Source organism: Lactuca virosa, chromosome 6 (assembly GCF_052849685.1).
Source record: "Lactuca virosa cultivar CGN04683 chromosome 6, Lactuca_virosa_CGN04683_v6, whole genome shotgun sequence".
Taxonomy (NCBI): domain Eukaryota; kingdom Viridiplantae; phylum Streptophyta; class Magnoliopsida; order Asterales; family Asteraceae; genus Lactuca; species Lactuca virosa.
In genome coordinates, this window is record NC_136431.1 from 247,947,328 (window position 1) to 248,019,416 (window position 72,089).

The 72,089-nt window shown below is 35.5% G+C and overlaps 1 protein-coding gene and 3 long non-coding RNA genes across 4 annotated transcripts; 3 read left to right on the top strand and 1 right to left on the bottom strand.

Moving 5' to 3' along the window:
* The first annotated feature begins 27,275 nt into the window (after positions 1-27,275).
* LOC145118670 (AT-hook motif nuclear-localized protein 28-like) lies at positions 27,276-28,847 on the top strand. The gene is made up of 2 exons (XM_079054364.1): positions 27,276-27,900; positions 27,976-28,847. Exons 1-2 carry the CDS (start codon positions 27,423-27,425, stop codon positions 28,347-28,349), a joined length of 852 nt encoding a protein of 283 aa, XP_078910490.1. The 5' UTR covers positions 27,276-27,422; the 3' UTR covers positions 28,350-28,847.
* A 5,656-nt stretch (positions 28,848-34,503) lies between these two features.
* Positions 34,504-36,034, bottom strand: LOC145118690 (uncharacterized). The gene is made up of 4 exons (XR_013713409.1): positions 35,951-36,034; positions 35,721-35,858; positions 34,918-34,967; positions 34,504-34,828 (listed from the first exon to the last, which is right to left on the bottom strand). It is a non-coding gene; the product is annotated as an uncharacterized LOC145118690 (long non-coding RNA).
* A 4,825-nt stretch (positions 36,035-40,859) lies between these two features.
* On the top strand, positions 40,860-42,087 carry LOC145120974 (uncharacterized). The gene is made up of 2 exons (XR_013714443.1): positions 40,860-41,112; positions 41,801-42,087. It is a non-coding gene; the product is annotated as an uncharacterized LOC145120974 (long non-coding RNA).
* An 18,570-nt stretch (positions 42,088-60,657) lies between these two features.
* On the top strand, positions 60,658-61,885 carry LOC145120975 (uncharacterized). The gene is made up of 2 exons (XR_013714444.1): positions 60,658-60,910; positions 61,599-61,885. It is a non-coding gene; the product is annotated as an uncharacterized LOC145120975 (long non-coding RNA).
* Positions 61,886-72,089: the final 10,204 nt, after the last annotated feature.

Sequence of the window (72,089 nt, forward strand, 5' to 3'; positions counted from 1 at the left end):
AGCCGAAGAGCAGTTGTCCATAGAATATTTCTTTAACAGTTCAGTGGTGTATTTCTCCTGATGAATGAATATCCCTTGCGGAACTTGTTTCACTTGAAGTCCTAGAAAGAAGTTGATCTCTCATGTCATGCTCATTTGGAACTTGTTGGTCATGAGCTTAGCGAATTCATTCACCATCTTTTCATCAGTTGATCCGAAGATGATATCATCCACATATATTTTTACAAGCATAAGGTGGTTACCATTTGCTTTTCTAAATAAAGTAGGATCAATCACTCATCTTTTGTATCCGGACGAGACAAGAAATTCAGAGAGAGTCTCGTACCACGCTCTTGGGGCTTGCTTTAGACCTTAGACTGCTTTTTCAAGTTTGTAGCAGTGGTCTGGGAATTCAATACTTTCAAAGCCTAGAGGTTGCTGAAGATAAACCTCTTCTTTTAATTCCCCATTGAGAAAGGCACTCTTTACATCCATTTGGTGTACCTTGATGTTTTTGTGGGCTGCGTATGCTAAGAAGATTCGGATGGCTTCTATTCGAGCCACCGGAGCATACGTTTCATCATAGTCAATACCTTCAAGTTGACTATAGCCCTTTGCAACTAGCCTTGCCTTGTTTCTGACTACCGCACTAGATTCATCCAGTTTGTTTTTAAATACCCATCTAGTACCAACAATTCTATGACCTTGCGGCTTCGGGATGAGCTGCCATACTTTGTTTCTTTTGAATTCTTCTAGCTCTTCTTGCATTGCGGATATCCAGTCGGGTTCTAGTAATGCTTCTTTGATCGTTCGGGGCTCAACCGAGGACATAAATGTTACGTAGTGACAGTGATCAGATAAGTCCTTGGAAGATCGAGTCTGGATACCTGCGGATGGGTTGCCAATGATTTGTCCTGGTGGGTGGTCCTTCGTCCATACGTGTAGACGGGGTTGCAGATGATCAGCAGCTGCGGTAGAGGGAATGTCTTCGATATCAGAGGACTTTGCGGTTGGAGATGGCAGTTCCCCCTGGACTTGAGAACATCCTGCGGAATCATCTTGGATTGTTGGAGCGAGAATGGAATTTTCTTGAGCAGTTGGAAGAGGTTCCCCCTGGATTGCTGATGGGAGTTCCCCTGGAACCGGAGAAGGTTCCCCCTGGATTGCGGATCGGAGAGTGATAATCCTTGAGTCTGTTCTTGTGTCAATGTTCTCTATGTTTTCATCATCCGAGTCCAAAGAGACGTTTGATGGTAATGATTCTCTGCGAATAGGAACTTGAGCTACATCAAGTACTGGAACCTTGATGGTTGTTGCTTGATCCGGAGTAGTGCTTTCCCCCTCAACCGGCGAGGTGGAAGTATTGAGAGAAGCTACTTCGGATAGCGATGGACCAGATATGTAGCACCTGGTTCTTGGTACGTATTCTTTTATTTAATTCTTTAAATGTTTTGCAATTTTGTCCTTGGACTCGGCGAGTTGAAGGACCAACTCGCCGAGTAGAAGCGAGTTGAGACGCGGGGTTTAAGCTGTGGACTCGGCGAGTCGGGTCCCGGACTCGGCGAGTAGGCCATGTCTGGACAAAAAACCCTAACCCGAGGGTTTGCACCCTATTTAAACACCTTAACTCGACCTCCTTCGTCCCATTTACTCCCAGAAGATCCCCATAGCAAACCGCAGCCGTTATTGAAGCAATCTAAGGCATTTGGAGTGATTTTGGTGCTTTGTGACCCAAGGAAGGAAGGAAAAGCTTGAAGAATCAAGAGGAGGCTAGAAGGATCCGATTTTGAGCATCATTTCCAGTCTACAGAAGGTATAAAGTCTATACCTTGCTTGTTCTTTTGTTAGATCCCATTTCATGGAGTTTTAGGGCTTTTCTAAGCCATTTTGGTCACCAACCATGATTGCAAGCATGGTTTGGGGTTGATGTTTCGGATCTAGGTCCTTAGAGGGGTTACAAGGCAGAAAGGAGTGGCTTTTGCACTCAAAGAAGGCCCCATGCAATGTAAGAGCTTGTTTTAGGACCTTTTGAGCTCAAAGTCCCATGCAAGCACGTAAAGGTTGTAACTTTACGTGCTAGATCGATTATAGAAGCTTGGATCTATCTTTTGATCAAAGGTTGTACATCAGAAATCAAGGATTTAGAGTTTGGACATGACCGACTCGGCGAGTCCGTTCTTGGACTCGGCGAGTCCGAGGCTTTGAGCCCCATATCTGTTAAGGGTCAAGGGCCCAGTTGAGTGTGGAAAGTTTTCAGGGAGGTCCCGGGGAGTGACCCAACGTTCTGGACTAAGCCATTGTTCTGGAAGTTCATAGGACTCGGCGAGTGCACGAACGGACTCGGCGAGTCCAAGGCAATCTTCTTAGAACTCGACGAGTTGTTCATCAACTCGGCGAGTCGAGGACAGAACTTGTTCATCAGATGAAGGTGGACTCGACGAGTTGTTCACCAACTCGGCGAGTCGGATGAGTTTTTCATGTGAGGTTCATATGAGAGAAGAACTCGTCGAGTTGTCGCCCCAACTCGACGAGTGGAGTCGTGTATAAGGACAAAAAGAAGGATATGGACTCGACGAGTTGGCGGCCCAACTCGGCGAGTCAGGTCAACTGGAAGTTGACTTTGACTTTGACTTGACTTGATCAGGGGTAAAATGGTCATTTTACCCAAAGAGTAGATATCAGACTCTGATTGTGTGCTTTGTGGGATTTATAGCCGGAGGATTTCCGGAGCAGCAGCAGCAGATAGAGAATTCCCGCACAGATCAGCAGCTACTACGAGGTGAGTTACCTTCCAGTAGCGATGGGTCTACGGCCACAATGCCGGCCCACCAATAGGAGTTGTATGTTGGGTGATTGTCTTTGTGATATCATCTAGGTTTGCTACTACCTGATATGTTATGTGCTAGTATGATATGATGTTATATGCTAGTAGCAGTCGGGGAGATAGTCCCCAGGATTTCCGGTCGATAGGGCCGAAAGGGGTAGTCATACCCAGTCATGTTATACAGATTACGATTATGTGATATATGTTATGTGGTAGTAGTAGGGGGTGAAATAGTCCCCAGTATCCGGTCGAAAGGACCGAAGGGGAGACCAGCACCCAGATATGCTAGGCAGTATCCGGTCGAAAGGACCGAAGGGGAGTCCAGCACCCAGATATGCTAGGCAGTATCCGGTTGAATTTTAAGAGGTATAAATTATAAAGATTTTTCCGTTGCGGTAGGATATCCATTTGACCAACCCCAATTGTATGTATTGTCCACGGTTCCATTATTTACCAAATTTTCAATAGCTTCACTTTCATTGAACAATTTTTCTATCAAAAGATTTAAGCGTACAATTTCACTCTGAGCTAAATCTCTTTGGTTCAAACCTATCTCTAAGTGTGTTTCACTCAACATTCTTGCATCTTTTTCTAACTCTAAGTCCTTTTCTAACATAGCCATTTTGAGTCTTTTGTTATCCAGTCGTCCTCTCACATGGAACATCTCTTGGGACGCAATGTTCTTCTCATCCAAGGCTTTGTTATAGTCAGTAAGGACGGCAGCACATATGTCATTAAGATTATCTATGAAGGGTTGACAGTCATGCATGTTATAGTTTAGAGTTTGGATCATGAGTTTTACCTGTTCGACGATGCTTAGAGTTCCATCCTTAGCCATGTAGCAGTAATTATTTTCCAGCTTTGAAGAGCCATCGTCTTCCGCAGTTGCCAGCATGCAGATTTTGCCCTTTCCTTTGATACTGCTGATGGTTTCTTCTTCATCTCCGGATGACCAAACTTGGTGGTCTCTTTTGACATGGGCTACGTATGCCCTTGCTTTTTCCTTATCTTCCAATTCTTGAGCCATTCTAAGGTAAAATGCTCTGTCTTTCACTACATTGGCCTTACAATCTCTTGCAAAATGATTCTCTTTGTTGCACTTGTGACAAATCACAACATCAGTTTTGTCTTCTGAAGAAGTACCGGAGTCAGTGGTTTGAGTAGACTGCGGTGCCTCCTTTGGTTGAGTATTTTGAGATTGCGGTGGTGGATGAGAACTTTTGGGGTAACGAGAATGGTTATTTTGTGGATTGAAGTTACGGTTGAATGGAGGTTTGTTGAACTGCTGATTCTTGCGAAATGAAGGAGGTGGTAGTCGATTGAACTGTTGGCTAACCAGAGCAATAGCCTTCTGAAATTCTTCTTCATCATCATACTCTGAGTCAGCTTCGTATGACTGCGGAGGAGTGTCATACGAGGGAGAGTAGGATTGATTATGTGGAGTTTGTGCTATGAGAGCCAGTGGTCCTCCGAAGTCAGCACAATCTTTGAGTACGGTGGATTCTTGTGCTTGCAGTTCCCCATAGAGCTTATAGAGAGACAAAGAGTGAATCTTTCTATCCCCTTGAACTATCATCTTGGCCGTAGTCCAATGTCTTCCCAAACCATTAAGAAACTGAAGATTTGTTTCATGGTTACTGCGGATGGTGCCCGCATTGGATAACTTGGTGACTATCAGGTTGAACCTTTTGAAGGAGTCTTCCAAACTTTCGCCAGTATGAGCTTTGAAATTGTTGAATTCATTGAGTGCAGTTGTGAGCTTCTTGTCTTGAGCTTGTTCTGAGCCTTCATACAGGTTTTTGAGAACTTCCCAGATCTCTTTTGCTGATTTGCAATTTATGATAATATCGAAGTTGTCAGGAGCAACTCCACAAGAGATTTCATAAAAGGCAACAACATCATTTTCCATTTTATCGAGATCATCCTTGGTGGGACGGTTCATGACTGGTTGACCTCCTCCTAGTCTGGTAGTAGCGCCGTCAGTTTGGACTGGTGTAAGAACTGGGACATTTGGTCCTTCTTCTACGGATCGCCATACATCTCTACCAAGTCTCCTTAAGTATCTTTCCATTCTTTGAGACCAGTGATGATATTCATTTGCCACTAATATTGGGGCTCAATTAGAACCACCAACACTGTTGGAAACATTCAGAGATAACGATTGTGCCATATTTCCTTGTTTTTGAAAGTTTTATATATATATATATATATATATATATATATATATATATATATATATATATTAAGAAATGAGCTTCAGTGGTATAGAAGGCCCTTTGAAAATCAGAGTTCCGTTTTTCAAAAAGCAACCACTATGGCTCTGATACCAATTGTTGAGAGAAAACTTTGAGACACACTTGAACAAATGTTAGAACAAGTATATTTGCGGAATTTAGTTAATCTCGAAGGATCTAAAAGCTCAACAATAATATTAATAAGTTAGAGTTAGATAGTTAGAGAGTTAGTTGCGGAAAAGTAAAGAAATATAAATGACAACAATTGTTATATCAAGAATACACATAAGTTGATTCATAACGAGGAATGCATTCAAACCAAGTTAATAAGTGAGATCAAACTTAGTGATTAAGTCACAAGAGACTTGCTCCGAAGAGAGATTGTATTGGGAGTAAGATGCGTAATCAGATAGAGAGATAGAAAAGATAGCTTCAAGAGTTGTATTGAATAAGTGAGAATGAGCTCTATTTATAGAGACTCAAGAGTTACACTAGATTACGTCTCTAAGAGTAGCCATGCAAGGCATACTGGACAATAGAGAGTATTACAGAAAGATAGATAAAAATAAACTAAGTAAAGTAAGAAGACAGCGGTTGGCTAGATGACTTCGGATGAGGCTGCTGATGGGAGCTTGACTGCGGATGCTTGTGGACTGCGGTAGGCTAAGTTAAGAGGGTCACTTCATGTTTCAACAATATAATATATTGATTATTTTGAATTATATGATAATATATACTATATACATATATTATAACTTCATAATCTCAATCGTTTGAATGACTTCTACCCGCGAGCTACACATAAATAAAATTAAATATAATATATGGTTTAATATTATTTATAGTTGTTGTAATTGTTAATTAATTTTTTAAATTTTATTTGCTTAATGTTTTAATTTCTATCATTATAATTATTTAAAAATCAAACATTATTTTTTGATTTTAAAGGTAAAAATAAAATCATTTATATAGAGTTATTTTTAACTATTGTTATTGTAAGTTATTTTAAGTTACTTATTTAGAAACTTTTAACGATTATAAAAATATCTTTAGAAAATATTTTAGTTAAATTGATATTACAATTTAGTTTTTGCATTTATCACTACAATTTATCACTTTTAACTATTTACAAAATATTCTTTGGTTTTTAAAGTGAAACTGAAATTTATATTTAAGTTGACATTGTAATGCAAAAACATCTATATAGTTGAAGTCTTTACAAATATATGTTTTTTTTAATATATTAATAACGTTGTTGTTAAAATTAAATATAACATATAGTTTAATGTTATTTATAGTTGTTGTTATTGGTAACTAATTTTTAAAAAAATTATTTTCTTAATGTTTTAATTTCTATCATTATCATCAAACATTATTTTTTGATTTTAAAGGTAACAATATAATCAATTATATAGAGTTATTTTTAACAATTATTATTGAAAGTTATTTTAAGCTACTTATTCAAAAACTTTTAACGATTATAAAAATATGTTTAGAAAATATTTTAGTTAAATTGAGATTACAATTTAGTTTTTGCATTTATCACTACAATTTATCACTTTTAACTATTTACAAAATATTCTTTGCTTTTTAAGTGGAACTAAAATTTATATTTAAATTGACATTGTAATGTTATATTTAAGTTAATAATTTAAGTATTTTGTCCAAACTGTTCAAAAGTTGTAGCTTTAAACTGATAATGGTTTACATATAACAACATATTACATCTAATAAATTAAGTATAATATGTTAAAAGTTAAAGACCTAACTTTATAAGTAGAAGTAAAGATATTATTTTAAAATTGAAATTTAGTTTATTTATGATTACACTTTAGGATTGATATATATTTAACCTTATTAACCAACTTATAATCATTATTAGAAAGTCACTACAATTTATCACTTTTAACTATTTGCAAAATATTCTTTGGGTTGTTTAAGTTAAGCTAAAATTTATATTTAAGTTAACCCTGTAATGTTATATTTAAATTAATAATTTAAGTATTTTATACAAATTTTTCCAAAACTATATCTTTAAAATGATAATGGTTTACATCCAACAATATATTAAAACTAATAAATGAAGTATAATATGTTAAAAATTAAAAAACATAACTTTATAAGTAGAAGTGAATATATTATTTTAATATTGAAATTTAGTTTGTATATGATTACACTTTAGGTTTGATATTTATTTAACCTAATTAACCAAATTATAATTATTATTAGAAAGAAATTGAAAAGTCATGGGAGTTTCAAATGAATGTGGTGAAAGGAAAAATACATGAGAGTTTCAAATGAATGTGGTGAATGAAAAAATGTTTCCTTTATAATGATACTAGGTGAATGCCCGCGCGTTGCGCAAAAACACCTATATAGTTGAAGTCTTTACAAATATATGTTTTTTTTAATATAACAATAATGTTGTTGTTAAATTTGATATAATAATTCGTATACTAAATTGATATAATATATTTATTATTTTGAAGTATATGATAATATATGCATCTATTATAACTGCATTATCTCGATCGTTTGAATGACTTCTACCCGCGAGTTACACATGAATAAAATTAAATATAATATATGGTTTAATGTTATTTATAGTTATTTTTATTGTTATTTAATTTTTTAAAATTTATTTGCTTAATGTTTTAATTTCTATCATTATAATTATTTAAAACATAAAACATTGTTTTTTCGATTTTAAAGGTAACAATATAATCATTTATATAGAGTTATTTTTAACTATTGTTATTGTAAGTTATTTTAAGATACTTATTTGAAAACTTTTAATGATTATAAAAATATCTTTAGGAAATATTTTAGTTAAATTGAGATTACAATTTAGTTTTTGCATTTATCACTACAATTTATCACTTTTAACTATTTATAAAATATTCTTTAGTTTTTTTTTAAGTGGAACTGAAATTTATATTTAAGTTGACACTGTAATGTTATATTTAATTAACAATTTAAGTATTTTGTCTCAACTGTTCAAAAGTTGTAGCTTTAAATTGATAATGGTTTACATACAACAACATTTTAAATCTAATAAATTAAGTATAATATGTTAAAAGTTAAAGACATAACTTTATAAGTAGAAGTAAATATATTATTTTAAAATTGAAATTTAGTTTATTTATGATTAAACTTTAGGTTTGATATTTATTTAACCTTATTAACCAACTTATAATCCTTATTAGAAAGACACTACAATTTATCACTTTTAACTATTTACAAAATATTTTTTGGATTGTTTAAGGTAAACTAAAATTTATATTTAAGTTGACCCTGTAATGTTATATTTAAATAAATAATTTATGCATTTTATACAAATTGTTCCAAAATTTTTATCTTTAAAATGATAATGGTTTACATCCAACAATATATTAAAACTAATAAATTAAGTATAATATGTTAAAAGTTAAAAACATAACATTTGAAACTCCCATGTGATTCAAACATGTTTACTATCTACATCCAAAAATTAAATGAAATTAAAACTAATAAATGAATACGACGTCACTTTGTAAAATTAAAATTAAATCAAATAAGATATATCGCTAATAAGTTGCATGTAAATGTATTTCATTGTATTACACTTGCATTTCAAATAGTCAAACTGTCAAAAGAATTTTATTTATCACTTTAAAAACATTATTTACAGAAATAAAAATTAGATAAAAATAAATCTTAAATACCATGAAGTCGTTATATAGAAATCTTATACTATATTATAAAACATATTAGTCATATCTTGAATTTTAAGAGGTATAAATTATAAAGATTTTTCCGTTGCGGTAGGATATCCATTTGACCAACCCCAATTGTATGTATTGTCCACGGTTCCATTATTTACCAAATTTTCAATAGCTTCACTTTCATTGAACAATTTTTCTATCAAAAGATTTAAGTGTACAATTTCACTCTGAGCTAAATCTCTTTGGTTCAAAGCTATCTCTAAGTGTGTTTCACTCAACATTCTTGCATCTTTTTCTAACTCTAAGTCCTTTTCTAACATAGCCATTTTGAGTCTTTTGTTATCCAGTCGTCCTCTCACATGGAACATCTCTTGGGACGCAATGTTCTTCTCATCCAAGGCTTTGTTATAGTCTGTAAGGACGGCAACACATGTGTCATTAAGATTATCTATGAAGGGTTGACAGTCATGCATGTTATAGTTTAGAGTTTGGATCATGAGTTTTACCTGTTCGACGATGCTTAGAGTTCCATCCTTAGCCATGTAGCAGTAATTATTTTCCAGCTTTGAAGAGCCATCGTCTTCCGCAGTTGCCAGCATGCAGATTTTGCCCTTTCCTTTGATACTGCTGATGGTTTCTTCTTCACCTCCGGATGACCAAACTTGGTGGTCTCTTTTGACATGGGCTACGTATGCCCTTGCTTTTTCCTTATCTTCCAATTCTTGAGCCATTCTAAGGTAAAATGCTCTGTCTTTCACTACATTGGCCTTACAATCTCTTGCAAAATGATTCTCTTTGTTGCACTTGTGACAAATCACAACATCAGTTTTGTCTTCTGAAGAAGTACCGGAGTCAGTGGTTTGAGTAGACTGCGGTGCCTCCTTTGGTTGAGTATTTTGAGATTGCGGTGGTGGATGAGAACTTTTGGGGTAACGAGAATGGTTATTTTGTGGATTGAAGTTACGGTTGAATGGAGGTTTGTTGAACTGCTGATTCTTGCGAAATGAAGGAGGTGGTAGTCGATTGAACTGTTGGCTAACCAGAGCAATAGCCTTCTGAAATTCTTCTTCATCATCATACTCTGAGTCAGCTTCGTATGACTGCGGAGGAGTGTCATACGAGGGAGAGTAGGATTGATTATGTGGAGTTTGTGCTATGAGAGCCAGTGGTCCTCCGAAGTCAACACATTCTTTAAGTACGGTGGATTCTTGTGCTTGCAGTTCCCCATAGAGCTTATAGAGAGACAAAGAGTGAATCTTTCTATCCCCTTGAACTATCATCTTGGCCGTAGTCCAATGTCTTCCCAAACCATTAAGAAACTGAAGATTTGTTTCATGGTTACTGCGGATGGTGCCCGCATTGGATAACTTGGTGACTATCAGGTTGAACCTTTTGAAGGAGTCTTCCAAACTTTCGCCAGTATGAGCTTTGAAATTGTTGAATTCATTGAGTGCAGTTGTGAGCTTCTTGTCTTGAGCTTGTTCTGAGCCTTCATACACGTTTTTGAGAACTTCCCAGATCTCTTTTGCTGATTTGCAATTTATGATAATATCGAAGTTGTCAGGAGCAACTCCACAAGAGATTTCATAAAAGGCAACAGCATCATTTTCCATTTTATCGAGATCATCCTTGGTGGGACGGTTCATGACTGGTTGACCTCCTCCTTGTCTGGTAGTAGCGCCGTCAGTTTGGACTGGTGTAAGAACTGGGACATGTGGTCCTTCTTCTACGGATCGCCATACATCTCTACCAAGTCTCCTTAAGTATCTTTCCATTCTTTGAGACCAGTGATGATATTCATTTGCCACTAATATTGGGGCTCAACTAGAACCACCAACACTGTTGGAAACATTCAGAGATAACGATTGTGCCATATTTCCTTGTTTTTGAAAGTTTTATATATATATATATATATATATATATATATATATATATATATATATATATTAAGAAATGAGCTTCAGTGGTATAGAAGGCCCTTTGAAAATCAGAGTTCCGTTTTTCAAAAAGCAACCACTATGGCTCTGATACCAATTGTTGAGAGAAAATTTTGAGACACACTTGAACAAATGTTAGAACAAGTATATTTGCGGAATTTAGTTAATCTCGAAGGATCTAAAAGCTCAACAATAATATTAATAAGTTAGAGTTAGATAGTTAGAGAGTTAGTTGCGGAAAAGTAAAGAAATATAAATGACAACAATTGTTATATCAAGAATACACATAAGTTGATTCATAACGAGGAATGCATTCAAACCAAGTTAATAAATGAGATCAAACTTAGTGATTAAGTCACAAGAGACTTGCTCCGAAGAGAGATTGTATTGGGAGTAAGATGCGTAATCAGATAGAGAGATAGAAAAGATAGCTTCAAGAGTTGTATTGAATAAGTGAGAATGAGCTCTATTTATAGAGACTCAAGAGTTACACTAGATTACGTCTCTAAGAGTAGCCATGCAAGGCATACTGGACAATAGAGAGTATTACAGAAAGATAGATAAAAATAAACTAAGTAAAGTAAGAAGACAGCGGTTGGCTAGATGACTTCGGATGAGGCTGCTGATGGGAGCTTGACTGCGGATGCTTGTGGACTGCGGTAGGCTAAGTTAAGAGGGTCACTTCATGTTTCAACAATATAATATATTGATTATTTTGAATTATATGATAATATATACTATATACATATATTATAACTTCATAATCTCAATCGTTTGAATGACTTCTACCCGCGAGCTACACATAAATAAAATTAAATATAATATATGGTTTAATATTATTTATAGTTGTTGTAATTGTTAATTAATTTTTTAAATTTTATTTGCTTAATGTTTTAATTTCTATCATTATAATTATTTAAAAATCAAACATTATTTTTTGATTTTAAAGGTAAAAATAAAATCATTTATATAGAGTTATTTTTAACTATTGTTATTGTAAGTTATTTTAAGTTACTTATTTAGAAACTTTTAACGATTATAAAAATATCTTTAGAAAATATTTTAGTTAAATTGATATTACAATTTAGTTTTTGCATTTATCACTACAATTTATCACTTTTAACTATTTACAAAATATTCTTTGGTTTTTAAAGTGAAACTGAAATTTATATTTAAGTTGACATTGTAATGCAAAAACATCTATATAGTTGAAGTCTTTACAAATATATTTTTTTTAATATAATAATAACGTTGTTGTTAAAATTAAATATAACATATAGTTTAATGTTATTTATAGTTGTTGTTATTGGTAACTAATTTTTAAAAAAATTATTTTCTTAATGTTTTAATTTCTATCATTATAATTATTTAAAACATCAAACATTATTTTTTGATTTTAAAGGTAACAATATAATCAATTATATAGAGTTATTTTTAACAATTATTATTGAAAGTTATTTTAAGCTACTTATTCAAAAACTTTTAACGATTATAAAAATATGTTTAGAAAATATTTTAGTTAAATTGAGATTACAATTTAGTTTTTGCATTTATCACTACAATTTATCACTTTTAACTATTTACAAAATATTCTTTGCTTTTTAAGTGGAACTGAAATTTATATTTAAATTGACATTGTAATGTTATATTTAAGTTAATAATTTAAGTATTTTGTCCAAACTGTTCAAAAGTTGTAGCTTTAAACTGATAATGGTTTACATATAACAACATATTACATCTAATAAATTAAGTATAGTATGTTAAAAGTTAAAGACCTAACTTTATAAGTAGAAGTAAATATATTATTTTAAAATTGAAATTTAGTTTATTTATGATTACACTTTAGGGTTGATATATATATTTAACCTTATTAACCAACTTATAATCATTATTAGAAAGCCACTACAATTTATCACTTTTAACTATTTGCAAAATATTCTTTGGGTTGTTTAAGTTAAACTAAAATTTATATTTAAGTTAACCCTGTAATGTTATATTTAAATTAATAATTTAAGTATTTTATACAAATTTTTCCAAAACTGTATCTTTAAAATGATAATGGTTTACATCCTACAATATATTAAAACTAATAAATAAAGTATAATATGTTAAAAGTTAAAAAACATAACTTTATAAGTGGAAGTGAATATATTATTTTAATATTGAAATTTAGTTTATATATGATTACACTTTAGGTTTGATATTTATTTAACCTAATTAACCAAATTATAATTATTATTAGAAAGAAATTGAAAAGTCATGGGAGTTTCAAATGAATGTGGTGAAAGGAAAAATACATGAGAGTTTCAAATGAATGTGGTGAATGAAAAAATGCTTCCTTTATAATGATACTAGGTGAATGCCCGTGCGTTGCGCATAAACATCTATATAGTTGAAGTCTTTACAAATATATGTTTTTTTTAAGATAACAATAATGTTGTTGTTATATTTAATATAATAATTCGTATACTAAATTGATATAATATATTTATTATTTTGAAGTATATGATAATATATGCATCTATTATAACTGCATTATCTCGATCGTTTGAATGACTTCTACCCGCGAGTTACACATGAATAAAATTAAATATAATATATGGTTTAATGTTATTTATAGTTATTTTTATTGTTATTTAATTTTTTAAAATTTATTTGCTTAATGTTTTAATTTCTATCATTATAATTATTTAAAACATAAAACATTGTTTTTTTAATTTTAAAGGTAACAATATAATCATTTATATAGAGTTATTTTTAACTATTGTTATTGTAAGTTATTTTAAGATACTTATTTGAAAACTTTTAATGATTATAAAAATATCTTTAGGAAATATTTTAGTTAAATTGAGATTACAATTTAGTTTTTGCATTTATCACTGCAATTTATCACTTTTAACTATTTATAAAATATTCTTTGGTTTTTTTTAAGTGGAACTGAAATTTATATTTAAGTTGACACTGTAATGTTATATTTAATTAACAATTTAAGTATTTTGTCTCAACTGTTCAAAAGTTGTAGCTTTAAACTGATAATGGTTTACATACAACAACATTTTAAATCTAATAAATTAAGTATAATATGTTAAAAGTTAAAGACATAACTTTATAAGTAGAAGTAAAGATATTATTTTAAAATTGAAATTTAGTTTATTTATGATTACACTTTAGGTTTGATATTTATTTAACCTTGTTAACCAACTTATAATCCTTATTAGAAAGACACTACAATTTATCACTTTTAACTATTTACAAAATATTTTTTGGATTGTTTAAGGTAAACTAAAATTTATATTTAAGTTGACCCTGTAATGTTATATTTAAATAAATAATTTATGCATTTTATACAAATTGTTCCAAAATTTTTATCTTTAAAATGATAATGGTTTACATCCAACAATATATTAAAACTAATAAATTAAGTATAATATGTTAAAAGTTAAAAACATAACTTTATAAGTAGAAGTAAAAATATATTATTTTAATATTGAAATTTAGTTTATATATGATTACACTTTAGGTTTGATATTTATTTAACCTTATTAACCAACTTATAATTATTATTAGAAAGAAATTGATAAGTCATGGGAGTTTCAAATGAATGTGGTGAAAGGAAAAATGCATGGGGGTTTCAAATGAATGAGGTTCAAGGAAAAATGCTAGCTTTATAAGATATATAAATATAGATAGATAATGATGATAATGATAATGATGATAATGATAATAATGGTATGTGGTATCTTGGGGAACTCATTAAACTTTATGCTTATGATTTTCAGTTTATGTTTCAGGTGCTTCGGTTTTCAAATGGAAGAGCTCGGGATGGTTGCATGGCACATGCCACAAGTTTTCGCATTCTATGATTTACTATGATTCGATGATATTTTCCTAAATCTTGATTACCCTGGTTTTATGGAAATGATATCTATTAACGATTTATTCATTTAAAAACAAAAATTTTATGTCATTATTTTTGGGACGTTAGAGTGATATGATCAGCAATGATTAAGGAAGCTGTTTTTAGAAAAATGAACCACTAATCAAAACTACGTAGTTTTAAGCATTAGGTACCTAATCTTATATACCCGTAAGGGTATTTCACTTGTCCCATATATATATATATATATATATATATATATATATATATATATATATATATATATAAGAAAAGTAAATATATATTACAGCCCCACCTAAGCTTAGGTACTAAACGTCATGAAACTACGTCGTTTTATTAGCTAAAGATTGCAATTAAGGGATTCCTGATTAGCGCTTGACGTTGCAGATTCAATAATGAAGAAATAATTTTGATAGGGAAGCAGAAATGTTAATTATCTTTGACCTTTGTGTAAGTTCCAAATTTGCTTGTGTATCAATCAGATCCGCTTGATGGTGCGGAATCCCAATCAAACGGATGATGCAAGATCAATATAGAGGAGAAGGAGAAGAAGAATAAGATGAATCTTCAATGTATTGATGAATAGAATGATGCTCCTTTACATGAGATTCACTTTCTCTCTCTAGAACACACCTTGAGTTTTACACACTTAAGTTCCTCTAGCCGTACTCTCCCTTACCATCTAACACCTATATATATAAGGCACATGGGCCGTGAACAGGTTCACGGCCGTGAACCAGTTTACGGCCGTAAACACCCACCTGGGCCGTGAACAGATTTCGGTCTTAGACGGAAAATTACAATTTCCTAGAAAAGTAAAGTATAAACCATATTTTTGACCCAACAATCTCCCCCTTGGTTTATAGCTTTCTTTTCTAATTGACCCAACAAACTCCCCCTAAAAATGTAGCTGGCTTTTCTTGTCAATCTTCATTTGGAGTTTGGCTTCAGCTTTAATCTTCGATTTCTTCACAGCTTCAAGATGAACTTGATGAATCTTCAATAAATGACTTCATCTTGAGCATTTGGGCTTTTCTTCAAAATTTGACTCTGAACGCACATTAGGTGAGGAGGCTTGATGTAATGATTCTTGAAAGATAGCGCTTTCAGCTTGAGAATCTTCAGACAGAATATCAGAGAGAACGAATCTTCTGGATCACTTCAGCAGGTTCATGAATAGCAGCAATTTGATTGAGGAAGCTTCAATGCAATATGTCATATAATCTTCAAGTCAGCTTCACCTTGCTTCTGGGGTTGAAAGATTGAATGTTGAAAGAATAATCTTCATTTCTTGTTCCTTCGAATGAATGTTCTTGAATGATCACTGATGCGTCTTGAGAAGTAATCATGACTAAAAAGTCCCTGTGGATCATAGAAAGAATCATAAAGACCCTTCTCACCACAGTTGTTCAAGGATGAATCCTTGGCTCAGAAAGAGACTTCTCGCAGTATCTGTGTGAACTCGGAGGAACGTACTACGATTTGTTGAGTATCGGAGAACTACTCGTGGCTAGTTTTGATGTTATCCCCTGTAGATCCTTAATCATAGATCTCAATACAGTTATCAAGTTAACGAGTTAACTTGGCCCTTGGCGAGACGTTCAACGATACCTGTTTCCATGTTGGTTGAATCGCCCTGGTGTCGTGACAGTTCTTAGGTAAAGAAAGCTGACAAGACCAATCTGACAATTTGTACCGTTTCAGACTTTCAATTCCTTAGATACGACAGTTCTTAAAAAGAAACTGCCTGACTGGCATTTTGTACAATGTCACACTAGGTATGAGCCATTATCCGTCAATTCATTGGTGAAATCTAGAACATTAAAAATGTTCACCGTCAATTCATTGATAAATGGTTTTGGATTTTGGGTTGCACTTAGAGTTATGGTGACAACGACATCTAAGATCATAAACACAGACTTTTTGGCAACCGTCAGCCGAGTTGTTTTATACTCGAACCTCAAGGGTTACCGGTACGTGGAAATGATTTGATGGAGAAAATTTTAGATATAGGTGAAGAATGGTTGGGTGTTTCACATTGGTCATGGTGAAAATGACCTTTGATCATTAACATTTGATGCGAAGACTCCTATTAAGACTGGTATATGTCTCAATATAAAAGAGTCTATCACTCGCATATGAAACATCCGTCAATTCCTTGTGAAAGTAGTGTAAAGTGTAATGACCGTCAATTCCTTTCTACTTTCAAGTTTCTTCTCCTTGCTCAGAATATTTCGATACATACTCATTGAGTCTCATCTTCTCCTGAATTCACTTTTCAAGACAAATGAAATTTTTTGAGATAAACATAAAAAGTAAAAGTACACTTAGCACACTAAGAAATAAAAATAAAACTAATTAATTTTTGAATTTTTTTTTTGTTTTTGTTTTTTTTTAATTCTCCCCCTAAATTTGTGCATATAAGAAAATATGAACAAATTTAACCAAAAACAAAAGTAAAATACAAAATGTAATTTTTTTTTTAATTTTTGATTTTTCTAATTTTTTGTAATTTGATTTCTCCCCCTTAAATTAAGCACGGGGAAGAAATAAAATAATTGCGCAAAATTAAAAGAATTTTGTCTTTGAAACGAATCATTTTAAGAAAAACTCAGGAGCATCGAAAGAATTCAAACCGAAAGTCAGCAATTGAAGACGCAAGCAGCAACGAATTCAGCCTTAGCTGTGTTTCAATCTTGGAACAGATCCAAAAATTCTTCACATCATTAATCACAAACCCCATTTGTGATCCTTTCCTTTCTTCCTTTCCCACAAAGGACACATACTCTCACTTGAAGTTCTGAGTGTTGTACAATTGAGAGATGTCCCCTACCATGTGCTTGGAACAGCTACTATCAACAAACCGGAGTCTGATGATATTCCTCCACAGTCGCTCCAGCACAAAGTGCGGGATTAGTTGGTCTTTGGAACCCAGTCCATTTTGAAACTGGGTTGACATTTTGTCACACCCCCAAACCAGAACGGCGGAAACGTTCGGGGGCGGAGGACGTCATGCTCAGTATCATAACCATAGTGAAGAAAGTAAACACAACCATCATAAATATAATTTAAAAGGTTACATCGTTTCAAAAGTACATGTTTCCAAATAAATTACATATGATGTCAAAATATAGCAAAAGAATCTACGCTTTAGCGTCTTGACTTCAGAAATCTTGTGATTACCTGTTTTACCGATTACCTGAGAATACAAGTTGTTTTGGAAGAGTATCATCATAAAGCTGGTGAGTTCATAAGCAATTTATAAATGAGAAATGAATGATGTTCCTTTTTGTTTGTTACAAGTTTGTTTCCAGAAAATCCAATATTTTCTTAAGGGTTGTTATAGTCTTAACTGAACCAAGACTTAGTGTATGTAAGTAAATCGTCATACTTGTGTATGTGTGGTTTTATATTTAAATAAAACTCCTTAAATCCCCGTGAACTGTGCGTTTTGTTAATATCCCATGTGAGATGTTATAACCATACTAAACTCGAAGACCTCGTACTCGAAGTTCTTCAGGCGTCAGAATGTTATGACACTTGTCACCCCAGACCTGGCGGTCTAGCTGTTGCAAGCAGCTTAGGTGCGGGTTTGTCAGACCCAATATAGATCTATACACAACTATCACGCTCTCCCTTCATGAGATTCTGATTATAACTACAGGACTTTACTGTGGTACTTAAGAGTACCCCGAAGGAGAATGTCTCACAAATTTATTTATTAACAAGTTCATGTAGTGTGTAATGAAATACTTGTTTTGTAAGTCGATTGAGTTATTGTTTTCTTTGTCAAACGAAGTGCTCAAACTATACCTATTATAGTTTATCAAAAGTGTTGTGTGTTTGAATGAAACCTTGTTATGAATGTCTTTGTATTTCCATAAAATGACATTTAAAATACTAAGTGTAAATCGTACACACCTTGCTCAGCATGTTACAAGGTGTGAATAACTCTTAAACATGTATTTGACAGTTTTACCCTTAACTGTCACTGTTTTAGAATATTTATAGAAAATCATCGTAAGTCGAAAACTGAATCCGTAAACTCTGAGTATTTGGAAAAAGAGTCTACTGTATCCATAAATTTTCCTATAATTTTTGGTGGTCTCAAACCAGGGTGAAAATGTTCATCTTCACAATCTGGTCTGACTTTAATGCTGCAGTGATAGGCAGTTTCGTAAAAATCACCATAAATTGTAGAAAAATCGTATGGAGGTGTGCAAGTAGTCATTTTAAAGGTATAAACCTGAACTATAAGCATATTAAACAGTTTTGAAAAATATTAAGTTTAAGTTGGGTAAAACAGTTCGTGAACAGGTCACAACGTTTGTGTTGTAAGCTGTCAAGTTAAGTTTCAAATATGTTTTGTTGTTTTAACTTGTATTCCCCCCTGAAAACTAAAGAAAACGGGAAAATATAGGGGTATGAACTCACCTTGAGTGATTTCTAAAAGAGTGGAGGGTTGAAGTCGAGGACTATCAAGTCAAGAACACTTGATGAACACGTGGAAGCTTGGATGACCCTAAGAACGATTTTTGGTGTTAAGATATGAGTCGATGATCCAAGAGTGTTATGAAATTATGGAATAACACTTGAGTTTAGATGGAATACTTACCAAAAAGTGCAGTAGTAGCTGAAGAACACTTTCACAAAGTAGTGGGAAGTAGAGAGAAAATGAGGCTCTTTTGGTGTTTTGAGAAGTGTAAGTGTTTGAAATGATCAAGTAAGCCAAGAAATCCTCCAAGGATTTCTATATATATTGAAGGTTGCTGGAGCAACTTGTGAGTTTGAAGTGATGTTTGCCTTGATTTGTGTGATGTGGATAATGTTGGCTAATGAGAGGATGACACATGGAGGCAAGTGGGCACACTTGACCCACTTGTGGGGTAGAATACTTCTCTTATTATAAAATAATGATTTTAATTAATAAATCCTTGAGAATTAAATAAAATATGAGTTTTGGGGGTTTAAAATGGTAAAAATATGAATTTGGTGAAAAAATCCCGTCAAAAACGTCAAAAAGGGGCTTAGGAAGCGAAAGTAGTCGAAAACCGGGCATTATGGACCGAACCTGCGAGGTTCGGCTCTTGGAAGTGCTGAGGACCGAAAGTAGAGCAGGAACCGAGAGAAGGGAGTAGGGACCGAAGGTGAGGTCTCGGTCCGAAATGTGAGGGAGGCGAAATAAGCTGAGCCCTCGGTCTATTTCGGTTGTAGGAGGCTCGGTCCGAGATGGTGGGTTCGCTTCTGACAAGCTCGCTTCTGACAAGTTCGGCTCTGAGAGGGTTCGGTTCTAATAGAAGGGTTCAGCCCTAAGAGGTTCGGTTCCTAAGAGGTTCGGTTCCTAAGAAGGGTTTAAGCCCTAATTAGCTTTTTTTCGATATAACTCTCCGTTTCAAGCGGTTTTTGGCCAAGTTAAGGGTCGGGATGACTAAAAAAAGTTGAGAGAGATTTTGAGAGAGATTTGGGAGAGATTTTACATACTTGGAGAGATTTCACATACTTGGAGAGATTTAGGAGAGATTTCACATACTTGGAGAGATTTGGGAGAAATTTCACATACTTGGAAAGATTTAGGAGAGATTTCACATACTTGGAGAGATTTGGGAGAGATTTCACATACTTGGAGAGATTTGGGAGAGATTTCACATACTTGGAGAGATTTGGGAGAGATTTAATCTTAGCCATTATTATCGTATAATCTCGTAATGCAAGGTTCGTGAACCCCGTTATGCTTCGTTTATGATTGTTTTAAGTCCCCGAAAGGGTCCTTAGTCGTGTTTTGATGCGTTTAACTCCCTTTTTAGGGTTTTTACATGGCTAAACACATAGATTCTTCGAGACACTTGAATTCTTGACATACAAATGCACATTTTTTTTATACATAGAATAACTTTTAGCATACAAGTACTAATTAAGTTTGACCGGTTTGACTTGTTGACTTTGACTTTGACTTGAATTTGATGGTTGTCACATTATCCCCCCATTAGAAGGAATTTCGTCCCGAAATTTGCATTTTGAGTAGGACTTCAAGGGTTGGGGAATAGATGTGGGTACTTTTGTTTCATTTGGTCATCACGTTCCCAAGTAAATTTGGGTCCTCGCTTGGCGTTCCATCGGACCTTTACGATGGGAATGCGGCTTTGTTTCGTCGATTTGACCTCCCGGTCCATGATTTCAAAGGGTATCAGTTTTTAATGGTGAGTTTGTTTAATTCACGGTAGTCAATGCACATGCGGAAGATCCGTCCTTCTTCTTGACGAACAAAACCGGTGCTCCCCAAGGCGAGAAGCTTGGTCTAATGAAGCCCTTGCTCAGCAGTTCGTTCAGTTGACTGGACAGTTCCTGCATTTCAGCCGGGGCTAGGCGATATGGCGACTTAGCTACGGGGGTAGCTCCAGGAATTAAGTCGATTCGAACTTTGACTTGTCGAGCAGGGGGCACTCCTGGAAGGTCTTCTGGGAATACATCAGGGAAATCACAGACCTCCGGAATGGCCTTGATGTCTTTCACTCCTTGTTCCTTATCTACGACGTGGGCTAGGAAGGCGTGGTACTCCATGCAGAGATACTTTTGAGCCTTGACACAGGAGATGATCTGAAAGTTTGAGCTAGGTTTGTCGCCATAGACAACGAGAGTTTCGCCACTCGGCAGATTAAGGCGAACGGCCTTTTCGTGACATAGGATTTCAGCATGGTGAGGGCATAACCAATCTATGCGAATGATAACATCAAAACTTTTTATGGTGACCGGCATAAGGTCGATTTGGAAAGAGTGATTGTTTAAGGTGAGGGTACACCCGGTGTAAATGTCGTTAGTGTTCTCTGTTTTTCCATTAGCCATTTTGATATGTGTATTTTTATACATTATATCTTAATATTTTAGCCTTTATTATTCTCTTTAAGAACTAAAAGGTACTTATAATGCTTTGAATTATGATTTGCAGCTATTAGTTGTCGATAGAGCGGAAAAGAAAAGATTGGAGCGGAAATCGGGCTTAGAAGCAAAAAGAAAGAAAATGCTGAAGACTGCTATTATGCCCAACGTAGTTAAAGTTACGCCCAACGTACTGGGTATTTATCCAGACTTCCTAATCGCGGATGGATTCCTACTACTCCCAGCGTAAACCGACTTACGCCCAGCGTACGTAAGTCGGTTCCAAGGGTTATAAAAAGCGATTATCAGCTAACCAGAAGGGGAATTCCGACTTCTAACCTATTTTTAGTCGACAATTAACTTCTGTTAAGCCGTTTTGAGGGTCTAAGAGGCGGCCGGAAGGCCGTTAAGCTGACGGGAGCGGAGATCGGAAGGATTAGAGAGCGGATACGTGTCGGTAATCATGTGGTTTGATAACGTGACCATGCTTAGCATTCCACTGTGATACTATTATGTTTTTGCTTTCTGGATTTGGTGTTAAAACCATTTACTTTGAGTTTATGATTAAATAAAACCTTGATTATTGGATTAATTGCTATATTGGATTGTTTGATTCATGTTTAATTTATCTTGCCAAGCTTGTTAAAAGATCCTTACGTGTTAATGATAATTATTTGCTGTTAATTGTCAAGTAAATTGAGTTGAATGAACATCTGCTTGATTGCTTGTCTCTTATGATTTTGATGACCATCAAGATTATATGTCTAGGAATAACGAATGTGAAACTAGGATTAACTAGGAAATAAGTAAGTTAACGTGTGAGCCTTGTGTGATAAACCATCAACAAGAGGTTTAATTGAATTAGTAATTTGATTAACTATTATTACAAGTCTTGCTTGATATGAACTGAACACTAGGAAGCATGTTAGTTTAATCAACTGATCACTGTTTGAATTGACTTGTTTGCTAAAGGATTAGTAATAGTGAACGCGAATCTAATCATTTTAGGAATCGGTGAACATGAATAAATGAATTTGTGTATGCAATTGTCTATGCTTTTAAGGTGTAATTTATCTAAACCAAAGTACCTGAAGAGATTTGTTTTCCTGTTAGTTTATCGAGATTTGCTAATTAGTTGTTCGTTTGAGATTTGATAAACCTTTTCTTTACTGCTTTTGTGTGTTTTGTGTAACCTATAATCAAATATTTTAAATTAATTCACTACCGTTCCCCTTGTGTTCGACACCCTTACTTATCAAATCTATACTATACTCAATCGGGTTCACTGCCTGTAAGGTGTGGTTTAGATTCGATAAATTAGGACTTATAAATAAAAAACCAGTGCATTAAGTATTCACATCAAGTTTTTGGCGCCGTTGCCGGGGAAATGAGCATTGTTCAAAAGAAAAGTTTTAGACACAAATGCATGCGGTGCGGTCTTGGCATAATGGCTGAGTTTGAAATGGATTGTTTTGTGCGATATTGGTAAAATAAAAGTAAGTTTGTGAATTAAAGTTACGCCCAGCGTACTGGGTATTTATCCAGATTTCCTCATCGCGGATGGATTCCTACTACGCCCAGCGTAAACCGACTTACGCCCAGCGTACGTAAGTCGGTTCCAAGGGTTATAAAAAGCGATTATCAGCTAACCAGAAGGAAAATTCCGACTTCTACCCTATTTTTAGTCGACAATTAACTTTTGTTAAGCCGTTTTGAGGGTCTAAGAGGCGGCCGGAAGGCCGTTAAGCTGACGGGAGCGGAGATCGGAAGGATTAGAGAGCGGATACGTGTCGGTAATCATGTGGTTTGATAACGTGACCATGCTTAGCATTCCACTGTGATACTATTATGTTTTTGCTTTCTGATTTTGGTGTTAAAACCATTTACTTTGAGTTTATGATTAAATAAAACCTTGATTATTGGATTAATTGCTATATTGGATTGTTTGATTCATGTTTAATTTATCTTGCCAAGCTTGTTAAAAGATCCTTACGTGTTAATGATAATTATTTGCTGTTAATTGTCAAGTAAATTGAGTTGTATGAACATCTACTTGATTGCTTGTCTCTTATGATTTTGATGATCATCAAGATTATATGTCTAGGAATAACGAATGTGAAACTATGATTAACTAGGAAATAAGTAAGTTAACGTGTGAGCCTTGTGTGATAAACCATCAACAAGAGGTTTAATTGAATTAGTAATTTGATTAACTATTATTACAAGTCTTGCTTGATACGAACTGAACACTAGGAAGCATGTTAGTTTAATCAACTGATCACTGTTTGAATTGACTTGTTTGCTAAAGGATTAGTAATAGTGAACGCGAATCTAATCATTTTAGGAATCGGTGAACATGAATAAATGAATTTGTGTATGCAATTGTCTATGCTTTTAAGGTGTAATTTATCTAAACCAAAGTACCTGAAGAGATTTGTTTTTCTGTTAGTTTATCGAGATTTGCTAATTAGTTGTTCGTTTGAGATTTGATAAACCTTTTCTTTACTGCTTTTGTGTGTTTTGTGTAACCTATAATCAAATATTTTAAATTAATTCACTACCGTTCCCCTTGTGTTCGACACCCTTACTTATCAAATCTATACTATACTCGATCGGGTTCACTGCCTGTAAGGTGTGGTTTAGATGCGATAAATTAGGACTTATAAATAAAAAACCAGTGCATTAAGTATTCACATCAAAGGGGTTCACCAAGTGACCCCTTCACATTTTTCATAATGGTATTTTAAAATCTTAAAACATGAATTCGTTCCCTTATAATGCAACAAAGTATCACGAAGTACCATTTAAACCAAAATTGATAAGTTCATTGGGCTACAGTAACAATACCCTATAATATAAAATCAAATTGTTTTTAAATAGGCATGCACACACTTAGCCTAATACACATAACACACAAATGTCCATGGTTTGCATTGATTTACAAGTTACAAATTGAAGTAGGTTGGTGAAAACATAACCAATTTATTGACTCCAATGCTTAAAATGCGAGATCTTTATCAACATATGTAGATTGACATGTCTGTAAAATTCTCACACAAATATGTATAACCTTTTTCATGTTCAATTTTGTCCCGTTGAAATCCACAAAATTTAACGTGAATTCGTGGATCCTTTTATGTTAATACTCACCGCTTGAGAACTTCACGTGGGAAGTCTAATGTTCTCGAATATTTGTGGATATATGCGACGTGGACGCTTGTGCAATCCCTTGTAAATTCACTTGCATGATTTTTTTTCTGGAAACGGCAAACGAATTAAGTGGAAGCCTACTCGCAATATTTCAACGAGCACCCCGAGTTCGAGCTCCTTTACAGGGGAACCCAGCCCCCGTAGGGATTTCCACGGAAAAATTCCCCACATATGGCACAAGAGGTAGTTTAAGGGAATTGAACTCCCAACCTCACGCCTCACATGGATATAAAACCTGGTGCATCAACCCAACTAAGTTGGACATCACTTGCACTTACATGATTACATTCTAACTCATTCCTCCGAGTTTGTAAGCTACTATAATCTATTTATCTTATAGTCATAAGATATGGTTATTGGGGTTTATCAAAACCTATGGTTATTATATCCAACCCCCCACCCCTCCTCCAATTTGATATGTATTAAAAGATCCTATGATGAATCTTTAATAAAACTCTTCTAGTATGTTCATTTTGTAACATATATTTGCGGAAACCGGATAAAAGGTGTAATATAACTTATAAAAATGATTTTTAACTCAGGTAAATCTATTTCTAATGTTTTTGTTATATAATATATAAATTTTAACCGATTAAATTTACGATGCTTAGTGCCTAACATACACACTGTGACACCGGTAGTCTGGTACACCTAACACCTAGAAGTTTCATTCTATAATTTCTACCAAATTTGACAAACCAATTCTTCTTTTGACTTTTCTTTGGGAGGCGAAAACAAATAAATGCGTAGTTTGTTTTTGGAGTTTTTTCATATTAATTCAAAGATTTTAAATCATGAAATATTTTGTTTTTCTTTTTATACATCAACAATATATTTTGAAGTCAATTCCTATTCTAAGAATATTTTGTTTTTTTTTAAATAATGGATATGTTTTATTTTTAAGTATTTTATAATGTTGTTTTTTAAGATTCTATTTGACAGGCTAGCTAAAAAGAATTAGCTTTTAACTAAAAAGCTAATTGATTTTAAAAACTAACGGAAGCAATCCTACTGGGTAAAAACTTATGTTATATGTCAAATATAAAATAATATAAAAAATATATTTAATATAATCAAACTTAACCTATATCCCGCTAAAAATAATATAACAAAAACTTATCTGCATTTTAAGTAATTACTTGTATATTGTAAAACTTTGTTTCATTAACATTGTTATACCCAAATTTAATCATACTAAGAGGTTGCTTTGGTGGTCTTTTAATGAAACTATTCGTATGTCATCTCTGAATCGGTTAAAATTAGTCAATTTTGTTCAGCTTCTGAACAACTATGAACAAATCAAAAACCTTAGAAGTACCTCTAAACGATTAAACAATCTTACAATTTTTTAATCATTAATAGGTTGAAACATTTCAATTAACATTCAACACGCTTCACCAAGCAACCTCTTGAAAGTTTTTTTTGTTGTCATGATAGTCATTGTATGTTATTAGAACGTTTTAAATAAAATTAAAAACTAACTTATACATATAGATTTGAAAAACTTACGAAAAAAATTATAAACATATCAATAAGTTATCTCAAACAATTAAAAAATAATAAAAATAATAATAGCTTATTAACCATTTTAATGACCACATAAAAACACTATATTGAAATAATGATCAAAGATAAGAGTTATGTATCAAACATAATTTAAGTCATATCCAACGAATCTATGACGCGGTGGTCGATTGGTAAACATTTGATAGTTTTGGAGGATTAAGTTGGTGGTCTAGATTAAGGCGATGGTGTGGAGGAATGTACGAAGCGGTGGAAGGAACAGAATTCGAGACAAGCGAACGAGAGAGAAGCAAGCGGAAAAAAAGCTGAGAGGGGTAAATGTTCAAACAGGTTACGACCATATCTTCCCTAATAAATGAAAATAATTTTAACACTTGTCAATCTATCATTAATTTTGACACTTGTCATTTTTTGATATTTTTTAAATAAATAATATCCACACGTCAATTTATGAGTTTTTTTAAAATTTTTAAAATTAAAAAACCACATAATACTTTTACTTATACTTATATATGTAAAGTATTGAATGTAATAAATATGATATTAAATTGTAATTAATATGTTTTTTTATTCTTTATTTCAAAATTTTATTTTAAAAAATACTTATTGTTTAAATTTTAATATTTAATTTTTTTAATCAACCCATATAATATATGGGTCTTATACGTAGTTAATTAAATAAAAAAAAAAGTCCAATAGAAATGGATCACTAGTCTTTATATATATATATATATATATATATATATATATATATATATATATATATATATATATATATATATATATATATATCAATCAGACATTAAAAATAAAAAATAAAATTCTTTACAATACAAATGAAAATTTGATTTTCTATATCTACTAAATCCAGAATTAATGGTCATTTTGCATTTTTCTTGATTAATTTGAATATTTTTTAATTAATTTTGAGAAAAAAAAATCATCTGTTTTTATTACTTAAATGATTATTATCTAACTAGAATGAAACACATTCATTACTACTTGAAGAAAAAAAAAACCTCATATTGTTACTCATATAAACAGAAAACCGCGATTTATATATTTTTTTAAATAAAAATAGAGCGATTTCTTTCTTTTGTGAAGATAACTCCAAAACCCCATCATCAAAATCTTTATGTTTCCTCCCTTATCTATAACTCCAAAATCTTCTTGAAAAACAAGCCAATTTTTCAAGAACAAAGACCTTTAAGAATTTTGCGATTAAGATCAAAACACACCATGTTTTCCGACCTCCGCCATCAACCACCACCACCACCGCCTCACTTCGCCGTCACCCATCACCTCGTCTCTACCTCCGAGGAAGCTGACAGCAAAAAAGAATTTAACACCACCAATGATGATGCATCCATTGAGGTGGTCCGGCGCCCTAGAGGTCGTCCACCCGGCTCCAAAAACAAACCAAGACCACCTGTTTTCGTTACTCGAGAACCCGACACCGCTATGTCGCCATACGTATTGGAGGTTTCCGATGGATCGGATATCGTTGCGTCCATCACAGGATTATGCAATCATCGGACAACCGGTCTTTGCGTGTTATCCGGTTCCGGAACCGTTTCCAACGTCTCCTTCCAACAACCCGCCTCCACCACCACCGCCATAACCTTCCACGGCCGTTTCGATTTGCTGTCGATCTCCGCCACCATACTTCCGTCGCCTGTCACTACCAGCAGCTTCGGAGGGAGCGAAGGAATAACAGGTTCGATCAATCGATCACCGCTAAAATATTCGAAAACAATTGTTTTACATTCTAATTTGTAGTTGATTATCGTAGACTTTCTGTCTCGGTTTCCCGCTACTAGATTTGCCGTATCATTAGCCGGTCCACAAGGGCAGACGATTGGTGGAAACGTCAGTGGACCGCTTATAGCCGCCGGAACAGTTTACATCATAGCGGCGTCGTTCAACAGCCCACTCTACCACCGGTTACCGATGGAAGAAGACGATCATGTTCGAAGTTCTAGCGGTGGGTCTGCTTCTGCAGCAAGAGAGCAATCTCCAGGTTCCGGTGGAGGAGATAGTGGAAGGCATCATGCGGAACGGTCATCGGCGGTAGATTCATTATCGATTTATGGCTGCCACCAGCCATCTGACGGCATTTGGACACCTACACCACGGCAAGCCTCGCGTCACTCGGCACTTTTTTAAAGAATTTACCTCGATCTCTGGCCGGAGATCGTTAGGGGGTCTTCGTGACCATTAATTCCTTCATGTTTGCTCTTTAGGTTCCCCACCCCCCTAAAAGTAGAAAATATATATTTCTAGTTTTGTTGATAATTTGACTAATTTTACCTTTTTTTACTAATAGGTGTTTTTAGAAGTGGCATTATATATACTTGGAAACAAGAATGTAGTTTGTCATTTAAGCTAAGTGCAACCAAAATATCCCCCGGAAACAAACTGGAATCATAACCGATTAGGAACCAAATATGTAAGTCAATTAGGTTTTTGGTTCCTCTAGATCCATTCATTCAGTGCTTGTTTTTTCGGTTTTGGACCACGACAACTAGGAGTGACCAAATGGACCCTACCAACTAGGAAGGATTAAAATACTCCTTGTAACCAAACCATAAAACGGAACCGATGAGTAATTTGTTTCAATTTTCGGTTTCTCCATATCTATAAAATTTGATTCTTGTTTTTTTTCGGTTCGGTCTGCTTTCGTAACTGAGTTCACCTTAGTCTAAGGGGTTGCTTGTTTTTAAGAAAACTCACTTCTGATCACTTTTGGTTGCGTCACGCAGCATATGTGTAACACTTTGTCTTTCGCAGTTGTTTGTTTTTTTAAGATTTCTGACTTAAAAATCATTGTGTGTGTGCTGCGTGATGCATCATTGGACCATCTTCTTCAAACCACTTCCCACATTACTTTAAGATATACTATTCAAAATAGATTTTTTTTTTTTAAAATTCCAACATGTTTATTATTTTAATAATATTATAAAGGATGTTATAAACAATTCGAGTATATTTTACATAATTTCAAAGTATTTGGTAAATTTTTTATATATTTTTTTTGTGTTACATTGTCTATAACAAAATATTAATAAATTATAAAGTTAATCATTAAAATTATCAAATTTAATAAACCTAACCGGAAAAATAACTATCGTCTTCGAAAATTTAACAAAATGAACATGTTGTTCGCTAAATTAACAATATTACTTATTTTTATTTAGAAAATATTATGTTTTTATATAAACGTATTTAAAAATCATATCATCAATTTTTATATTTGATTTGGATATGATTAAACTAAATACAATTTTTATTTAGAATTATTTTGAATTATTGTATGGTTAATTTCAGTTTATTGCAACAGCATGTAGACGTTAAAAAACAAACAGACTGTTTATTACAGGCTGCAGCCATTAGGTCTACCTTTTCTGTTGCAAAAGGGTTGTAGATATGGTTCGCAAAACACTACAATAAAAAAGACTTACGACCATACATTTCAAAGCCTACAAAATGTGACCGTATCCTAAGGTCATATTTATTTTTTTCGTCAAAAGTGTGATCGTATGTCGTGACACCATAGGTGTCTTACGATCACATTGAAATTCATCATTTAACTGTGGCTATAATCTACCTTTCAGTCACATATAACGTGAGATAAGTTGGTGTTAACCATGGTTACTTTATATTTGATGTGGCTATTGTTTACCCTTTAGTCACATTTTTTTATGTTAAATCATGACGTATGATATCATTTAGTCACAAAAACAAAACTTTTAAAGAAAATAACGTGACCATTAGTTGGGTATTAGTGATACATAATTGTGAAAAGCATCACTGAATATTACTTATAGCAACACTTGTTTTCTAAATGAATTGGTCATTTGATACCATTTAGTGACATTCATTTACGGTAAAGCGTGACATATGAAATCATTTAGTCACATGAACAAATAACATAACGAAAAAAATGTGACCATTGTTTGCTTTTCGTCATACATATTTGTTAAAACCATCATTGAATAGTACGTATAGCAACACCTTTTTCTAACTCATGTGGTTAGTAGTTACCCTTTAGTGACATTTATTTACGTTATACTGTGACATATGATATCATTTAGCCACATAAAGAAATGAATGTGACCATTAGTTGTTTTTCGTCATACATATTTGTTAAAACCATCGTTGAATAGTACGTATAGCAACACATTTTTTTGTAATTGATGTGGCTATTTGTTACCTTTAGCAACATTTTTATATGTTCAACTGTGACATATGATATCATTTAGCCACATAAAGAAAAAAATGTGACCATTGTTTGCATTTGGTGATACATAATTGTTAATACCATCGTATTTTATCTAATTTGTGTGGCTATTTGTTACCCTTTAGCCACATTTTATTTTGTAATCATCGTCCTAAGTATCATTCGGTCACATTTCTGAATGGAAGGCGACTATATTAAAATGTTGCAAATAGATATTATGGAAGTAAACAAGAATAAAAGAAAATAATATTGGCCATAAAGATTTATTGAGAAAAAGCTTATGATCGCACCAAATGGAGTTTGATCTTCCATTATCATTAATCCAAATTAAATAGTATACATAAATGTTGTAATCAAAATATATCTACCATGTATACAAACAAAAATTAAATATAACTCATAAACTAAAAAGAAGATCTTGTTAGTGCTTTATGTTGTTGACACTACTCCTAACCTACATGTCATAAGTCCTAAGACCTAAGCTACATACCATAAGCCCTAAGACCTAAGCTACAAGCCATAAGATATTTGCTCAAAGTCGTAAAGCATAAGCCATAAACCATATGCCATAAACCTTAAGCCAAAACTATAAGTCATAAGCGTATGGATTTGTGGCTTAGGGCTTAGACGTATGACTTATGGTTTATAGTTTTTTTTTGCTTAGAGCTTATGACATATGGATTTTGGCTTATGGCATATGGCTATATATAAAAGGGTAAATTACACGAATAATCCATATGGTTTGGAGTAATTTTGTTGTTGGTCCCTAACTATTTTTTAACTCGATCAGTCCCTATAATATATTTTTGTTGTGTCTTTAGTCCCTACTAAACGTAAAATTACCATATTTCCCTTATTATGTGTATTTTTTTATTAGAAAAAACTGCAAAATTGGTCCATGTGGTATTCAATAAAATGTGGATATGGTCCAAAATTTTACCAACTTGTATGGAAGGTTAAAAATCAAGAATTTTCAGTGAATTTGGTCACAAAATTAGGAATTCCCCATGAATTTAGTCACTAAAGCACTTGAAATTATCGTTTTGTCATTCTAATTTCTTTTTTGTATTTTTCCATATTTATTTTAATACTTTAATTGAAAATAAAAAAACAAACACACAACCACACACACACACACATACACACACTCTCTCTCTCTCTCACTCAGCCATCCTCCCAATCGGATTTGGTCTCAACCCCCATCCCTCATCGTCTCCATTCCTCTACATCTCCATTTATTTCGGTAATACCACAAACAACACCGATTATCACCTCTCGTCCATTTCCTCCCTCTCTAAGTCGGTGTAGCCGTCAACCGTCGTCACACCAAACCTGCTCCGTCTGCCATTTTTTTTCCGTGACAACCAATCAATGAACTGTTGTCGGAGAGGGTATGTCAAACTTGAGGATCTGAATCAGTTTTTACAGTTTTGTCTTTTTATTATTATCTATTATTATAATTATAACTAGATAGGTATCCCTTGCTTCGCAAGGGGTAGAATGTGTTTGTGAACTATTTGTGTTGTGCATGTGGAATAAGCTGTGTTTAGAAATAGACATGTTACACATGAATTTCATTATATTAATCAAACCGTGAGGGGTTAGAGTAGGATACTCAAAAGAATTCATTACATTAGGTTATGAAAGAAAGAAACCAAAAGGCTGACAATTAATCACACATTTTTGAAATACATTTAAAAAACAACTCGATTTCACAAATATTCATCTCAGTTTGATTGGGTTTAAAAGGCAGCAGCTATGCAACCTGTTGTACCACCAATGGGAAACCTGATGGCTACAATAGCTACAACATATAAGGCAAAATAAATGAATCAGCCATAAGACGGAAATAGCTAACTGCGAGTGCAAATTTTACATTGTTATAGCAAGGAACTTTTGAAAATAGCTAACTACAAGTGCAAGAAATAAAGATTGTACATTTATTTAAATATTAATTATAGCATTATGTTTTCATTTTCTTGGTTAACAACTTTGTAGTAAAAAAAAATTACCAAATTATATCGGTGCAAATTGCCTTGTATTTGGGTTATATTGATTTTTACCTTCAAACATACATTTAAGAGGCAGATGCAACTAATATAACGTCAAAGTCAGTAGTAAAAAAAATTAAATAAATAAATAAAATAAGAAAAAAAAAACAAAGTCAGTAGTAAACATTGTAAGTTTTCAACTCCTATTTCTTTGGAAAAATATCCATTTTTAACATTAAAATAGAAAAGAATAAAAAGATTGTTTTCATATTTTTATATAAAACAAATACTATTCCAACAGTTCAATTTTAAAATTTTGACCATGTGAGTTGTTGGGAGCATGAGGAAAGTTGTCATTACGAAAATTACTCTTTGTAGAAGATTTAGGCACAGTCGTTTTTTGTTGACATTTAAAAAAAATATAGACTTTTTTACCCTAAGCTTTCATCTCTGCAATATAAAAACTCATCTTCGCACCTTAACAACATCCTCCATTGTTTTTTTTCTCCTTGGTGATGTCATCATCTTTCCTGGCATATTCACAACAATATTTATAATTTCAGAAAGATTTCAAGAACTGAAATTGGAAGTGAATTTGGACATATTTTGATAAAAAAAAAAGTAGTACATCATGTTCTTGAAATAAGCCTACTGTAAAGTAAGAACCCTAGGTTTAGGCATCCGACCATTGCCCATTTTTTCCTTCTTACCTCAAATAAGACGACTTTTGGCCCGCACTTTCTACTCTTCCCCTGTAAAGCAGCTGAACATGATATATAATCTGACAGAAAATGTTCAACTAATGCTTACAAATTAAGTCCAAAATTGTACATACAAATCATGTTAAAAATAATGCAGAATTACATATTCGCCCAAACAATAAATATTAGTAATTAGATGTTGCTCCTCAAAGACAAATCTTGACACCAATATCTCAACTGCCAACCTCTGTTACTTAACACAAGGTTTATGACAAAATATCATTACAATATACATTAGGGAACTAAAAACTAAGGCTTTATGTCATATAATATGACCATTATACTTTTACCCATGTACCCTTTTGACCTTCAAAAGAGGCGAGTTTGCCACTTAACTTGATGAGTTTGTATTCATTTGGTCATTGTAACCTTTAATGGTCACATATGATAATTGATATGACACAAACCCAAAAGATTTAAAAAAAAAAGAACTCACGCCTTGGTTATGATTGTCCCCTATGGTTTTGAACTCAAAATCATCAATACTTCCTGTCCTTGTAGCCATTTTTGTCCCTGTAAGTCCAGCTCCAGCAGCTGAAACAATCACATTTACAGATTTACTTATTATTTATTTATATTAAAGAACATTGTAATTCTTAATAAATCTTTATTCTTTATTCACCTCCACTGCAACAGAACCTACAACACTTCCTGCAGCTGTAGCAATAGCAGCAAAACCACCAGTTCCAATCACTGGTATAATTGTACCTAATGTTGGTGCTAAAGCACTAAATCCTACAGCAATTGCTAGAGCTGCTAAACCTGTTGAAAATAAAATCATCCATTATACAATATACAGAATTACAGATAACATTATATTTACTAAAAGAATTGAAAAGTTTGGGATATTATAACTATAACTATACCACCAGTAATCGCCATTAAAGTTCCACCAGTTAAAGCGGCAACTCCAATAATACCTCCACGTCTCCACTTTAGGGTTGTTCACTATTTGGATAAAATCGAATTGTCCAATTGGACAATTTGGATTGGACTATTTGGTTCGGATATTTGGATTGGTTTTCAACAAAACCGAATTATTATTTTGGATTTCGGATTGGTTTTGATTTATAAAATAAGAACCGAATAGTCCAAAAAAACCGAATAAACATTTATTATTTATTTATTGATAATATATATCTATAATTATTTCTTGATTTTGTAATTTATTTTTTCAAATAGGTTCAAAACGTTTCACTCGATAAAAAAACATTAATATGCATTTTCTTTCAAAAGTTTTCTATCTATAAAATATTTAACTATAATATATCTTCTTAGTAATTGTTTATAAATTTCAAATCACAACTAAATAATATGTTTTTGCTTCTTGTGTAAAGTTAGGTAATATTATAATTATATGTCGTTTTAAAATGTTTCGGGTTTTTGAAAACCGAATTATAAAAACCGATCCAACCGAATTGTAATTGGATCGGATCGGATCGGATTTGAATTTAGTTTGGACTATTTGGATCCATGTTTTGAAAACCGAAATCAATTTGGACTCACTTGATTAGATCGGATCAAACCGATCCATCCAAACAAACACCCCTACTCCACTTAGCCCACATGCTTTTTGGTATTATATCAGGAAAAGGAAACATCATGAATGTTTGAAAGCACATATCATCACAAATGGCATTCACAATGTCCTACCTGAAACAAAAAGAAAAGTATTAGATTGATGCCAAACAATACTTGTAATGAGAAAAAAAATAAGTGAGATATGATTAATTAATAATTACACTGGTGCAATCGGCTTCCGTTGCAAGTTTTGCAAGCATTATAGAAGAACCTGAAAAATAGAAACAAATTGTTAAGAATATAAGTATAATACCAAAAATTTTTAAAAATTTATCGTTTGAAAAAAGGTTAAAAAGTAAAAACAATGACCTGGATCTTTTTCTGATGGTTTTACAATGAAACTGTTACCACTGGTAATGGTAATAGCAAGTGGAAACATCTGCAAGAAAAGATTAAATAGATGATTGAAGTTAACATATTCTTGTTTATTCAGAGTGAAAGAAAGTAAGGGCAAATTGGGAATTATAATCACACCCACATGGAAATTTTCATTCCCATCCATTGCCTACTGATTCACAGTTTCGTTGGAATACTTTTTTGATACCAAAATTCCACTTAACAAATAAAAATATAAAAGAGCGATGGTAGTTCCCCAAACAATCAAAATCTTTATTTTTTAATTCCAAACATATACAAAACATAAAAATTAAAGCCTTTGATGCTTTGAAGCCGGTAAAAAAGTAATTAAACACTTAAACTTGTATTAGTTGTATAATTAACTGATTATCAAACGTTAAAGAAAATCTGAATCGAAGCATGAAACCATAAGTAAGAAAGTCACAAGTTTGGGTAGAAGAAATTGAGAAACAATGGATGAATTTCAGAATAGAAGTGGCATGAGGGTTAGTTTAACAACCCTTGAAGAATTGAAGAAATGAACTCTGTTGTGCGAATTTGTACAAAAAAAAAGTCATAAAAAGTAAAGAGGCGATAAACCCTAGAAAAGTGAATTCGTTCAACTTACAACTTTCTACGGTAGCCTCCGGCTACGCCACTTCCCTCTCCGGCGACGGCAGCCTTCCCCTTTTTAATGAATGACATCAGAAGTTAACCATCGCAACCATCGTCGGGCCATTGACAGCTCAGTATCCTCTGTAATCCTCTGGTCAAACATACAAAGTGAATGGGTAGATGAAAATACAACTCCATTTGTCCCAAATTTCCAAACAACTTGTGATATCAAAATAAACTTACTTGCTGATTTCACTATAGAGCTAAGAATGGTCTTCAATATTCCCTTGAGGATTGTTTAAGACAGATGCTGAACCCCCCTCCTCCAAATTAAGCCTTCAATAAAACCCCAAATTAGTTATATCCCTACACCGTAGAGACGTCAGCTATCCCGAGAAAAAACAAAAGCGTACGTATTTCTTGTTCAAAAACAGTGGACAAAAGGTTTCATAGAACGAATTTTGAAGAAACGGAAATACAGAGAAGAAGAATTGGAGACCGATGTGAAATTGTTGACTACCTGAGTCGAAGTTCTTAAGTGTGCGCTTCCTCTAGTCTCTTATATCTTATCTCTGTGCTACATGGATATTGGAATAGAATTGGGGAAGAAAGCAAGAAACTTTAAGGAATCCACAGACATGGGAGACCTCAATCTGTGTAGGAAACAGAGGGACCGGTGATGGGTATCGCCGGTTTTATAAATTAAAACAAATTAGGCAAGAGAACAACGTCATCTGGTCGTAGCGACCAACACATGATGTAGACGGTGAAACAGTGATGTAGACGGTGGATCGGTGGAGGTTTAAACTAACCCCGGTAAAATAACTTGATGAACAGTGATGGAGTTAGCTACTTAACAGCAATCCAACGCTTGGATTTCGAATTCAACGGTGACATTGTATAGTTTGTTTGTCACCTTTCGTACTTTGGGTTCTTCAACTGTATTCATTGAATGGTGGACTTCTGTTTCGATGAACACTTTGGCTGTCTTCTGGGTTTCTAAGGGTGGGAATTGTTCATTCGAGTAAGGATTTTGAGAGTCTTGGTATGGGGTTTCTGGTTCGGGCGTGTTTATTTCTTGGAAGCATCTTATCTCTTCCTCTAAATCTTTTATCTTTTCTCTTGCCATTCTAAGCTGATCTTTAAGAATATGAACATCCATAATTCTATTATGCAGCTGATGTTCATAGTCTTTCTGCATGTTTGCTATTTCAACTCTTTGCTCCATTAGAGTTTCCTTTAAGCTTCGTATTTCATTTTGCAGTTTTAGAGTGTCAATGTCTCTATTTAAGAGCGCATGCCCTTCAGTCCTGAGTCTTTCTGCATATTCCTTGGCTTGATCTTGGAGGGCTTGTTTGAAATTCTTGTCTTTTTCTTGCAAAAGTTCTTTTAGCAACTGAACCTCTCGTTGGGTACTTTCAGCAATTCTTTCTTCTCTTTTGATTGTTATCCTTTTGCCAAGGTAATTGAAGGCACAAAGAGCACATGTTGTGAGCTTACAGTGTGAGCAATGTAACCTGGACCTATGTGTTGTAGCTATCCCACAATAATAGCACATCACATGGTTTGTCAGACCATTTTCTTCCCAATTATGCTGACAATTTTTGCTATTTTGAGGAAGTTGTTTGTCTGGCCTCCATGAGCCCACTTCCTGTGTTTGCTTTTGAATTTGTGAAGAACTTCCTGGATGGAACATAAAACATGTTTCTTCAAGTGGTGATTCATTGATTAATGTCCCAATGTTCTGATTTGTTTTTCCTTGCTCTCCTTCGGAAAAACTATAAACACTAGAATCATCATTGTCGGCTGAAATGACATCCCATTCATCACCAAGTTCCATATTTTGAAATACGGCGGCTCTAGCCATATTCCCTTTTTCACTTCTGCAGTCTCGTGCAAAGTGTCCTTCCTTTCCACAGATGTAGCACTTGCATTTGGAAATCCTGCTCCTATCATCTTTATATTTCCTCTTGAAGACCTTGATGTGGGTTTTGTGGGGTTTACCTTTGTATGTTGTTGATCTTCTGAGGCCGTATTTCTTTGTTGCTTTATAATATCCGGGGATTGGGATGTTAGAACAGAAGTCAAGTGCTCTTAATTCTTTTTGTAGGGCAGCTTCTTTGCACATTTCTGCAACAAAGCTATGTGTGAACTTGATCGCTGGTAGGACTCCTGATCCAAGACCAATAAAAATATAATAAAAATATTTACCAGGAAAGTATTTTTATTCTAAGAACAAAGACTAAATCTTAGAATATTCAAACATATTTATTAAAACTTACTTGAAAAAAAGGTTTAAGAACTTCCAACTTATATTTCACACAATATGATTCTTACAAGGGAGATAGAGAGAGAAGTGTATATGCTTTTCGATGCCTCTCTATCGGAAAATAAACACACTTATTTATACAAGATTTTAAGTGGACAACTCAATTATAGAGAAAACCGACGATAAGGTAGCTGGTCCACCTATTATTCAAACTTATTCACAGCTGGCTTCAATAATTCTCAGGACTGCTGTGAGGTGGGGCAGGTTTCTAGAGAAAATTTGACAAACCAGGCAAAGTAGGATAATAATTTAAACAAACAGACAAACAGCTGTAAAGTGGTCCGAACACATTGCTTTTTAGAGTCGACAGTATCTGGCTCCACGTATATTGGTTCTCTTCGAAAGAAGGCCTAGTGTATGGAGTATAGCGTCATCCCATCCGTCATCTTCAAGAATGTAACTGGTACAGTTACATTCTTCCTCTTTGTTATTGTCTCCTGTGGAATCGTCATCCCTTACGTATCCGAGGCCCGTACGATAATATTTGTGAGTTTCATATGGGCCTAGTTTTTTATTCGTGTCTTGTGATTCACCAGTCCAGTCTCCTTTAGGCTTGTATGCATGGACCGGGTTGTTTCTGAAAATGGGCTTTTCCTCTTCTTCAGTTATGCAGTTGATTGACAGGGAATTGTTAGGCCTTTGGGCTCTTTTTGCCTGATCTATGATTTCTTTTCCTTGGGCTTTGGTTTGGCTTTGGGCTTCAACTTTATTCATTGAATGGTGGACTTCTGTTTCGATGAACACTTTGGCTGACTTCTGGGTTTCTAAGGGTGGGAATTGTTCATTCGAGTAAGGATTTTGAGAGTCTTGGTATGGGGTTTCTGGTTCGGGCGTGTTTATTTCTTGGAAGCATCTTATCTCTTCCTCTAAATCTTTTATCTTTTCTCTTGCCATTCTAAGCTGATCTTTAAGAATATGAACATCCATAATTCTATTATGCAGCTGATGTTCATAGTCTTTCTGCATGTTTGCTATTTCAACTCTTTGCTCCATTAGAGTTTCCTTTAAGCTTCGTATTTCATTTTGCAGTTTTAGAGTGTCAATGTCTCTATTTAAGAGCGCATGCCCTTCAGTCCTGAGTCTTTCTGCATATTCCTTGGCTTGATCTTGGAGGGCTTGTTTGAAATTCTTGTCTTTTTCTTGCAAAAGTTCTTTTAGCAACTGAACCTCTCGTTGGGTACTTTCAGCAATTCTTTCTTCTCTTTTGATTGTTATCCTTTTGCCAAGGTAATTGAAGGCACAAAGAGCACATGTTGTGAGCTTACAGTGTGAGCAATGTAACCTGGACCTATGTGTTGTAGCTATCCCACAATAATAGCACATCACATGGTTTGTCAGACCATTTTCTTCCCAATTATGCTGACAATTTTTGCTATTTTGAGGAAGTTGTTTGTCTGGCCTCCATGAGCCCACTTCCTGTGTTTGCTTTTGAATTTGTGAAGAACTTCCTGGATGGAACATAAAACATGTTTCTTCAAGTGGTGATTCATTGATTAATGTCCCAATGTTCTGATTTGTTTTTCCTTGCTCTCCTTCGGAAAAACTATAAACACTAGAATCATCATTGTCGGCTGAAATGACATCCCATTCATCACCAAGTTCCATATTTTGAAATACGGCGGCTCTAGCCATATTCCCTTTTTCACTTCTGCAGTCTCGTGCAAAGTGTCCTTCCTTTCCACAGATGTAGCACTTGCATTTGGAAATCCTGCTCCTATCATCTTTATATTTCCTCTTGAAGACCTTGATGTGGGTTTTGTGGGGTTTACCTTTGTATGTTGTTGATCTTCTGAGGCCGTATTTCTTTGTTGCTTTATAATATCCGGGGATTGGGATGTTAGAACAGAAGTCAAGTGCTCTTAATTCTTTTTGTAGGGCAGCTTCTTTGCACATTTCTGCAACAAAGCTATGTGTGAACTTGATCGCTGGTAGGACTCCTGATCCAAGACCAATAAAAATATAATAAAAATATTTACCAGGAAAGTATTTTTATTCTAAGAACAAAGACTAAATCTTAGAATATTCAAACATATTTATTAAAACTTACTTGAAAAAAAGGTTTAAGAACTTCCAACTTATATTTCACACAATATGATTCTTACAAGGGAGATAGAGAGAGAAGTGTATATGCTTTTCGATGCCTCTCTATCGGAAAATAAACACACTTATTTATACAAGATTTTAAGTGGACAACTCAATTATAGAGAAAACCGACGATAAGGTAGCTGGTCCACCTATTATTCAAACTTATTCACAGCTGGCTTCAATAATTCTCAGGACTGCTGTGAGGTGGGGCAGGTTTCTAGAGAAAATTTGACAAACCAGGCAAAGTAGGATAATAATTTAAACAAACAGACAAACAGCTGTAAAGTGGTCCGAACACGTTGCTTTTTAGAGTCGACAGTATCTGGCTCCACGTATATTGGTTCTCTTCGAAAGAAGGCCTAGTGTATGGAGTATAGCGTCATCCCGGGCGGAAAAACGGTGAAACAAAGATACGACCAACACGTGCCTATCAATAATGGACAAATTGTCATAAACTGCCCAAAACAAAATAGCCAGCAACAAATCCAGAAGATAACAAACCACAAAAAAACAAAGAAACTGCCCAAAACAAAATAGCCAGCAACAAATCCAGAAGATAACAAACCACAAAAAAACAAAGGACCGAATTTGACCAAAAACCACCAATTTTACTATTCCTAAGCTTGGACAATTTTAATATATAAATAATAATAATAATATAATATATAATATGAATTAAAAGAAATTAAAAAGAAAATCAAATATACACTTATAACCTAACATAGGAACGCCACCCCCTTTATTTTCTTCTCCACTTCCCTATCTTCGTCGTTTCACAGGGGAGTATCACCATCAGCGATCCCCTTCTAGTGAAACATAAACACGCCACATAAACATCGAACTCCTATTTTAAGAATAATGATTTTTAACTTCCGCCCGGCAACCTTCTCCATCGACGTCGTACCATGACACCAGCAACCATCCGATGATGTTCATCACGTGCGAAATTGATTCTTCTTGGTCGATTAAGTCACAAAACTTCCAAATTAAGGTACGTAATTGATTCTTGTTATTCATTTAAGTTCGATTCTTGTTGTTCATCGTATTTATCAAATCGATTTTGTGTCTTGCTGTTCATCATGTTACGCTTTCTATTCTTGATCATCACGTACCAAATTGAAATCAGTTTTTGCATCTAATAATGCGATTTGGCGAGGATTTTTCCCCGTTAATCATAAAAAATTTACTCTGTTATATTCATTTGTAACGGGTTGCTAGTGCATTCCTGAAACGACCGAAGATACTTATCATTCATGGGTCTCAGAAATTATATCTAATAGTTATATTATTGCATATGTTTTTGCTAATGGATCTTTCAGGTTCAAAGTGATTGGGCATCCCATGCTTCAGATGTTCTTGGAATTTGAATGATTGCAAGACAAATCACATTCTTCATCATTAGATTAGGCTGTCGTATTTTACACATAAATTGTAGTGTTTTTCAACTATCGCTTGTGATGAGGTGCATGAATCTATTTTTAGAATTTTTGTTTTCATCCATTTTTGAGTTGGTCACTTAAGATTTTTGGTATTAAATTTGTTTTATTGTGGGTTATGCGTTTAGTTAGTTAATAATTTTAGTAGATTAATTGATCAAGTTGTAGCTTACATGGTTTATTTAGTGATTTGTGAATATTGATTTATGACATTGATGGATTTGTGATGATTGAGACATGCAGTGGTGAAGAAACTGGAAGATTCACATGAACAGATTGAGAATGCAATAACTTACAAATGGAATTCATGATTCAAACGTATCTTGGAGATATATACTCTTTCAAACATATATGTTGATGCAAGCCAATGGTATAATTGAAATGGTAGAATTAAGCATGATAGATTTGAAAGAAGATGTTTATGGTTTTTGTTTTATGGATGTGCTACAATTGTTAAGTCTATTTGATGTTGCACCAGTGGATGGGTATATTGTTTAAGCAATTTCATTGAAAGTTTTTAACTTTTTCAATTTTTGCTCCACCAAACATCGTGTGTGTGTATATGGCTAGGTTATTTTGTTTCTTACATTTATTGTGTGCTAGAATGCACCGATCGGAATTTAGTAAATTAAATAATTATTTAATTAAATAAATATAGATATTAAATGATTTCCATAATTATATGTATATTAAATGATATTCATAATTATAATTCTCTTTTTATGGAAACTAATTAAATCCGTCATTAATGACAGGAATAACATTTTTTTCAGAATAAATTTGCATTTAGGTTTTTATATATGAATTCATATTTTGTTTCAGGACTCACTCACTTAAAATACAATAAAGTTGCATGGAATATGAAGAACGAGAGTGTATTCTACTAGAATACACTCTCGTTCTGTTGGAAGACACTCTCATTCTTCTAAATATGAATTCATTCTGAAAGAATATTATTGTTGATATTAATGAAGAATTTAATTAGTTTCCATAAAAATGAATTATAAGTATGGATAACATTTAATATGCATATAATTAATACTAAATTTTTATTGGTGCATTCTAGCACACAATAGATGTGAGAAACATTTGAACATCTATATATATATATATATATATATATATATATATATATATATATATATATATATATATATATATATATATATATATATATATATACTTCCAAGTTGTAATGAGATTTTGGAAAAACATGGTTAAGATAAAGATTTTATCAACCAAATTCTTATTAAAGGCATATATATATATATATATATATATATATATATATATATATATATATATATATATATATATACACTTCCAAGTTGTAATGAGATTTTGGAAAAACATGGTTAAGATAAAGATTTTATCAACCAAATTCTTATTAAAGGCAATCATGACGGTGTCATATATGTTATGTGATTGACGCATGAATGAAATCGGAGACACATGAAATCTTAATTGAAAATTATAAAAAAAATGATCGAAAAAATGTGTCTAATAAATAAATAAATTTAGAAATAGAAAATTACAAAATGTGATAAATTATGCAAATCATAATGTAATATTGTAGTGTTTGAAAAAAATATGGTAAAAAAATTTATTTTCATTCCATTGTTTGTTAAAACTAAACAAAAACGCCACCATAATATACCTATAGTCACTTGTTTTGTTATGTTTAGTAAGTGGCTAAACGATACATATGGACACACGAACAATTAAAAAACGTCATCATAAAATACTTGTGGTCACATCTTTTAATATTTTATCATGATAAATACTAATTATTAACCACACATAATATAATATAACATGACCATATGTTACTTACAGCCACTTGATTTGTTACGTTTATTATAGGTCGCTAAATGATACATACGGTCATACAACCAGTTCATGTGACCATAGGTATTACCTTTTAGCTATATTAGAATCCATTTCACATTATTTCTCATAAAGCAAACACAAATACGTGGTGGACGATCATATTTGGCCATGTTATTCGACTGAGGCTAAACGATATATTTGGACGCACAAACTTTAAAAAAATTCCACCATAAAATGCTTACAGCCACATGATTTGTCAAGTTTATTATGTGTGGCTAAATGATACATATGACCATACAAAAAATTCATGTGACCATAGGTATTACCTTAATCACATTAAGAATCCATTTCACATTATTTTCGATAAAACGAACAAAAAGATGTGGCAGATGGTCATATTTGACCACATTATTCGACTGAGGCTAAACGATACATTTGGACATACGAACTATTAAAAAAATGCCACCATAAAATGCTTACAGCCACATGGTTTGTCACGTTTATTATATGTGGCTAAATGATACATATGACCATACAAACAATTCATGTGACCATATGTATTACATTTAGCCACATTAGAATCCATTGTACATTATTTCTGATAAAACGAACACAAATATGTGGCAGATGGTCATATTTGGCCACATTATTCGACTGAGGCTAAACGATACATTTGGACACATGAACAACTAAAAAAATGCCACGGGATATGCTTACACCCACATGATTTGTCACATTTATTATATGTGACTAAATGATACATATGGTCATACAAACAATTCATGTGACCATAGGTATTACTGTTAGCCACATTAGATTTCTATATGTGTCGCTAAATGATACATATGGTCATACAAACAATTCTTGTGACCATAGATATTACCTTTTCGCCACATTGGATTTCTATATGTGACAATATATATACGAATGATCTCATCGATAACCATTACGATTTTTAAATGTGGAGAAAATAATCCATGATTTTATCAATGATAATTTTCCACAATTTATAACGAAATCGTCAAATTTTTTTCCAAAATGTGGCAAAGCGATTTTTAAAAATTGTGGTCGTATGTCATTTTTGTTGTAGTGAGACATTTTCGCTTCGAAAAAACAAACAACACCTAAGCATTGCTACGTTTCTTTAGATAAAAAACAAACTTAACAAATCTAGCGAAAGAAACATTACCAAGAGCTGCTTTTTTCTGATGGTAAAAAGTATCGAAAACCCTTCGGAAACAGACTAATCCAAACGATTTTCAAAGAAAAAATAATTTTATCGGAAAAAAAAACTGAAGAGTGTTTATCAATGAGTTTGAATCAATCGATTAAGGAAAGCAAGAAAGAACACATTGATCTAAATAAGATCTGTTTAGCTTAATATACGCCTGGAACAATACAAAGAGATTTCGAGTACAAGAGTATATGTGAGAAAGTTCTTACTCTAACCCCTAAGTAGTTACCCTATTTATAGGGTACTCACAAATGAAAAAAATGCAAGGACTAGGCGTTACATGCGAAACTCTAATATGCCTTGTAAATAGATAAAGATAATGAAAGTCCTTAAACTTTCGCTATTTACAGATGCTAACATAAAGACACTACTTTCGACTCTACATTCTCCTCCTTTGTGAGAACAGTCGAAACTTCAAGTCAGTGTCTTCATTGTCTGTAGCAACTCCTTCCTTATATCCATATACCAAATACTGATTTTTCGAACCTACACCTTATCTTCATTATCATTCTTCTTGTAGTTGTTGATGCGGAGAAAAATGTTCAAAAAATTAGAGTTCGTGTATATCTCAATATCATTCATTTGAAAGAGATACTTTGTCAAATTTCCTCTCTTATTATTCCTTTGGAAAACAACACCAAAGGATTGGTGTAACAACCAGATTTCCAGGGACGTGTTTGTGCATGTTAATCTTGAGATTTGAGGAGGGACTCGACGATTTGAGGGACCAACTCGCCGAGTCGAGTCGAGATTGCCGTGTGGATTTAATGAGCGGACTCGACGAGTCCGAAGATGGACTCGCCGAGTAGGTACTGGGCAGAGAAAACCCTAAGTTCCGGGGTTGGAGCCTATTTAAAGGAACTTATGACCTTGGGTGCGCCTCATATCTCCTGTGAGAAACCCTAAATCGCCATTGGAGCCAAGGAAGAGTTCTTGTGATGAAATCAAGTAATTTTGGTGTGGTTTTTCAAATGAAGTGAAGGGATTCAGCTTGAGGGACCAAAAGAGGTTGTTATCCTGAGACATCTAAGCAAGGATCTCCATTTTGAGGTAGTATTTCGCCCCTTCCTTCTGTTTTTGTGTAAAATCCTTGAATCTAGGGTTTTCTTTACCCTTTCTTGGATAGTATATGATGCATGTGAGGTCCCAATGTGGAATAAGCTTTAGATCTGGACCTTAAGAGGTCCAGAGAGTCCCAATCCTCCAGCTTTATGCAGTCCCTTTGGGGTTATGGATCTAGGTTGCCATTTTAGGAGTTATTTCTTCATATAAGGGCATAAGAGGGTTGCATGAGCTTAAAGATTGAACCTTTACGGGATTATTGGGTGTAAGAAGGTCAAATCTACAAGATAGAGAAACATATCTGACCTCAGAAGGTCTTTTGAGTGTTGCCATGGAGGGAACTCGTCGAGTCCATATGGGTACTCGACGAGTCGAGTCGGGTTGCCCCGCGATTCGTGACCAGTGGTAACCCGTCGAGTGAAAGGTTAACTCGACGAGTCGAGTGAGGCTTTTTGAGGATTCAGAGGACATGCATGGACTCGCCGAGTCACTCGAGTGCACTCGACGAGTCTGGTCAAAGTTTGACCGTTGACTAGAGTTGACTTCAGTTGACCTTGGGGTTTTGGTCAAGCTGATTCAAGAGAGGTCAGAGAGGGATATAATGGTCTTCTACCCATTATTAGGGATGAGAACATAAGAAGATTTTTATTTGAGATGTTATCGTTTTGATAGGAGGAGGCTAGGTCGGGTTATCGAGCATGAGAGGGTATCCGGCATCATGCGAGGTGAGTCTTCTCACTATACTTTACCTTGAGTGGTAATTAGAGTTATGTGACAGAGTATCTTGTATGCTATGTATGTGATGTGTTGCACTGCATTATTTCTATGTGATTTATGCTGTGTGTATTCCAGAGTTTACAGAGTTAGGACCGGAAGGTCCACAGAGTTAGGGCCAGAGGGTACACAGAGTTAGGGCCAGTGGGCCCACAGAGTTATAGCCTCGAGTGGCTAATATGTGTTATATGTGGTATTTTGGGGAACTCACTAAGCTTTGTGCTTACAGTGTTATGTGTTATGTGTTTCAGGTTTTCTCAGGATCGCGGGACGGCACCGGCTTGATTGTACACACCAGAGAAAGAGTTGTATTTTTTAGGATCCTGGATTACTAATGGAGTTGTGCTTGTATTTTGAATAAACGAGATTTCTATACAATATGTTATGAAAAGTATGCGATTTTGAAATGAAAAATCTGTTTGAAAATTTTGGGTGTTACAAGTTGGTATCAGAGCCTTGGTTTGAGGGATTCGGATGCGCCTTCGGGTAAATCTGGACTCAAACTGAGGATTTGAGAAAAATCTTCAAAAAAATGATTTTTCTAAAGAAAGCAAGAGTTTCTAAAAGAATACGAGTTGGAACAGTGTGTACAATCAGCCAGAGCCCGAACGGTGATTTCCCAAAATACCCTTACGTTTGTATTATGAGATATTTATGAGATATGCTATGAAATATTATGCATGCTAGAGATAGGCTAGGTATTTCATATGTTAGAACTAGAGTGGCCTGATTTGTGATGCCTTAGCCTAGGAGTTACTATTATCTGTGATGTGCCGAGTAAGAGTATCCAGCAGGAATCCCCTAGAGAGGGATTTGAGTAGGGGAGTAATCTAGGAGAGATACCTAGATAAGCATTGAGGAGTCTACTGAGGGAGTAGTCAGATGCCCGCGTGGGGTATAGTCGCTTGGATTCGGTGGTATCCTTTGAGTATGAGGAGAGCAAGTGGGTAATGACCTAGAGTGGTTTTGCATGTTGGTAGAGAGTATTCGATGCCCGAATGCTGCTTGCTTCGTGCTTTGTGGAACTCTTGATGATGAGAGCCAGCTACTAAGTGAATATGACGATATTCAGGAGGTAGATGGCTGGCATCATAAGGAGTTCTTCAGCAGCTGATGGCGGAGAAGTGTGAGAACCTAGGAGAAGCCTAGAAAAGGGTGACCCTAGTCAGATTAGTACGCTGACAAAGTAGGATATTTCGCGGGGGAGCAAACACGCATGACGGGGTTGGTGATTGAGAAGGTCGAGCAGCTACTTAGGAACTCGGGGATGGTATGTGTGGAAAGTATGGGTAGATGTGGCAGGTAGTATGGGCCCGTACTACTGAAAACAGAGGACCCATACTCGATACAGGGAACATTCCGGAGGTTTTAAGTAGCAGATCGAGAGGCGATTTCATGGTTCGTGTACCATGATTTGTAGCAGATCGAGAGGTGATTCCATGGTTCGAGTACCATGATCTTCAGCAGATCGAGAGGCAATTTCATGGTTCGTGTACCATGATTTGTAGCAGACCGAGAGGCGATTTCATGGTTCGTGTACTATGATTTGCAGCAGATCGAGAGGTGATTTCATGGTTCGTGTACCATGATTTGTAGCAGATCGAGAGGTGATTCCATGGTTCGAGTACCATGATTTGCAGCAGATCGAGAGGCGATTTTATGGTTCGTGTACCATGATTTGTAGCAGATCGAGAGGTGATGTCATGGTTCGAGTACCATGATTCGTAGCGGATTGAGAAGAGATAACATGGTTCGGGTACCATGATTCGTAGCGGATTAAGAAGAGATAACATGGTTCGGGTACCATGATTCATAGCAGATCGAGAGGTGGCCACATGGTTCGAGTACCATGACCCGTGGCAGTTAGTGTTATTGGTTCTACCAGTTATTCCATGGTGATTGGTTAGACTGAGATCAGAGGTGAAAGAGTATGGGGCTAGAGGGCCATGATGAACGAGTTTTAGTGAAGCATCCCTTAAAAGGGAAATCGAGTTAGCTCCGAGGGATTGTTGGTGAGATGCCAATTGGAGTCGCAAGACTCAAAAATAAGTAGAGATGGCGGTTATGGAGGATTACGGCATGAGTTGAGCAATCAGCCGATGGTGGAAATGTCATTTTCTGTGACCTGAGCGGTGTTATTTCTGTTCCTGTGAGAAACAGGAGAGGTATTGAGATTTTCGGTTTCCAAGGTTGGGGGTGAGCCATGTGGGGTAGCTTTGGTTACGATCTTTCATCAGAGTATTTTGGGCAGTATGTCTGCCGAGAGGTAATGTTAGAGCATGAGCAGGTTGTCAGCGGGGACTGAGATGGTTAAGGACAAGGATACACCCTATTTGAGCATAGTAGGGCATGTATTAGCTGCAACGACAGACGATCAAGAAGAGGATATTAGGGCGGTGGCTCTTATTGTCTATGATGAGTATCGAGTGTGGTAATGAGGACTCCACTCTTATTACAACCCACGTGATGGAACGTTGGTTGAAGAGTCGAGGATGAGGAATATGATAGTTCGTTATTTTCAGACTGAGAGTCAGGGCTACGACTGGACAGTCGAGATGTCCGGTAGTGGGATGGTACGAGATTCTGAAGGACTAGAGGTAGTCATGATGAGAAGTTTCTGAGGATTTCATCGGAGATTCGGGGTATTTGGAATTGCTTGACCTCCATCGGGGAGATCACCAAGCATTGCGTATCACCTTCCAAGAGTAAGTGCGATGTTATTGGTAAAAACAGTCTGTGGGTTAGATTGTTGGCGAACCAAATTGGTGATGGTTCGAACCCTGAGTGGGGGAGAACCGGGTACTTTTTGAGGAGATAAGAGATTTGTTCAAGAGCGGTTAGAGGACTGGATAGAGAGGCCTGCGGTACGGATTCCTGAGACCAAGGTTATTGGTGGTCAATGAGAGGTGCAGAGTGAGATAGTGCATGTGGTACATGTTTGAGAAAGGATGAGTGTCTCTACGACAAGTGGTCGTTGGTCGGAGACTTTATGATGGTTAGGAATCCTTCAAGGTTAAATGGTGAATTCGAGGTGGTTGGCTTGTGAGGGTAGTTCGGCGGTTGAGAATTTCTGGATCAGAGTATGGGCTATTATATGCAGTATGGGAAGGGAAGAAGTTGTTTGGGCAACCAACTTCAGGGTCGTTAAGAGTATTCTTGCATGAGTTTTGAGCAATAGAGGAGGAAGTTTCGGATTGTCATCTTCGTGTTCTAAGTCGTTGGCAATTTTTCTGTGTTTTAAATTGGGAGATGGAGTATTCCGGGGTTACAAGTGGCACGAGAGAAAGACCGGTTGCGAGGTTCCGAGGAAGCAATACGGTATCTGAGTATGATGCCATGAGTATGAGATCAGTGGTAGAGTCAAGACACTGCGAGGCGTTGTGATGATATTCCGGGGTATCCGAGTTTAATGTCCAAAAATCTCGGATTATTTTGAGTTTGAGTTTGAGATGACGAGTGGTGTATCAAGTGTCTATGGTTCCGGTGGGGGCCCTTCAGCCAATTGGCATCAAATGGATTTATTTGAGAACGCGAATCGCAGCGAGAAAAGGAGGTTTTGTCACGACGGTGGTCGTCCGAAGTAGTGATGCTTAGCCCGTATGGGTGTGTGTGTACCTATCTATGCTGGGCCGCGGCGCATGAGTTAATGATCGCAGCATGGTGTCAACCTGAGGATGAGATTGTGGAGTGGTAAGAGTAAGTGCGGTAAGGCTGCGGGGAGCTGCAATTTCAATCAGTCAGTGTAGAGGATGTTGTGATACTGCGGGGAGCCGTAGTACTCACCAGTCAGCGAGAGGGTGTTGTGATACTGCGGAGAGCCGTAGTACTCACTAGTCAGCGAGAGGGTGTTGTTGATGGGTTTTGAGCATTCTAACACTCCTATGGTGTACATGCAACCCTAGAAACCTTGGATCTATGTTTGACTAAGATACATGCAAATAATTATTTTTCCAAGGTTCTTATCCTAACTAGCATGGCATGGGATACTTGAATCAAATAAAACTAGTAGAATTACTTACCTTGTAGTAGTAGTTGATTGCTTGGAGTTTAAGAGCCTAGCACCAATAATGTGGATGCCTCAAATGGAAGTCACAAATCACCACAAACTTGGAAACTTGAGAGAATAGTCACAAACTTCTTGAAATCGGCCCTCTTGGTTTACACACATCAACTAGTGTTATTTCAAGAACCAAAGCCTCCTTTATATAGTGTGGTGGATTAGGGTTACATCCATGTAAACCCTAATACCCATGTCTTTTCATTTCCATGAGATCCATGGGTTAAAGCTCCATGGAGTATCCATGGACTTTCCATGCAAGCCTAGCCCATTCCAAATAAGCATTAGCCCACACTATATAAATACAAGAGCCCATATTTAATTAGTCATACTTTTGATCTCTAAATTAATTCTAAATTAATTATAGATCAACAATAATTAAATAATATGATTTTATATTAATATATTAGAACTTATAATATATTAATAAATCATAACTTATACTATTCTCAAAAGATTATCCGTAAATTGTTCGGGTGAAGTGCAACCCAAATGGACCATGACGGGCTGGGTCAAGTACATACCAAATATAGTTATGGACTTAGACACTATCTCCAACAGTCTCCCACTTGGATAAGTCTAATAACTATAGTTGCAAGTATGACTTCAGGAACCGATCATCAATCGTAGCTCTTAAAACTCTGTTGAACTATGAAGCGCCATTTTAGATAAGTGATCATATAATCCTCTGTTCTAGATATTACCGGACAAATACATGGAACATGGTCTTGCTTATTGTCCAGCATTTTATTCACGATTTCCGATTTGTTTGACATAGAACTTAACTGAACACATCAATTTAGTTCTGACCGGGCCCGGTACATAGGTCAAAACAAAATCATCGAGGGGCCCAGATATCGCTTCTAATTCTAGAAGGAACAGATAAACTTCGACTCATATGTTTGCTCTACTACTTGTTGAATTACACACAAAAGCACGGTTTATAACATCGAGTTACCAATGCATTTTCATGCAATCAATGCATAACCAACTCATAGGCAACAAATCATATCTCTAGGTTTGAAGACTTATATGATATTACCGTCTCACGATCACTCGAGATAAATTCCATGAAGTGATACAAGTGAGCGTGGGTTGAATCCAATACTCAGAACTTATGAGCACTCATGAGTGCTGTAGCCCCGCTTTGTCTAACATCTTAGACCTCTACAAGCCAACCCATGACAGTCTTGATTCATATCTACTTCCAACATATGACCGACTGTGGAGAGTTTGAATAATATGATATAAACCATAACATAATTATTCTGGAAGTCAAAACATGCAAAAAGAAATAATAGTAAACGATTGACAAGAGATAGCAACACTTTACTCATAAATAACAGCTTTTATTTATCATCAAATGTCAATTACATTTTACAAATTTTCAAGATTATCTAACTACTAAAACTAATATCATCCTTCAGCCCTATGCTCCGAGCATGCTGGAGATGCTTAGCCCGAGTCAGTCCCTTCGTGAGGGGATCTGCTGGGTTCTCATCCGATGATACCCTCTTTGCCACGAGGATTCCTTCTTCTATTCGATGTCTGATGAAGTGATATTTTCTGTCAATGTGTCTGGATCTCCCATGATCTCTTGGTTCCTTGGCTAAGGCAACCGCACTATTGCTGTCACAGAAAATCTCCATTGGCTCCTTTATAGCTGGTACAACTCCAAGGTCTCCGATGAAGTTCTTTAGCCATATAGCCTCCTTTGTTGCCTCGCTTGCTGCTATATACTCTGATTCACAAGTGGAATCAGCCACTGTCTCCTGCTTGGAACTTTTCCAAGTAATTGCCCCTCCGTTTAAAGTAAAGTCCCAGCCCGACTGAGAGCGGAAATTATCCCTGTCAGTCTGAAAGCTAGCATCATTGTACCCTACAACTCTCAAGTCCTCACTGCCACCGAGGGTAAGGACCCAATCCTTAGTCCTCCGTAGATACTTGAGTATATTCTTTACCGCGGTCCAGTGTGCCATGCCAGGGTTCCCCTTATACCTGCAAACCATGCTCAAAGCAAAGGCTACATCAGGTCGAGTACACGTCATAGCATACATGATCGATCCTACAGCTGAAGCATAAGGTATTCGACTCATTTCTGCTATCTCAGCCTCAGTACTAGGGCTTTGTGTCTTACTCAATCTGGCGTTACTCTGGATGGGTAACTCTCCTTTCTTGGAGTTATGCATGTTGAACCTTTTTAACACTTTGTCCACATAGGTGCTTTGACTAAGTCCAATTAGTCTTTTACTCCTGTTTCTCAAAATCCTTATCCCTAGGATATAGGCAGCTTCTCTAAGGTCCTTCATAGCGAAACACTTCCCAAGGCAGGACTTTACCTCCTGCAGGGTTGGGATGTCATTTCCTATGAGTAGTATGTCATCCACATACAGTACCAAAAAGCTGACTATACTCCCACTAGCCTTGATATAGACACAAGATTCATCTTCACTCCTTGAAAAGCCAAATTCTTTGACTTTCTCATCAAAGCAAAGATTCCATCTGCGAGGTGCCTGTTTTAATCCATAAATGGATTTCTCGAGCTTACACACTCTACTGGGGTACTCTGTACTGACAAAATCCTTTGGCTGAACCATGTAAACATCTTCAGCCAAGTTTCCATTAAGGATAGCGGTTTTGACATCCATTTGCCATATTTCATAATCATGAAATGCAACAATGGCTAACAGAACCCTAATAGACTTAATCTTGGCCACTGGTAAAAAGGTCTCATCATAATCAACTCCCGGAGTTTGAGAATAACCCTTTGCAACCAGTCATGCCTTATAAGTGTGTACATTACCATCCATGTCGGTCTTCTTCTTGAAGATCCATTTGCACCCAACTATCTTACGATCAGGTACATTGTCAACCAAGTTCCAAACTTGATTGTCATACATGGACTGTATCTCGCTATCCATTGCCTTTTTCCATTTAGCAGCCTCAGGGCCTGCCATGGCTTCCGTGTAGCTGTTAGGGTCATCCAGATTTACCAGTGTGTTATCACTGATAAGTGTCTCACCTTCTGCAGTAATATGAAAACCATAATAATGCTCAGGTGCATTCCTAACTCTGGTGGAATGCCTCAGAGGTATAGATTCTTCAGTCGGCTCAACAGGAGTTTCCTTGTAACATCCCGAAATTCAGGTACAACTATTTAGCCCTTCTTTTATTCAAAGTGTCAAGTTAAGCCCTTAAGAGGAATTGGTAGCAAATGAGTACGCTGGGCGTACTCAAGAGTACGCTGCGCGTACTCATGCGCTTATTTTGGACGCGGACTCGCCTGAGTACGCTGGGCGTAATGTGTCCAGGTGCAAACCCTAATTTCAGACTTGTGCCCTATATATTGGATGCTAAGGCTCATTTCTCAGCCTCCCTAGCAGTGAGTAAAACCCTAAGAGAGAACTTCCCATCGTCCTTAGTGAGTATGTGTGATTTTGGAGCTAAAAGTGCCTTGGGGTGTTAGTGAAGAAGAAGGAGAGGAGCTTGTGGAGGCTAGAGCTTGAAGTGCAAGTTTGGATCTGAGATCTACAGAGGAAGGAGCTGCTTTTAGAGGTATAAAGTTCAAAGCTTTCCTCTTCTTTTGGTTTGTTGTTGCATGGGCCATTTCTAGGGTTAAAAGTCCCAAAGGTGGAGACTTTATGAGTGTAAGGTGCTCCATGGTCCAAGATCTGTCCCCTTTCAGTGATATTTATGTTTTAGATCCATAAAGTTTCTATCTTGGTCGTTGATATGAGGACATGCTAGAGTTTTGAGCTTTCTAGGGCTAGAAGTGGTATATTTTGGGTGTTAGTGACTTGTTCAGCCATGCAAAGGCTTAAAGTTATCGACTTTATGGATTAAGAGGCTTAGAAACGGCCAGATCTAAAAGTTGGACGAGAGTCTTAACTGATTAAGACCTCAAGAGCTAAGGGACTGAAACTGAGAGTTACGCGGGGCGTAATCTCAGTACGCGCAGCGTAAGGGGTCGCGCACCCTGTTTCTGTGAGGACGCCGGGTACGCCCAGCGTACGTGTTTGGTACGCGCAGCGTAACCCGGAGGGTTGACTTTAGTTGACTTTTAGGGTTTGGTCAACTTTAGGGCCTTTGAGCCATGGGAGGGGTAAAATGGTCTTTTACCCTTCTGAGAGTACTAAGAGGAGGAATAGTCTAGCCTTGAGAGATGTATTGATTGCGAGTATTTATTTTACATGATTAGGCGGAGGCTAGACCTGAATTTACAGAGTTCGAGCTTTACCGAGTTACCCGAGGTGAGTCTTCTCACTATACTTTACCTAGAGTGGTAACAGAGTTATGTGACAGAGTTATTGTATGCTATCCATGTGATTTGTGGCACGACATTATTTCTATGTGATTTATGCTGTGTGTATACCAGAGTTAGGACCGGAAGGTCCAAAGAGCTAGGACCAGAGGGTCCACAGAGTTAGGGCCCAAGGGCCCACAGAGTTATAGCCTCGAGTGGCTAATGTGTGTTATGTTTTATAGTTATGTGCCAGTGTATTTGTATGCTATTTATGTGTTGAGATTTATTGTGATAGGTGATATGCATGATCCAGAGTTATCAGAGTTAGAACCTTTGGGTCCATAGAGTTAGGGCTAGAGAGCCCACAGAGAGTTGGGACTGGAGGGTCCCACTGAGACACACTGACCAGAGGGTCAGCAGAGTCATAGCCTCGAGTGGCTAATATGTGTTAGAGTGGTATTTTGGGGAACTCACTAAGCTTTATGCTTACGGTGTTATGTGTTATGTGTTTCAGGTACCAGTGGTGATCGCGGGAAGGCGCCGGCATGATCTGTACACACACCCGCAGAGTTTATTATGATTTGATCTTGGGATTTGTAGTGAGATAAAATTGATACATTGTTTTTGAAAGCAATTGTGGATGAATTTATATGGTTTTAAAAAGTGAAAAATTGTTTTGAAAATTTGGGTGTTACATTCCTCCTCAGGTTGAGGGCTAGGGTTTGAGGTTCCTTCACCACTTGACTCTTGAATTTCCTCAAGGTCAATTTGCCTCCCACTGTCTCCTTGGCTCATGAATTCTCTCTCTCGAAAGAATCCTCTTCTTGCTACAAAGACCACATTATCACTGGGTCTGTAGAAGATGTAACCAAAGGATTTCTGTGGGTAGCCGATGAAAATACACCTTTCGCTTCGGGGTTCGAGCTTATCGTGAGTCTCGCGTCTCACGAAAGCCTCGCAACCCCAAATCTTGATGTGGTGTAGATTGGGAACTTTTCCAGTCTACAACTCGTGAGGTGTTTTGGCAACCTTCTTTGTAGGGACTAGATTAAGGATATGGGCGGCGGTCTCTAAGGCATACCCCCAAAATGAGATTGGTAGCGAAGCTCGACTCATCATGGAACGAACCATGTCCAACAAGGTCCGATTGCGCCTCTGAGCTACACCATTCAACTGTGGTGTCCTAGGAGGTGTCAATTGTGAGACAATCCCACATTCCTTAAGATGGTTAAGGAACTCAGTACTAAGATACTCACCACCACGATCGGATCGAAGCATCTTAATGTTCCTGCCCAACTGATTCTCCACTTCTTGCTTAAACTCTTTGAATTTCTCAAAGGTTTCTGACTTATGCTTGATTAGGTAGACATATCCATATCTACTAAAATCATCAGTAAAAGTCACATAGAACCGATTAGCATCTCTTGTGGCGGTTCTGAAGGGTCCACACACATCCGTGTGTATGAGGTCCAACAAACCTTCACCCCTAGCACAAGTGCCAGTAAAAGGTGACTTTGTCATTTTACCAAGCAAACAAGATTCACAACTATCATCTGACTTTAGGTCAAATGACTCCAAGACTCCATCCTTTTGGAGTTGGCCTATGCGTTTCTTGCTTACATGTCCAAGACGACAATGCCATAAGGATGCTTTATCTAAGCTAGTGGAAGAGTTAATACACAATACATTATTTCCTAGATTATCTACAACAGATACAGTTTCATACACGCCAACACAAGGTAATGCTTTAAAATAAAGAACATTATTAAAGAAAGCATCAATACTACCATTATTATTATCAAAATAAAAGGTAAAACCTTGTTTATACAATGCATGAAAGGAAATAACATTTCTTGCCATTTCTGGCGAATAATAACATTTATTCAAATCTAATGTAAACCCACTATTTAGCACTAAGGAATAAACTCCTATCTTGGTGACAGGTGAAGCTTTCCTGTTTCCCATGATCAAGTTTATCTTTCCCTGCTCCACATTCTCACTTCTTTTTAGTCCCTGCAAATCACAACATATATGAATACCACAACCTGTATCAAGGACCCAAGACTTAGAATGAGGTGAGTTATTAGACAATATGGTGTATATACCTGCATGGTTGGGTTTTACTTTCCCATCCTTCAAATCTTGTTGGTACTTTGGGCAGTTTTGCTTCCAGTGCGACTTTTCATGGCAATAGAAGCATTCAGCCTCATTAGGGTTAGCAGAAGGAGTGACAAAACCTTTCTTGGTTTTTCTTGAAGAGGAGCCTTCAAGGGTCTTACCCTTGGTACCCTTAGAAGGGTTCTTTCTCTTCTTCCCTTTGCCATGCCCGATTGCCAAGACATTGGCCGCAGTTGGAGTAGGAGTAGGAGTAGTAACAACCGACTTACCCTTTAGACCACTTTCGGCGGTCTTCAAGAGTCCTTGAAGTTTGCTGAGGGTGACTTCTTCCTTGTTCATGTGATATGTCATGCGGAATTGATCATAACACGGTTGCAAGGAGTGCAAAATGATGTTTATTGCTAACTCCTCAGGGAAGTTCACATTCAGCTTCAGTAAACTGTCCACATACCTTTGCATTTTCTGCATGTGGCCCGTGATGGGTTCACCATCCTTCATTCGGGTTGTTATCATGGAGGAGATTATTTCATATCGCTCTTGACGAGCACTTTGATGGTAGCGGTCCATCAAGTCCTGGTGCATCTCAAAAGGATAATAGTCCTCATAGGACTTTTGGAGCTCGGCTGTCATGGTGGTCATCATGATGCGTGCCACTTTTGTAGCATCTCTTTCATTTACCTCATATTCAGAAAGCTCTTCAGGAGTAGCAGTTGGCTCGGGTACCTTCAGCTCCTTGTCGAGAACATATTCTTTGTTCTCATACCGAGTGACCATCCTGATGTTTCTGATCCAATCTGTAAAGTTGGACCCATCAAAGATGACTCTCCCACAAAGATTCATGAGAGAGAAGGAGCTAGTAGGGTTTGAGCCAGAAGCATTGTTATTGGAAGACATCTGAAAAGAGGAAGGAATAGATTAGATTAGATTTTGAGATAGTCCTTAATAAAACACCCAAATGTAATATTAAGGCTAGGACCCAACACAATATTTTATAACTTAGAAGAGGGATGCCGTAATCTAAGCTATAAGATATTTGAAGGTAGGTGAATGACGATTCACCAATTTCCACCATGAAAAATGAAATATTTAATTAGGTTTTAATTGGTTTAGAAACTCCTAGATTCTTTGAGATTCATTGAACTTTCTTCAATGGCATGTTTCAATCTCGAGTGTGCCCTTCAAGTTTTGTGACTGGGATGCCGAGGATCACAAAACAAGGTGTGAAGTAACCATGCAAATTACTTGGTACCCTTTATGTATTACCCCTCAATCGATGTGCCGGTTAACCACACACGCTCCATCGATACTATGATAAACATTAAGTCACCCTTTACCTACCTTGTTAAGTTCAAGTTAGTGTGCCGGTTAACCACACACGCTCCACTAACGACTTAAACAAAGTGTAAAGTGTAATTTCATGGATTAGCACCTTATTCACATTTTCCTAAAATAACTAAGATTGAGAATTCAATAAAGTTTAGTTACTTTAGTATTATCATTATACTTTTAATGAGAATTTATAAGTCCTTATCCTACCCGTTCGGCTAACGACCCTCCATCGATCAAGGAAGCGGTGGGTGAGAGTGGACACCCATTAAGTTGCCATGAACACTGATCTATGATTTCTTTTCCTTGGGCTTTGGTTTGGCTTTGGGTTCTTCAACTGTATTCATTGAATGGTGGACTTCTGTTTCGATGAACACTTTGGCTGTCTTCTGGGTTTCTAAGGGTGGGAATTGTTCATTCGAGTAAGGATTTTGAGAGTCTTGGTATGGGGTTTCTGGTTCGGGCGTGTTTATTTCTTGGAAGCATCTTATCTCTTCCTCTAAATCTTTTATCTTTTCTCTTGCCATTCTAAGCTGATCTTTAAGAATATGAACATCCATAATTCTATTATGCAGCTGATGTTCATAGTCTTTCTGCATGTTTGCTATTTCAACTCTTTGCTCCATTAGAGTTTCCTTTAAGCTTCGTATTTCATTTTGCAGTTTTAGAGTGTCAATGTCTCTATTTAAGAGCGCATGCCCTTCAGTCCTGAGTCTTTCTGCATATTCCTTGGCTTGATCTTGGAGGGCTTGTTTGAAATTCTTGTCTTTTTCTTGCAAAAGTTCTTTTAGCAACTGAACCTCTCGTTGGGTACTTTCAGCAATTCTTTCTTCTCTTTTGATTGTTATCCTTTTGCCAAGGTAATTGAAGGCACAAAGAGCACATGTTGTGAGCTTACAGTGTGAGCAATGTAACCTGGACCTATGTGTTGTAGCTATCCCACAATAATAGCACATCACATGGTTTGTCAGACCATTTTCTTCCCAATTATGCTGACAATTTTTGCTATTTTGAGGAAGTTGTTTGTCTGGCCTCCATGAGCCCACTTCCTGTGTTTGCTTTTGAATTTGTGAAGAACTTCCTGGATGGAACATAAAACATGTTTCTTCAAGTGGTGATTCATTGATTAATGTCCCAATGTTCTGATTTGTTTTTCCTTGCTCTCCTTCGGAAAAACTATAAACACTAGAATCATCATTGTCGGCTGAAATGACATCCCATTCATCACCAAGTTCCATATTTTGAAATACGGCGGCTCTAGCCATATTCCCTTTTTCACTTCTGCAGTCTCGTGCAAAGTGTCCTTCCTTTCCACAGATGTAGCACTTGCATTTGGAAATCCTGCTCCTATCATCTTTATATTTCCTCTTGAAGACCTTGATGTGGGTTTTGTGGGGTTTACCTTTGTATGTTGTTGATCTTCTGAGGCCGTATTTCTTTGTTGCTTTATAATATCCGGGGATTGGGATGTTAGAACAGAAGTCAAGTGCTCTTAATTCTTTTTGTAGGGCAGCTTCTTTGCACATTTCTGCAACAAAGCTATGTGTGAACTTGATCGCTGGTAGGACTCCTGATCCAAGACCAATAAAAATATAATAAAAATATTTACCAGGAAAGTATTTTTATTCTAAGAACAAAGACTAAATCTTAGAATATTCAAACATATTTATTAAAACTTACTTGAAAAAAAGGTTTAAGAACTTCCAACTTATATTTCACACAATATGATTCTTACAAGGGAGATAGAGAGAGAAGTGTATATGCTTTTCGATGCCTCTCTATCGGAAAATAAACACACTTATTTATACAAGATTTTAAGTGGACAACTCAATTATAGAGAAAACCGACGATAAGGTAGCTGGTCCACCTATTATTCAAACTTATTCACAGCTGGCTTCAATAATTCTCAGGACTGCTGTGAGGTGGGGCAGGTTTCTAGAGAAAATTTGACAAACCAGGCAAAGTAGGATAATAATTTAAACAAACAGACAAACAGCTGTAAAGTGGTCCGAACACGTTGCTTTTTAGAGTCGACAGTATCTGGCTCCACGTATATTGGTTCTCTTCGAAAGAAGGCCTAGTGTATGGAGTATAGCGTCATCCCGGGCGGAAAAACGGTGAAACAAAGATACGACCAACACGTGCCTATCAATAATGGACAAATTGTCATAAACTGCCCAAAACAAAATAGCCAGCAACAAATCCAGAAGATAACAAACCACAAAAAAACAAAGAAACTGCCCAAAACAAAATAGCCAGCAACAAATCCAGAAGATAACAAACCACAAAAAAACAAAGGACCGAATTTGACCAAAAACCACCAATTTTACTATTCCTAAGCTTGGACAATTTTAATATATAAATAATAATAATAATATAATATATAATATGAATTAAAAGAAATTAAAAAGAAAATCAAATATACACTTATAACCTAACATAGGAACGCCACCCCCTTTATTTTCTTCTCCACTTCCCTATCTTCGTCGTTTCACAGGGGAGTATCACCATCAGCGATCCCCTTCTAGTGAAACATAAACACGCCACATAAACATCGAACTCCTATTTTAAGAATAATGATTTTTAACTTCCGCCCGGCAACCTTCTCCATCGACGTCGTACCATGACACCAGCAACCATCCGATGATGTTCATCACGTGCGAAATTGATTCTTCTTGGTCGATTAAGTCACAAAACTTCCAAATTAAGGTACGTAATTGATTCTTGTTATTCATTTAAGTTCGATTCTTGTTGTTCATCGTATTTATCAAATCGATTTTGTGTCTTGCTGTTCATCATGTTACGCTTTCTATTCTTGATCATCACGTACCAAATTGAAATCAGTTTTTGCATCTAATAATGCGATTTGGCGAGGATTTTTCCCCGTTAATCATAAAAAATTTACTCTGTTATATTCATTTGTAACGGGTTGCTAGTGCATTCCTGAAACGACCGAAGATACTTATCATTCATGGGTCTCAGAAATTATATCTAATAGTTATATTATTGCATATGTTTTTGCTAATGGATCTTTCAGGTTCAAAGTGATTGGGCATCCCATGCTTCAGATGTTCTTGGAATTTGAATGATTGCAAGACAAATCACATTCTTCATCATTAGATTAGGCTGTCGTATTTTACACATAAATTGTAGTGTTTTTCAACTATCGCTTGTGATGAGGTGCATGAATCTATTTTTAGAATTTTTGTTTTCATCCATTTTTGAGTTGGTCACTTAAGATTTTTGGTATTAAATTTGTTTTATTGTGGGTTATGCGTTTAGTTAGTTAATAATTTTAGTAGATTAATTGATCAAGTTGTAGCTTACATGGTTTATTTAGTGATTTGTGAATATTGATTTATGACATTGATGGATTTGTGATGATTGAGACATGCAGTGGTGAAGAAACTGGAAGATTCACATGAACAGATTGAGAATGCAATAACTTACAAATGGAATTCATGATTCAAACGTATCTTGGAGATATATACTCTTTCAAACATATATGTTGATGCAAGCCAATGGTATAATTGAAATGGTAGAATTAAGCATGATAGATTTGAAAGAAGATGTTTATGGTTTTTGTTTTATGGATGTGCTACAATTGTTAAGTCTATTTGATGTTGCACCAGTGGATGGGTATATTGTTTAAGCAATTTCATTGAAAGTTTTTAACTTTTTCAATTTTTGCTCCACCAAACATCGTGTGTGTGTATATGGCTAGGTTATTTTGTTTCTTACATTTATTGTGTGCTAGAATGCACCGATCGGAATTTAGTAAATTAAATAATTATTTAATTAAATAAATATAGATATTAAATGATTTCCATAATTATATGTATATTAAATGATATTCATAATTATAATTCTCTTTTTATGGAAACTAATTAAATCCGTCATTAATGACAGGAATAACATTTTTTTCAGAATAAATTTGCATTTAGGTTTTTATATATGAATTCATATTTTGTTTCAGGACTCACTCACTTAAAATACAATAAAGTTGCATGGAATATGAAGAACGAGAGTGTATTCTACTAGAATACACTCTCGTTCTGTTGGAAGACACTCTCATTCTTCTAAATATGAATTCATTCTGAAAGAATATTATTGTTGATATTAATGAAGAATTTAATTAGTTTCCATAAAAATGAATTATAAGTATGGATAACATTTAATATGCATATAATTAATACTAAATTTTTATTGGTGCATTCTAGCACACAATAGATGTGAGAAACATTTGAACATCTATATATATATATATATATATATATATATATATATATATATATATATATATATATATATATATATATATATATATACTTCCAAGTTGTAATGAGATTTTGGAAAAACATGGTTAAGATAAAGATTTTATCAACCAAATTCTTATTAAAGGCATATATATATATATATATATATATATATATATATATATATATATATATATATATATATATATATATACACTTCCAAGTTGTAATGAGATTTTGGAAAAACATGGTTAAGATAAAGATTTTATCAACCAAATTCTTATTAAAGGCAATCATGACGGTGTCATATATGTTATGTGATTGACGCATGAATGAAATCGGAGACACATGAAATCTTAATTGAAAATTATAAAAAAAATGATCGAAAAAATGTGTCTAATAAATAAATAAATTTAGAAATAGAAAATTACAAAATGTGATAAATTATGCAAATCATAATGTAATATTGTAGTGTTTGAAAAAAATATGGTAAAAAAATTTATTTTCATTCCATTGTTTGTTAAAACTAAACAAAAACGCCACCATAATATACCTATAGTCACTTGTTTTGTTATGTTTAGTAAGTGGCTAAACGATACATATGGACACACGAACAATTAAAAAACGTCATCATAAAATACTTGTGGTCACATCTTTTAATATTTTATCATGATAAATACTAATTATTAACCACACATAATATAATATAACATGACCATATGTTACTTACAGCCACTTGATTTGTTACGTTTATTATAGGTCGCTAAATGATACATACGGTCATACAACCAGTTCATGTGACCATAGGTATTACCTTTTAGCTATATTAGAATCCATTTCACATTATTTCTCATAAAGCAAACACAAATACGTGGTGGACGATCATATTTGGCCATGTTATTCGACTGAGGCTAAACGATATATTTGGACGCACAAACTTTAAAAAAATTCCACCATAAAATGCTTACAGCCACATGATTTGTCAAGTTTATTATGTGTGGCTAAATGATACATATGACCATACAAAAAATTCATGTGACCATAGGTATTACCTTAATCACATTAAGAATCCATTTCACATTATTTTCGATAAAACGAACAAAAAGATGTGGCAGATGGTCATATTTGACCACATTATTCGACTGAGGCTAAACGATACATTTGGACATACGAACTATTAAAAAAATGCCACCATAAAATGCTTACAGCCACATGGTTTGTCACGTTTATTATATGTGGCTAAATGATACATATGACCATACAAACAATTCATGTGACCATATGTATTACATTTAGCCACATTAGAATCCATTGTACATTATTTCTGATAAAACGAACACAAATATGTGGCAGATGGTCATATTTGGCCACATTATTCGACTGAGGCTAAACGATACATTTGGACACATGAACAACTAAAAAAATGCCACGGGATATGCTTACACCCACATGATTTGTCACATTTATTATATGTGACTAAATGATACATATGGTCATACAAACAATTCATGTGACCATAGGTATTACTGTTAGCCACATTAGATTTCTATATGTGTCGCTAAATGATACATATGGTCATACAAACAATTCTTGTGACCATAGATATTACCTTTTCGCCACATTGGATTTCTATATGTGACAATATATATACGAATGATCTCATCGATAACCATTACGATTTTTAAATGTGGAGAAAATAATCCATGATTTTATCAATGATAATTTTCCACAATTTATAACGAAATCGTCAAATTTTTTTCCAAAATGTGGCAAAGCGATTTTTAAAAATTGTGGTCGTATGTCATTTTTGTTGTAGTGAGACATTTTCGCTTCGAAAAAACAAACAACACCTAAGCATTGCTACGTTTCTTTAGATAAAAAACAAACTTAACAAATCTAGCGAAAGAAACATTACCAAGAGCTGCTTTTTTCTGATGGTAAAAAGTATCGAAAACCCTTCGGAAACAGACTAATCCAAACGATTTTCAAAGAAAAAATAATTTTATCGGAAAAAAAAACTGAAGAGTGTTTATCAATGAGTTTGAATCAATCGATTAAGGAAAGCAAGAAAGAACACATTGATCTAAATAAGATCTGTTTAGCTTAATATACGCCTGGAACAATACAAAGAGATTTCGAGTACAAGAGTATATGTGAGAAAGTTCTTACTCTAACCCCTAAGTAGTTACCCTATTTATAGGGTACTCACAAATGAAAAAAATGCAAGGACTAGGCGTTACATGCGAAACTCTAATATGCCTTGTAAATAGATAAAGATAATGAAAGTCCTTAAACTTTCGCTATTTACAGATGCTAACATAAAGACACTACTTTCGACTCTACATTCTCCTCCTTTGTGAGAACAGTCGAAACTTCAAGTCAGTGTCTTCATTGTCTGTAGCAACTCCTTCCTTATATCCATATACCAAATACTGATTTTTCGAACCTACACCTTATCTTCATTATCATTCTTCTTGTAGTTGTTGATGCGGAGAAAAATGTTCAAAAAATTAGAGTTCGTGTATATCTCAATATCATTCATTTGAAAGAGATACTTTGTCAAATTTCCTCTCTTATTATTCCTTTGGAAAACAACACCAAAGGATTGGTGTAACAACCAGATTTCCAGGGACGTGTTTGTGCATGTTAATCTTGAGATTTGAGGAGGGACTCGACGATTTGAGGGACCAACTCGCCGAGTCGAGTCGAGATTGCCGTGTGGATTTAATGAGCGGACTCGACGAGTCCGAAGATGGACTCGCCGAGTAGGTACTGGGCAGAGAAAACCCTAAGTTCCGGGGTTGGAGCCTATTTAAAGGAACTTATGACCTTGGGTGCGCCTCATATCTCCTGTGAGAAACCCTAAATCGCCATTGGAGCCAAGGAAGAGTTCTTGTGATGAAATCAAGTAATTTTGGTGTGGTTTTTCAAATGAAGTGAAGGGATTCAGCTTGAGGGACCAAAAGAGGTTGTTATCCTGAGACATCTAAGCAAGGATCTCCATTTTGAGGTAGTATTTCGCCCCTTCCTTCTGTTTTTGTGTAAAATCCTTGAATCTAGGGTTTTCTTTACCCTTTCTTGGATAGTATATGATGCATGTGAGGTCCCAATGTGGAATAAGCTTTAGATCTGGACCTTAAGAGGTCCAGAGAGTCCCAATCCTCCAGCTTTATGCAGTCCCTTTGGGGTTATGGATCTAGGTTGCCATTTTAGGAGTTATTTCTTCATATAAGGGCATAAGAGGGTTGCATGAGCTTAAAGATTGAACCTTTACGGGATTATTGGGTGTAAGAAGGTCAAATCTACAAGATAGAGAAACATATCTGACCTCAGAAGGTCTTTTGAGTGTTGCCATGGAGGGAACTCGTCGAGTCCATATGGGTACTCGACGAGTCGAGTCGGGTTGCCCCGCGATTCGTGACCAGTGGTAACCCGTCGAGTGAAAGGTTAACTCGACGAGTCGAGTGAGGCTTTTTGAGGATTCAGAGGACATGCATGGACTCGCCGAGTCACTCGAGTGCACTCGACGAGTCTGGTCAAAGTTTGACCGTTGACTAGAGTTGACTTCAGTTGACCTTGGGGTTTTGGTCAAGCTGATTCAAGAGAGGTCAGAGAGGGATATAATGGTCTTCTACCCATTATTAGGGATGAGAACATAAGAAGATTTTTATTTGAGATGTTATCGTTTTGATAGGAGGAGGCTAGGTCGGGTTATCGAGCATGAGAGGGTATCCGGCATCATGCGAGGTGAGTCTTCTCACTATACTTTACCTTGAGTGGTAATTAGAGTTATGTGACAGAGTATCTTGTATGCTATGTATGTGATGTGTTGCACTGCATTATTTCTATGTGATTTATGCTGTGTGTATTCCAGAGTTTACAGAGTTAGGACCGGAAGGTCCACAGAGTTAGGGCCAGAGGGTACACAGAGTTAGGGCCAGTGGGCCCACAGAGTTATAGCCTCGAGTGGCTAATATGTGTTATATGTGGTATTTTGGGGAACTCACTAAGCTTTGTGCTTACAATGTTATGTGTTATGTGTTTCAGGTTTTTTCAGGATCGCGGGACGGCACCGGCTTGATTGTACACGCCAGAGAAAGAGTTGTATTTTTGAGGATCCTGGATTATTAATGGAGTGGTGCTTGTATTTTGAATAAACGAGATTTCTATACAATATTTTATGAAAAGTATGCGATTTTGAAATGAAAAATCTGTTTGAAAAATTTGGGTGTTACAATTGGTGAATTATTTCCCCATCATCAAATTTATCAAGGTTGAGCTTCTCCTTCAACAAGGATTTCGACACCTTTTATGTTTTGTTGATTGTCATGGCTAGATCAATATCAGTTACAACCAAATAATCATAGTAGCAATCAATGAAGGCCTTGATGCGAGCATACCCAATGACGAATGTGTTTTAATTTTCATCAGCAACTTGTGAAGCATCTACATCTCATATAATTTTTGAGATTGTAATGAGATCATTGAGATTCATCAATGAAAAATCTACGATTGTAAACTTGCACGCCACATTATTAGCTCAAATAACATAATATCAAAAATTTTGCATCAACCCTTCAAAAAGAACATCTTGAACAATCAAAATAACCTTCATAATCTTCACCTGTGACCAAACTTCTTCTTCGCTTTTACCCAGGACAACGTGAAAGTGAATTTTCAACTTGTTGTATTCATACTTGTCTTTAAAACTCTCAACAAGTTTGAATTGGCTGAAAGCAAACATCAGATGATTTATAGGAAAATCAAGCTAATTGAAGTTGGAGTTTTCGATATCATAGCTCTTCTTTGGCCTCTTCATGAATTCATCGACTCTATCAAGTACAACTATTTCAATGGTTTCGTAACACCAAGCTTTGTTTGGATCACCTTTGTTCAATCCTGGAGAGTCATTTATCCTCTGAGTCATGATACTATTCACTTGTCTCAACCTCTCCATTTCTTTTTCTTGTAACTTCTTATTCTCATGTTTTGACATTTCAACATATATTCCCTTCCCTTTGTCTTTGGGAACAGATGTTGATTTTGGATTCGTCACCTCTTTGCTTGGACCTCCTTCACCAATAGAAATTTCTTTCTTTTTTAGTTTCGACCAGTCAACATTAGCTTGAGGATCATTCATTGTTGTTGTTGTTGTTGTTGTTGTTGATGTAATTGGTTTCATTGGTATGGATGTAGGAATTTTAGTGGAAAAAACTCTTCCCACAACTACACCTTTATCTTCGCCATCTCCCTTGGAAGAACCAGCCCTCATTTCTCCCCCTTATGAGACGTGCGCAGGACGTGGAGCATTAGTTGGTAGCCGAAGAACCAGATCAAGTATCGAAGCCAATCTGTCTTAAAAATGGTCTCAACAGACGAAACAATAGCTGAAATGCAATCTTGAGAAATTGAATATTGAGACGAAAGAGCAACTTTCGACAAATTCTCTTAAAAATCAAAAAGATACCACTCAACCTTCTCAAAAACTTTTTCATCTGTATTAGACTTGATTTTTAGATCACTAAAATAATCTTTGTTAAATGTTGTAAGGTCTTCTACCAGTCGATTTGTTACACCAGCCAACACATCAACTTTCTTGTTCAACGAAACATAAAAATTTTCAAGCTTCTGATCTTCTTTGGAGAATAAACCACTAAGCTCCTTAATCTTCAACTCAATAGAGGATTTTGAATCAAACACCATATTCTCGAAAAGTACATGACGTTCTTTTGTAGCATCACGTAATTTCGAAAGCTCAAAATCAAAAGTACGAGAATTAGTTGCCAGCCTCTCGTTAATTCTTTTATCAACATCTTCAATAAGAGTCCGCGTGCAAGACTCTTGATCTTTTAATAGGTATTTGAACTCAACACGACTAAAAAAGGACTTTCCAGCACTATCATTAAAAGATTGAAAAATCAAATTCAATTTTGACTTCAGAATTTTGAAATGTTTACCCGACACTATCGCATTATCAGGCACATCATCCTCCCATGGATTAAACTGCAAATCAGAAAAAGCAACCATCGCATCATCATCATTTTTCGTCTTCTTCCTGTATAGAATCTATGGATTGTGAGGAAAATAAGGTTTCAATTGGATCTTACATTACTCCTTCAAAAGTTAGAGAAATTGCTGAAGTAGAAGTAGGAAGAATCATGGAAGTAGTTGGTGGTGAAGTAGGTGGTGGTGGTGGTGGAACAACATTGGTTTCGATAGTTGTTGTACCTATGGTTGAGGTTGCGATAGTTATCATCCCTTCACCCATGGTAACATTTGTGTCCTTATCAGATAAGTTCAATTTGATGTTTGAGGCTTCGTCCTCCTCCATATTGTACCTAGAATGCGAAACCTTGAGTGGTATGACTTTTGACTTCTCAGGGAGTGAGGTACTTTGTTGTTCACCAGAATTGATGTGTGCGTCCATATTAGATATGTTCGTAGTGACATCAGGAATACTTGTCTCCTTGAATGTTGATTTGACAAAGGTATCCTTCCTGGGTTCCGTCGCATCATCTGTTTCTTCACTATCACAATCTGTTTCCACTGTAACTTTCTCCATCTGTGTATCATTAGTCGAAGGCTTAAACTTCTTTAAATTTTGAGCAACTTCCAATGCCTTTTGCTTTTTAGAAGCTGGAGAATTAGGAGTTGAAACTTCTCTAAACATGACTCCTCTTTTAGTCACCTTCAGTTGTAATTTCTTGGACCTCTTTAAAACCCTATTTTTAACAATAGTTTCACCGTCTGTATTTGTTGTTTCGTCCATAGGAGTAGGAATCTCCTCATCAACATTCTCTGCTTTTTTCTCCACTTGTTTCTCTGATGGTTTCGTGGATTGCGATTCTTGTTGAGTCTCGGGTTGTGTCTTAGAAACAGTCTTCTTCGTCTTCTTAAGAACACCCTTTTCCTGACTTTGTGGGAACTTTCTATTTAACCACTTATTTTACAACTACCTTAGGTTTCGTAGCCTGCTTCTTCTTTTTTCATGCCTTTAGCTACTTTAGATGATCCCTCATTAGCTTCAAAAGTGAGTGTCTCGAGAAGAATCCTAGTTGGAGTAGGATCCATGGAATCCTGATATGCGATCAACAATTTATTTGTAGGTTTACCAATTGAAGCATCGAATTAGGGATTCGTCCAACCATAGGAAAAATCGTAGGATTAGCAATGGAAGATTTTGGGATTGTCATTTGAGAAAAAGTAGAAAATTCATCATTAGTAGGAAAAGGAATTCCTTCCTTGGTGTAAAATTCGTGCAAAATTAAGCTCTAGAACCTAGCACTCAAAACTTCTGTTGGCATCTTGGAATGACAAATCGAAGTCCCAAACTCAACCGAAAGCAAGGATGCATAATTAACTGTCAGACCAAAATACAAGCCATCCATGATCGAATAAACTTCAAGTTTGGCTTTATCTAATCCAAAAATCCTGCTTGTCAAGCACCGTAGAGTAATTCCAAAGAAAAAACTCCAAATTCCTGAAGATTCGACTTCCTGAATTGAATGATAACCAAAAGAGTGGGTTGATGACCCATTTCATTGAACATATAAATCACCTGGGCATTTGTAATAGTATCAACCTCTTCTGAAGATGGTAACTTCAAAATTTGGGCAAACAGCTTCTTCGTTAATTTCCTAGTCTTGTTTAATGTCAAATAGAATGTAACAATTCTAGGTGTCCTGTTGTAAACAACAGTAGAAGCAGCCAAGGACAAGCACTTCATTGGAATTGCAAACGAAGAAGATAAAGCATGAGTAAGAACAGAGTCATTCATCACTTGAACCAACATCTGCAGTTCTTCAGGATAATCGGTGATTAAAGGATTGAACCAGAGAATATTGTGTTGATCTTCATTGTGGGCTGTGAAATTTCTTCGACATTGGTGATGGTTTGATCAACAACATTTGTTGGAGCAGCCATGATGCACAGTTGAGAGAGAATTTTGCGATTGAAATTGCAAAGAACAATTAGGGTTTTTACATGAATTTTGGGGACGTAAAATTAGAATTGGAGTGATCACTTCCCTTAAATAACCGTCGTGAAATTTGAATTCGAACGTTGCCCAATCGGAGAAAGCCACACGTAAAGTGGGTAACTTAATCGTCACCGAACTAAACTGCTACGTGTAAAAGTGATGATCACTTTTTGTCTTGAGCCACGAGAAAATATTGACCCGTGTCACACCCCCGAACCAGACAGCGGAAACGTACGAGGGCTCGTGTGACTATAAATTGAAATATCATCACAATGAATATACATGAAACATAACACATTCATCACCAAACATTACATATTACAGTTGGTATTGTTCACATCAAGTACATTGTCATAGGTTACATAAATCCAAAGTATTAATAGTACGATGAGTGATGTTACACAAAAGAAATCCATATACACTTGAAAATCCTCCTGCTTAACGATTACCTGAGAATACAAGTTATTTTGAAAACGGTCAACATATATAATGTTGGTGAGTTCATAAGCATGTTTGAATAAAAGTCTTTGTGTCTTTTGTAAACCCAGAAAATTCGATATTTTGTGTAAAATGTCTGAAAAATGATGTGAAAATCGAGTATAAATGCATGTGTGAATTTCATAGTAGTAACATATAGGAATGAAGTTTAAATTTCTTTGTATTCTTTCTATTGTAAATAAGTGGTAATTGAATAATAGTATTTCCCCTGAAAATCCGATATTTTCTGATTTATAAAAATGTCGCGATCCTTGCACTGTAGAAATGTTTTGTATCATTATGACTTACGAGTTTTTAATTTTCCGTAATGTCTTAATGGGAATGGATCTCTATATGAGTTGTTATAACCATACATGATAGTGACTGATTTGCCTGTCTTGGCATTTTTCCAAATGCCGGATTTTCGTTCAAGGTTTTGTCACCCTAGACTGGCCTAGTCTATGTAGCAAACAGCTCAGGTGTGGGGGAGTCACCCCCGTATAGATCTATACACAAACTCTCGCTCTCCCTCCAGGAGACTCTGATTATAATTACAAGCTACGACCATACACTCAGTGGTATCAACCGACACGTCTCACTAGATCCCATTTGTCTCCACATGAATTTGTATAATGTTATATGTATTTAGAAGTTCGAACACTAGATAATGTATGAAATGACAAGATAAGGCCCAACAAACATGAAGAAAAAGGCAACTATGGCCCATTAGACGTGTAAGTTATTTCCAGGCTAAATTAGCATGTAAATGGGCCACTAAGGCCCAATAACATGTAAATGCTAAATTAGGCCCATTTAACATGTAATTGGGTCACTGAGGCCCAACAGACATGTGAAGAATACATTGGGCCCAATAAACATGTAATTGGATCACGAAGGCCCAATAAACATGTGTAGCAATTACTAGGCCCAATAATCGCACCATTGTTGTATTTCATTTAATCGAATTATTTATCCGTAACGTTATAAAAAGTCCAATGTTTTGTTATAATGATATTTTTAGTTTGATACATCAAAATTCTATAATTTGAACCCGTATTTATTAAAAATTACACTTTAGGTCCCTTGAGAACTAATTTGAACATTTAAGGGATTATTTTACATAAAATGTCATTTTGGTCTATTTTAAATTAAAAATAACATTTTAGTCCATAAATTT

What these genes read in the sequence shown, in the direction of transcription:
- LOC145118670 (XM_079054364.1), top strand. Translation starts at nt 27,423, where the DNA reads ATGTTTTCCGACCTCCGCCATCAACCACCACCACCACCGCCTCACTTC. An exon ending in AGGGAGCGAAGGAATAACAG is followed by an intron (nt 27,901 to 27,975) that starts GTTCGATCAATC and finishes TGATTATCGTAG; the next exon opens with ACTTTCTGTCTCGGTTTCCC.